The sequence below is a fragment of the Astatotilapia calliptera genome, chromosome 7 (assembly GCF_964374335.1).
Source record: "Astatotilapia calliptera chromosome 7, fAstCal68.1, whole genome shotgun sequence".
Classification (NCBI taxonomy): Eukaryota; Metazoa; Chordata; class Actinopteri; order Cichliformes; family Cichlidae; genus Astatotilapia; species Astatotilapia calliptera.
In genome coordinates, this window is record NC_137428.1 from 17098665 (window position 1) to 17168018 (window position 69354).

Genomic DNA, 69354 nt, shown 5'->3' on the forward strand with positions numbered 1-69354 from the left:
CTAATAGCTAAACAAACACAGACTGAATTGTTGGATCACACTATTCAAACAGGTGTCCAACAACGGCCGGAGCAGAATCTGTACACAACCGATCTCCTCACAATACAGAGTGTGTCATCTCCACTTGTTTACGTAAGAACTTGCAGTACTACTGAATAACATCAAAGTCCTACCGGATCAGAAATAGTAGTGAAATCTATCGCTGCCATGTGTGACTCCCAGCTGTAAAACAAGCTCGCAAACAACTTGTCACACACGGAGCAGGTGAGGGATGAAACGAGGAAAGTGAAAATAAATGAACTGAGGCAGCAACGGTGGGTGGTGGTGAGAAACAAACAAGCAAGAGGTTAGTTTTTACACCCACCTGTTCCATCAGCTGTTCTATACAAGCTACGACAGAAGGGAACTGGCGAGTACACCTAACCAAAGAAGCCTTTTCCATGTTCAAGTTTATCATCAGTGGGAAACATATTTGAAGCATCAGAAATATTTTTATGTTACTTATGCTGGTGGCATGTCTCTGGTGATGACACTGTTAGGCTGACAAGTCAGTGATTCTACAGCTTTGATGCAGGCTGAAATATACATACAGCTACTGGGTGGTATATCGTGAGATTTTGCCCAGATCATAAATCAAACTGATCTGAGCTCCTGACTCTTCCTTCAGTGCCACTGGAAGGTTTACAGTCTTGCTTTAAATTAAAAATCTACTTGACAGATTGCTACAAAACTGTGCTGCAACCTTTTTGTGTCTTCTTGAAAATAGAAAACACAAATCCTGTCTATGAAAACAAATTAACAAAATTTGATGTCTGTTTCACTAACACTTGTGCTTCATTAACATCCAGACTGTACTGGAATATATTTACTGAGCCTTTAAAAATTTTAAACTCTATCCTTAATGATAGAGATTAACTTCCAGACTTTGGTTTATGCCTAAATTTACATTCCTATTATAATCAGCAACACTTGGGCTTTATGCAGTTGTATTGACTTGCCACGTCAGTACAGGCTCAGGTGTAATGAATAACCTTAAGGATGACTGAGTTTCATATCAGTAGTTATCCAATACATGTTACGACTGTGCTATTTCTGTGATGAGGCAAAATGCCTGCTATATCTTTCAGCAGCTAAAGTAGCATCATAAATATCAGTCTGTTAGCGTGTTAGCTGAAGAGCCTGTTAGCTTGTTGGCGTTTACCTAAATGCTAAATATAGAGCATTTGCAGTGAGTGTTGATCAGTGATGGGAATAACGGCGTTACAAGTATGAAATATGATTCATTAAACATGTTTGTGGTTGCTACAGTAAAAAATATAACTTTTTTCTACTCTGATTTTAGATCAATTGTGTTAATACAGTATGTCAAAATGAAAACATAACTATAAATTCAGACACGTGAGGTTGTGCTGAAAAGGATGAAACCAAACAAGGCAAAGTAAATAGTTTTTAAAGGGAAAATGTGGAGGGAAAATCCAAAGTAGTTAAAAATGGCCAATTATACCCTGGACCCCAGAGGGTTAAACGTTTTTTTTTTAAGTAACACAATAGTTACTTATCAAGTAATTAATTACTTTTAAAATATTGTAACTCAGTTACTAACTCAGTTACTTTTTTGAAGAAGTAACTAGTAACTATAATTAATTACCTTTTCAAAGTAACTTGCCCAACACTGGTGTTGATAAACCTAAACCTGTAAAAAGTGTCCTTGCAGCGTTATCACCAGGCTGTGATTTCCTATAGGCTTCTTTCCTGTTTTTGTTCCTTTCACAACTCGTATCAATGCTCTTTTCATTTAGCAGGTAGCTCTTTGGCCTCACTACCGCTAGACAGATGTAGTGAGGAGCTGGTGAACATAAAAGCGCAATTAGCTGCTAAAGAGAAGCTATATCCCATGAGAGATAGCGGAGCCCCACAAAAGCATGAAGGATCATCCAGAAACAAAACCCCAAACAAATATTGCTCTTTGTTTACCAGAAGGGCTAAAAGGTAAGTGTTTGCATACTATATCAGTGCTGCCTTAGTCAGTTAATCTGTAACCGTCTGAGGCCTGATGTGCTAATCTTACACCACCAACCAAGATGTCTTCAGCTTAACTCTGGCTGAGCTAGCAAAAATAAAAAATACAAATAAAATAGCAAAATGCAAATGAAAAATTATAACATTATGTGACTGATTAAATATAAAATACTTTAGAATTTTGTCGATTTAAATTCTAATTACAAATTCATATATATATGTAGTTTTTTTTAAAGTAATGTGTAACATGTATTTGAAAGATATAACAAAAAACAATTTTAAAAAAGCATTAAATGAAGTAGGAAAACTAGAGAGGAAACAGATGCACCTCCACACACATAGTTCATTATTCTCCTGCTAAAAGCCTTGAAAGGACACTTGGAGCTTCAATAGGCAGTTCAGCTGTGAGATAACACTTCATTGCTTCAAGTGTCCCGACAAAGACGGAGAGCGAAAGGTTGCTGAAGCCATCTGCAACCTTTATACCTCGCTACTCATTTACTTACTCTCCCTCCTTTGCTCTTCGACTCCTCCTTTACTCTCCCACACACAGAGTATGCACACGCAAACTGATAAACACAGAGAGCTGATTGAACTGAGAAAGTGAGCCAGTGCAGACAGCCGACCAAGCCGGGCCAACACGCTGATAAGAGCTGCTAGTAGTCAGGCTGATGATCAATAGCCAGACACCATGTGTACAAGTGTGTGTTTGTTTGCCCCTGGTCACTGCAGTGATGTGCTGCCACCCACACCCCATCCATGGAAAAACAAAAATTCTGCATACACAGAAGAAAGGAATGTTTTTGTGCAAAGGATTCACTTCATATAGAGACAACGGCTCAACCTTATCCAAACACATCTGGCAAGTCACAAAATTTTGAGTGAACACATCTGTGAGATGTTAACTGATAATGTGTTTTAAATATGCAGCAAAGCAATTGTGGTTGTAGCTTCTGCTTTAACAGGTAAACAGCAACTTCAAGTTTCAGAACCACAAACCTTTGAAAAAGAGCAAAATATTGTGTGTATCCACGTAAAAAGGTTTGGGTTTAAGACCGAAAATAGCAGTTACAAAGCGGGGAAAAGGTCTACACACAATTTGTCTTTATTGCAGTCGTCAGATATGCCCGAAGAAGATCCCATTGCCTTTAAAGGATGTTTAGATAAACTGGAGCCACGCAGTGTGCAGACCTTTTCCCCTCTTCCCAGTCTTATCCAGGTTTTGTTAAACCTTACAAAAGCAATGTCTGTGAACAAAAGCAGACTGAATTTTAACCCAGATCTTCGTTGGCCATGTGTGGCAGAAAAGCGACGTGTTCACTGCCCCAGAAAAGATAAAAATCTCAGGGAAGCCAGCAGTTCCTTCTTTATTGTTATTGGTAATTCAAATATAGAATTTGTCAGACTGCACAACTTGTCTGGTCAATTAAAACCAGTTTGGATTGAAAATAGAGCTGGGCGATATGAGATTTTTTCATATCACAATATGTTTTTTTCATTTCAGGCGATAACGATATCTATCACGATATAAGCCAAATAACTATATTTGTAAGATTTAAATGTGCCGTTGCTCACAAGTAAAATGTGAAATAATCAGCAGCTTGTTTTTATTTAAATATTTATTTCCCATAATAAGTTCAACAGGGTAGATGTACTTAAGGAACATGAGACTTTTTCAGATAAATAAAGGCAAATATTGCAAACTACACAAAAGGCAGCCGCTAAAGCGTTTAAGTTTCAAAATAGAACAAACGAAACAGACTACTAAATTGTCAATTCCACTTAGAAACAAAATATTAATTCTAAAAATAAATCTTAGTTTGTTTTACAGAAGAACAGACAAAACTGACTAACTTTTGTCAATATCAAATAAACTGAGAACTAAAAGGAAATTCTCAATCTCTCCTTGTTGTATAGCTGAGCTTTTCAAACAGTTGTAACAGTTACTTTAGTCTGACAAAAGCCGAATGACGAATTAGCGCTTCCAGTCAGAGACTGAGGCTACGTCCACACGTACACGGGTATTTTTGAAAACGGAGATTTTCCGTTTTCGTTTTAAAAAATAATCCCGTCCACACATAAAGGCAGAAATAAAGGAAAACGCTGCTATGAACATGCCAAAGCAGCAGGTGGCGCTAGATTCCTAACCGTGCAGAAATGTTGGCCAATCAGAAGTCTAGAAGCCTCGGTGGGAAAAAGTAAACAAAGCTGGGGCATAGAAGCAGAACCGAGTCGTATGTGTGGACGGACAGTAACTGTGTGTATATGTAAGCATTTAAACACTGCAGAGAGTAGAATTAACAGTAACAGTATTGTAGAAATTCATTTCACCGAAACAATAACGTGGCGCACAGTGTGACGCATGCACCAGTTTATTGTATTTCCAGACTTGCTTTCGGCACAATTTACAGTGCACGCTACTCTGTTTTTGTCAGACTTGAAATAGCCGAAATACCTTCACACTACGGAACTTCTATGGCTCTTCCGTTCGACAATCTCTCCGGCATTGGTACCATCATCTGTTTTCTCTTCGGTCACGCTCGGTTGATTTTTCTAGTCGGCACACTCATTTCCTCCATTACCCGCTGGCTGCTTCCCAAACAAACACACGTGCGGCTTGGCACTTGTGCTGTACGTTACAAGTCACGCGACGTGACGCTGCGGCTGTGATTGGTTCGGCTCTGCGCTACTTAATTTGGATTGGCTGATCTTTTTTTTTTTTTTTTTTTGAGGACAAGAGCGGCGAGGTCTATCGCGATAGCTTAATTTCTCTATCGAGTAAAAGTTATATCGCGATACATATCGTTATCGTTCTATCGCCCAGCTCTAATTGAAAACCAAACAAATATTAATTTTTTAAGGCAGTAGTGTGAACAAATTTGGAGACAAGCAGCTGTTTGATGGTGACATCCAAAATCACGTTAAGCCACTTTATGACCGGTAGCCTCGGATGGCGCCTTTTCATGTGAGAGCTGGTCCATTTATCAACCTGATAAATCCCACAGCACTGACTGACAGGCTCTTAAGAAAGACAGATGGGCCTGCAGAGGATTGTTAAAGGTGGGAACCTCAGATTTTTCCTTTGGCTAGGAGCAAGATTTGGGGGAGGGGGGCATGGGTCGTCATTATATTTAGCAGTCTTTAAATCTTACTTCTACTCAGAAAGTCCAACACGTATTCATACAGACAGAGAGAAACGTGAACCCGTATTAGCATGTGTGCCTGTGTGCAAACATGACAGAACCGAGGGGATTTTCCCTGTATGGGATTTCAACACTTTATTAGATTTTTCATTACTACATGTGGGGGTTTTTGTTTTTTGTTTTGTTAAATAATATGTCTATATTACATGCTGGGAAATGCTGCAGATGGTGCCAGTGACTGAGAGTGGAGATGAGGTTGAGAGAAAGAATATCAGCATCAGCAGGTTGCAGGAAATCAAGTGATCGGGCTTGTTTTGTGTCCCTGAATGCAACTTAATACTGACCAAGTATAGTCGAGGCAAGACTAGATTTATTTTTCTTGAGTTACTTTAAAAAAAACTCAACTGGTAACAGGGTCACGGCATATCCACGGTGAATTGAAGACGGAGTGCTGTGTATGTAATTCATCTTTCACTCTCTGGCGGCCTTGACACTAAACCTCATCTTGACGCAAAACCCTAAGCGCAGAGCTTTCCTCTCGCACAAATCACAACAGAAGGTATTCATTTTACACCATTTTCACTGTTAGCTGAACAGCCAGCTTACCCATTTTAATGCTGCTGGCCAAACCGACCACCCTCTTTGTCTATCTGTCTTGCACACAATAGATTTCTACTTCTACTACTGCACGGTTTTGTTAGGCTTTTATCTCCGTTGCAGTCCACCCTTCCCTCCTGTTCATCTCCTCATCTATCAGCCTGCAATGTGACTCATATATTGTTGTAGTGTTAACACAGGGAAGCGCCCGCTGACCGGAAGATCTGTTTCTGCAGATTGAGCCAGTAACTAAATGACGCTTCCTGTCTCTCACCCCTAATTCCCTTCTCTAATGTTGCCTACAGAACCATTACATCAACATTAAAAGCCTCATGCTACCGTATAGCCCTGCTTAATGATTTTTTATGAAATTGAACTCTAGCTGTGTGCTTATTAAAGCCACGTTTAGACATTTATCTCGTGGCAAATATGCTCTCGAGTCAGTCATACGTACCTGTACAGTGCAGGAAAATTGTAAATTATGGGTTTTGCATATTTATGAAAAAAGAAGTGGATTACACGGTGACCATTTGTCACATCCAAATGAATCGTGACAGAATAAACATTCAAGGCAAAAGTGCAGACTTTTTGAGCAGGGAACCCGAACGAGACACCCACCTTCTGCACTCAAGGATATTTTCTTTCTGCCACAGGCCCCGAGGCAGAATGCCACATGAATCAGAGGTCAGAGTTCACAGCAGGTTTATATTGAATCAAGCGCAAAATACACCCTAACGCTTGTTACAGATGTATCCTGCTCATTTCGCCGCCAATACATCTACATTTATTTTAAGTTAAGGGAATTGACTAAAAAACATTAAGTCTGGGCCAGCTGGGGTGGATAATCCCAACCAGACTGACCTTGACTGAAAGAATGAGTGAAGGCTCGGGACCAGGGGGATCAAAGACCGGGAACAATTGGAAGATTTTGTTTTGCTGGATCTCAAATGGCGGGGTGAACCGTGCTGAGGTGCTCAGATATCTGTATGCTTTTTTTTTTTTTTTGTCTTAACCTTTTTTAGGGTGGGGCCAAGTGGGAGGCGAGTCTGCAGGACTGAGATAAATTCAGAAGGGAGTCGATAGGAAGTGCTCTCACATCACTTCCTCTCTTTGTTTCAGCCGCTATTTTCAAGGCTCGGAATGTAGTTCCTGTCAAGTAGGTGAAGGAATTCAAAACAAGTTCATTAACCTCTGCATAAGTAAGATGGGAAAGCACTGTGGGGACTATTTGTGGGTTGTGTTTGTGAATGAAGGAGTTTTTAGTCGAAGGCTCCCACAAGATTGCTTTTTATGTCTATTTTCTCTTGTCGGAGCGAATCAAGCCAATCACGCGTAGCTGGTTTTGTGTGCGTGTGTGTCGTACGCGTCCTGTATGTGTCCCAAGGTCTGTGGGAGACTGAGAAAAACTTGAGCACCACACCCGCTTCACATCCTGTAGCAGGTCTGTCCTTGTTTCCAGACATACCAAGCCCTGCAGTCCCAGCACACTGACATAAACACTGACCCCTAAAAGGAAGTCTGTGTGTATTTGTGTGTGTGTGTGTGTGTGTGTGTGTGTGTGTGTGTGTGTCTCTGCTCATCTGTGCTACACACTGTTCGCAACTTGATGCTTAAAATGTGCGACTCAAATACTTGTTAACATTCCCAAATAAGATGACTGGCTCAGTGGGTTTCCACATCTTCAGACACCTGGCACTTCCATTGTGTTGGTGAAGACAGGATGTAAGTCATGCTGTGCTCACCAACAGCGTGTCTACAGGCTTTTATTTGTAAGTGGGTATATCTCTCCTGGGACATCTCAAGTTATGCCTCATTCTCTGCTCACAGACATGCGGAAATCCACCATTTTTCTCGAGAAAGGCTTCAGTCCCACTAATGACTCTCTAGGAAACTGCAGTCAGCAGCAGAGGGATTTGGGCTGAAACACAGCAAACCTTTTCCACTGCCAGTCTGACGAGCCTTCACAGATGTGAGCCTGAATTCTCACCCTTTTGGGCTGTTGGCAACCGTTGCAGGCTTGCGTAATTCAGTGACTTTGGTTTAGTTCGACATCTAAAAGCTTGATGTGAAAACAATCTACAATCTTCTGAACTGCACACACGCAAAAGTGAAAAATAAAGAAACATTGTTAAGCAGACTGTCACTTATTTCATCCCATATATAGGAACAGTTTGACATTTTGCAAATTCACTCTCCTGCCAAGAGTCAGATGAGGAAACATGAAGCTTTAGCTCAAAGATGGTGAGCTGCTTTCATTAAACATAACAATTAGTGTGTTTAAACATTCTATATTGACCAGTTTTTTACCTCCAGACATAGTTATATTAACATAAGCTAACCCGCAGCTAGTTCTCGCTTCATAGTGAGTGCATATGTAATGAGCATTTCCCAAAATGTCAAACAATTTGAGCTATTGTGACACTGTGAAGAATAAACATGGGTGTGTTGTGCACCACACTGCTTTTGGCAAATGGATAAAGGGTTTGTGCTAAAATCGTTTCGTGGCAGACACACACTTTCCCTTCTTTTACTACCCTTCCTTGCCTCCATTTATTTCCTAATGCCATCATCAGCTCCTTGGTGCCATCAGTGCTATTGCATTTGAGACATTTTTGGGACGGTGCAATACCACACACACTTTTGTGGGCACATTAGTGCTCTGCTGCTAATGTCTTTGACAAAGTTATGAGAGTACTTTGTCTCATAAAGCCTGTGTACAGTAGCTGTAAGCCCCATCAAAGAGAGGCCAATTTGTCTCATTTGGAGAGGTCGCTCTATTTGATAATCTTTCTTTTTCAGTGAATTTTGATTGGCACTGTTAGAGGGAAACCAAAGACTATGTTTCCAGTTGGTGGCGATATAATTTAAACAGGTATGTTTAAAACAATGCTGAGCGAACTGTCAGTTTAAATTTGCCTTGGTTTGCCCTCCATAGATGCTGTGAATGGTCACATTTATCCTAAATCAATGTCAGGGACAGTGCAGCTTTAGATCTTGTGTAAAAACAGAGGCAGGCAAGAGCTCAAATAGATGTAATGTTGAGACTGTTGTGCAGAGTTTCCGAGGTTCAGCTGCGGTTTGACATAAATCTCCCCTGTTTGATATGCCATAACTGCTTGTCAGCCATCTGTGCTTAGTTAGAGAGCAAGATACCTTTTTAATGAACCTATCATTAAGACTTTAGGAGAAAGCAACAGCATTCAGCTGGTATTCCCTCTGTGGTTTGCTGATGGCTCTGTAAATACAATATTTCAGACAGCACTGTATGTCATTACAGAACTGCACTGCAAGACAGTTGAGTTTTAACTCACACTGATACTGTGTTTTGTCTGCACCAGCTAAAAAAAAGCAAACCAACCCCCCCTCCAACCCCCTCCCAAAAAAAAAAAAAAAAAAAAAACGTCTGTGGCCTGCTGAAAGGAAAGTGCCTAAAAGGAGTGCGTCGCTTTCTTTTTAAGTGCACCATGATTTTTTGGACTTTTGTTTGCAAAAGTTACAAAAGAAGTGCAGTTGGTAAAACATTTACCACTGAGATTTTGCTAATCTGTAGTAAACACTGGGAAGCGCTGATGGGAACGTATCGACAGAATCATCGGTTTACTTAACCTTAATTCAAATATGCATGACATATTATTATATACATGACATTAGCATGTTGCTAACTTGTTGAAAGTAAGCAAGAGATTGTGTAGCACATCTTAGGAAGAAACCGCCAACATGTTGGTGGTCTTGCCTTTAATGAACCGTGGACTTTGTCTCAGCGCAGGAACAGATGGCTGCCTGGCTGAGCAGAATCCCCCCCTCTGCTCCAGCCTGATGTCACTCAGCCTTTTTGGTGCAATATCCCTCCACTCAGCAGTGCAGACAAAATCCTTGTGGCTGTCATCAAAGCGGCTCCAGACTGGCATCAAAATCTATAGAATTGACTGACTTGGCTTCTTTGGTTACTGCAAGAAGGGAATCGATTATGTTGAACCTCTAACTTTCAGAGCAGACTTTCAGAACTTTTATATGTTGGTTTACGCAGAGCTCACCGTTGATGGCAAAAGTTCAATTAAATTTTGCCCCAATTTTTACAGCGGAACAATAAACAGGTAGCCAACTAGTAGAATTGTTCTTGACCCAAGTGGAGCTTTCATACCCTTTTATTTAGTGCATCTATAATCTGGCCTGAACACTTGCTCTAAGCTACAACCCTGACCATGTTAGTGTAAAATTTAAAAACTGAATACAATTATTATGAAGACAGTTTTAAGTCTATAATATTGAAAATTGTAAACTTGAAATGTATCAAATATCCAAACTCAAAACTGTAATTTTAAAAAAGGCTCATTTGTATATAACACCAAGTTATTTCAAAAACATTTAGATGTGGATCTAAATTGTTACCACTGTGTTCTATACTTAACAACTCTTTGTAAGTCTTTGGAGAATTGAAAATAATGTGGTGTAGAGTTTTACTTAAACAGCATGGTCATTCTTAAAAAAGGCAACTTGGATTTATGGATGTAGCAACAAACCCTGTTCACTGACAGCAGTTTTCAGACATGTCCCTGTCCTCCTTTAGTGCCTGTTCTAATGCACTTTGGTGCCTGACGATCACAGCCATTAATTATTGGGTTTCAGCCTTGATTTGAGGGTCTTTTCTGACACTTTGAATTTATTGGACCATTGATAATGTTGAAAAATGCTATTTACTGTTGAACCATGTCTCCACACATCTTTTTTTAGGCCTATTAGTTGCTATATATCTTTACACACCTTTTCTAGTCTTGTTGCCTCTGCCCCTTTTTGGTACTGGCCTAAAATTTCTCAATTACAACATTTCTGTTTGTCCTAACAAGAAGACAAAGATAGCTAAGGTAGTAAGCATTATCTGATGATGAAACTATAAGCACGTCAAAATCCTGCCAAAATATCTAGTTTGCTCTTTTCTCAGTAAAATATTTGTACACAAGCAGCATGAATTAGGTAGAATGCCATTCAAGACTTTAAAGTCATGTAGAGGAATCCTAAAGACTTAAGCAATCTCATCTTGTCCTCTAGCCAGGAAAATGTACTCTTTAGAAATCTTTATGAGCAGCACTCTTTGGAAAGAAATTACTATTTTAATGTAATATTCTGTAAAGATCATGCCTATTCATCCAAAGAGAAAATAAAAAGCGCTCCTAACGCTCCTATTTCTGCAAAAGTTTGAAAAAACAAAACAGAAGGTAAATCTAAGAATAGCGGAAAAAAACCATCAGTAAAACACCAAATACATCATTAGAGCTGGCAATGGTATCGTGGATCTCATATCCAGGACATATTAGCATTTCTCTTCATAAAACATCACTCCTCGCTGTGACACCTCACCTAGGCAATAAATATCTGTGTGTGAACTAACATTAAATCATGCTGGATGAATGGAGAAAATATTTTAGGATTTGTGTGGCTAAGCAATGACAGCACCCACACTTAACACACAACAAGAACAAATGTTGGATCGACTTTAAGCCACAACTAACATGGCCACTGTTCAGAATATCCTCAGAGCAGGAGAATGTGATTACTACGGTAAATAAACCAATCAGACTCACGTGTGTTTCTGGGGAATGTGCTTAAAGTCCACACTGTTGACAGACTGACACAGAGAGCTGGCAGGAGGAGCAAAAAATTACTCTATGAAAAAGAGGCCATAAAAGGGGGTATATCAATCAGGCCAGAAAAGAAACATGAAAGCAACCCTTACAGAATAACAGTATTATTTGACACCTTTTCTGCAAAACAGGGCAAGATGAAGAGATCTTCTTGTGGCTGATCTAACAAATAGTGGTCTTTTTGTTGAAAACACACCAATTCAATTCAGTTCAGCTTTATTTATATAGCACCACATCACAACAACAATTGCCATACATTGTAATGTCAAGACCGTATAATAATTGAGAGAATTATTAGATAACCCCCTGTGAGCAAGCACTTAGCAACAGTGGCAATTAAAAAGTCTCTTTTAACAGGGAGAGGCAAGTAACTGCAACAAGAAGTTGGGGGTGATGGAAAAAGAAGAGATCAGAGGATAAACAAATGAATAAAATAAATGAACAAATGTAGACAATACTCTACAGGCCTATGCCCTGTTACAGAAATTAAATAAAGCGGTTCCCAGATCTCATTTCTAAAGCACGACAGTGAAACCTTTTTCTTTAGAGTTTTTTTTAAAGTGACAACCTAATTAACTTATTTCAGTAGAATAGTGTACCAAATGTGTTTTTCAGTGGACAAATACCAGAATATGCCATATTTTAGGAAGTGATTTTTAAGGAACCATATGGAAGTTTGCAAATTTTTCATGAATTTTTTTTGGGAGATCTCACAGAGTAAATAGAGTCGTTAAGAAGGACTAACACTCGATCAATATTTTCCTGAAACTTGTTAGAACTAAATAAGACAAATTTTTCACGAGATATTTTATAGTTTTGTTGGGTCTGTAAGAGTTCACAATCAGTCTCAAACTATAGTGTGATATAGTCTGGCTCCGGAACAGAGGAAGCACTGAGACCACCAACATGAAGTCATTAACACGATGGTTTTGGAGGATTGCATGCTTTGGCTTTGGGGGTGACAGGGGAGTGATGGTACTAGTGGCAGGACTTGGATAACAGGATGTCCTGCTTGGCTGCTCAGCATGGAAATCAGAGCAGAGACACTGGCTGCACCTCTAGTCTTGTTCAGCAGAATGAATCAGCAGGGCTTTGGCAAAATCAAATACTTCGCAACTCCTCTGTAAATTCCAAGGTTATATTAACACAGAGATTGGAAATAGAGAAGCTATGTGAAACTACTGCATCTACATACTGTCATACTGACTATTTAACAGTAAAACCTAAAACACAATCAGTCACTACTTTGGCGTCCCTTTTCTAAAATGTTAGATCTCACCCTAAAAGTGGCTTTTATGTTGATTATGTTGCTCCACTGGCACACGACACTGATTAAGGATGACGCAAGCTTTAAAAAAAACTTGAAGTAAAACTTGAATTTAACACTTGGTAGGAAAAGGAATCGTCTCCACACTTACGTTTCTCTAAAAGGTCTGCATGCTTTTGCGAATGGCCTAACAGACTAGCAGGCTTGCTGGGAGCAACAACTCGCTGCTCTTTTAATAATTTAGATTTTCCTTGACTCCCTTTTTAAGAAGTATCTGATGTGCACGTATTAGCCGTGTATTCTTGTAAAAGTTTGCCCATTACTCCCCATTCTCTGCATTCATACTAACGCAGCTTTCTCCTCAGCACTGATTTGGAATCTGTGTTTTCAAAATGCAAGTAATAAGTTATTGAGTTAAATGAGTTATTGTCGGGGAACAGCTGCCCTCTTGTTCATGCCCCATCCAGGGTCACTGCTACTGCCCTTTAGTAAAATCTGTCAGGCCTTCTTTGACGCAGATCCGTTTCCTGTCAAAGTGAGATTTTTATTGTTCCAAGGGAGCAGGCTCCAGAATCTCACTCCCCCAGCCTTTTCCTGTTTCCTTTTGAAGAGGAAGTGCTGCTTTGCTTCTTTTTTTCATCCCCCCCCCCTCCCCCCACATCTTCTCTGGGACAAATCTGGAACAGTAGCTACATGATTTTGCTTTTGTCAGCCAAGTCTTGATTTCAAAGAATGAAAGTTCCTTAAAAAAAAGAAAGGAAAAAAGAGGCACCCTCCCACTTTGTTACACAAGCCTTAATATACAAACACACACAAGCTAATGCGCTGACAAACAAGCCCACGCTGATTTTTGCATCTTATTCTAATGCGCCCCCTCTGAGCAATCAGAGCTGAAGGTGCATGCTCACCTGCGACCCCAAAGTCAAAGGTTCCCATGGTGCCTCAGCACGTAGGCTCTTTGTTATCGGAGAAAATAGTTCTTTGTATGCTGGGAGGGTCTGATTTAGTCAATATAAGCTCTTGAACAAACACTTAAAAAAGGGCCAAACATCCCCCACAGCAGCATCATTGCATAACAAAGAGAAACAAGCCAGAACACAAATACATATTTTTTAAAAATCAAGGCATTTATCATTAGTGCAGAAGGAAAGTTCCGGTTTCTGCCACTTAAAGCTCACCCTAAATGCACACACTGAAGTTGTCTGAGTGTGCACGCACACATAAATGCATGTGCAGCAGAGCAGCTCTGCACACTAAATCCTTCTCATCGGATTTGTCAAAGTTAAACTCAGTTTAAATGAGAAGGTTGAGGAGCCTGTTGCTGATACAATGTCAGCTGCAGCCACCGAAATGCACTTTGGTTCAAATGAGATTCCTATGAACACAGGCAGGAACACATCCAACACGCTCCAGGAGCTTTACAAGACTGAGCGCGGCGATTTAACCCAACAAACGAATGAGTTCTCACACGTCAGGCAAACAAACAAGGATTCAAAAAGTGAATCACAAGGAAGGAATTCTAAAGATGGGAATTCTAAAGTGAATTCATGCATCTGGAAAATGTCAGGAGAAGTTTGGGGTTTGCAGTTTATCAAACTGTTGGTCATTACTGTGGAGGTGGGAGTGAGACATATAAGGGAGGTGATCAGGAAAGTCTCTTTTTTTTCTTAATATAATAATAGTGGTCTGACAATGAGTTACAGGCTACCATTTGTCCCACTGCACTGCACTGATCTACAATGGATGCATGCAAGCAGGGAAAAGAATCTACTTACTTATCATGTAACAAGCTGCAATTTCACAGATTTGATCTGGCAGTGACCTTAAACAGTTGTAAACTCGACTCTACCCTCTAATGGAATAGTAGTAAGTGCTGTTGCACTGGGCCTAGTGCGAGCTTCACTGTTCTCTATATTTGCATAGGCAGCAGGAGGCCGTGAGGTGAGAAGACTGGAGGCACTTGCCTTAAAAAAAAAACTAAAAATGTCACAATGGACGTGGTGGTGGGGGAGAAAAAAAATGCTTCAAAATCAGATTCGCCAAGCGGTTTGAGCAGGATGGAGAGTGTTTGTGCATGAGAGGGGGTTTTATCAGCGGCAAACACTCACAGGAATTCCGGTTTGGGATTGTCCATCCAATTCCTGCGTTCCACAGGAAGCTTTGCATAAAAAGCAAGTGAAATACGCCCAAAGACATTTCATTTGCCGCCAGTCGACTCAGAGGGAGCACCTCGAATGAAGAGCGAGGGTTTTTTAATTCGATGCACCAACGCTAGAAGCTCTTAAAAGAAACTGGCACCATGGAAATGTCTCGTTACCCGCCGGTCCAGCGGCGCGTGCTCATGGCCGCCGCTCAGCCTGCGCGCGCACACGCACCTGACGACCTCATACTGCAAGGGTAAGATTTGTGCCTATTTCAAAGGTCACATTCCTGCAGGTAGGACACTGCATTAACCCGTGTTTCAAAGTTAATGATAGTTTTCACATACTACAAACAGTGGGCTCGTTACTTTTCAGCTCACTCACAGGTGCGCTTCAAAGAAGGGAAATTCGTAAGGCTAGCTAGATAAAACAACCTAATTCAAATTCAGCATTGGCTAGCTGTACTGAGAAGAGTTGCTTAGCAAAATTATCCATGTTGTTGATAAAAATCTATACAGGGTTAAAAGTGCCGCAAATCACAAGAGAGTAGTGTATTTTGCGGATCTGTAGGATCACATAATTATATGTGTTATTGCACCGTGTGTGCTTAACTATCGTATAGAGTAAAACTTCAAATTGGTGGGGTTTTTTCGTTTAAAATCACCAGAGTGAATCACGGGCCTGTACAACTTACATACATTAAAAGAGTAATCTGGTAGATAGACCAGGTCCAACACTTTCTGACCTGGATGAAAAAATACGCTGTTTTTCATCAGTGTGGTGACTTTCTGAGCTCATTTCCATTGGTTGGGTAGGGGGGGTGGTAGCCATTTGTTTTCACATAACAGGGTTGTAATGTTTAAAGTCTCAATAATAGGTTACATGATTTATAAGTATTGTTGATATAGATTTCCTTGGACTATTTTATTTTTTCAGCTTTAGCAGTTAATTAAAGGATTGGATTATTTTGTCCCTGCAATGAGCTGTTTGCGGAATAGGAAACAGCGTGATTCTTGCTTTGTGCAAAACAAAGAAAAAATATTTATTCCAACAAATGTATCGTTTCACAAAAGCAGTGGACGTATGTGTGTGTGAGACAGAGCAGGAGGAGTGATCCCAGCACCCAAAATCTGCCTCCTTGTGATGGGTAAATTGCTTGAAGGGAGGGGCAGCGTGCCTCTCTCGGGTCTCTTTACCAACCAGTCGGCAGTCGATAGTTTATGAATGAAAAAGCTGAGTAGTCTACCTACTGATGTCACACACGAGTGAACCCCCCCACCCCCCACCCCCAGTGAAGGCAAGAGTGAGCTGCGGGACACCCAGCTGGAGGAGTGGGAGGAGGTCCTACCATCGCCCCCCATGCTCTCTGACAGTCCGAGCTCTAGGACAAACCTGAGTACTGGCGGAGTTTTATCACTGGACTCTCCCCTCACTTGGCGGAATATAAGGAAACTAACTTTTATCAGACCTCCGGCTGTTTCTCTACTACCAGCAGTGTACAAGTGTGTGTGCTTTTTAATTTTTTAAATTGTTTTGCGGGAGTCATCTTAGAGGAGCTGATAGTTTATTGCACGGTTTGTCATTATTCTTATGTATCCATGCGGGCGCCCCGGAGTTTGGCTCGTGTTTAATGGTGTGTCCGGCATGCCCGCTTGTTCTTTGATGTAGGACTCTTTGGTTTTTCTTTGTATTTATTTCCGATTCTCTCGTGAAACCATGCGTTTAACGTGACTCTGTGTGCGTGAGAATAGCGCGGAGGAGAGAGGGTCTCTTAGACTCTTACAGTGCCTGTAAAACAGCGCCCTCTCGCGGTGAATCTAAAAATGGTCCGATTGCTTTTTAATGTGTCAGTAGGCCAGGATTGATTATGCTTTGAAACATTTGCATGTGCATATACAAACACGGATTAAGTCTCTGGTGTTCCTGATGTACTTCCTGACACCCAAAAGACTTTAAAATAAAGCTGATAAAACTCCAATGTCCTAACCGACATTAACTTTTTGGACAAGTGTTTCCCCCTGTGGCGATCTTCCCCTGCCAGTGTAATGATGCTGAATCGTTAACACATATCATCTTGAAAGTGGCTACCTGCTGCACAGCGTCCTGCTCTCTGAAGTGATTTGTGAATGAATGCAGGGCTTTAGAAGTGCATGTCACGTCTTCAGGCACAAAGCCAGCCAGAGATCAGAGAGACATGCAAACTGTCATCCGTGGCTTAGTGTCACCTCCAGGATAACTGAGGACTCTCCAGCAGGCTTCGGTCCTGAAAACTGGTGATACCGCCTGGATGGATTTAATGTGCTCTGAGAGATTTCCCAGGGGTTTAGTATCGGCTGTGTTAAAACATGCCTGTAGGCTTACATTAGGGCAGGAGCGGGTCCAAGCTGACTGTCATGCACTCTGACAGTCCTACTTGGGAATGGGTGGCTCAGTCTTTCTTTTAATCCTCTACAGTATGTTATAATCTAATATGGTGTGAGGGTGGATGAACATATCTGTGAAATGAGAGTGCTCTGGCTTTTTTGTCTTTTACCCTGTGACCTCAGAGGCAGGGCAGGTGCGGGTCATCGATGCCCCTCTATGTTCTTATTGGATGCTATAAACTATAAACGATCCATTTTTTAATTGAGATGTTTCCAGATGTAAAGTCTCCCATTTTTATTTGACACAATCGCGTGTCTCTTTTGCCCAGACCCATACTGCTCAGCTCAAGCTGCTCCCTGCCGTACAAATGTGACCACTTTCCAGTTTCAGCTAGTTTTTTTTATTTGCTACTTAATGACTTCTGGGTTCAGTAATCTGCTGTTTCTCAGGCTTCCCCTTTACCTGTCCTCAGCGACCCCACTAATCATAAGTGACAGAGCTTCTCCAGACCCATTAACATTTTCTACACAGATTTAATGGGTGCTAATCCTTTTTTGAAAAGGAGTGCAGAGGCTCTGGTGTGGTCGCCTGTAGAAATCTGCTAATGCAGACATGACACAGCTGACACTGACACCAGAGTCCTTCCCTCTAGTGGTCCATGGCTTCAAAGGAAGTAGGATTTGCTCTGTGGCTGCAAAAGAATGAACTGTATTCCATTTAAGTTTCTTTATTTATCCCCTTGTTCGCATAATTTTTTGTTCCGTTTTATTGCTTTAACACATCCTCTCCCCATGCCCTCTCCTTATAGGTAGCTGGAGTGGTCCTCCTTGAAGGAAACACATAGATATTCAGCGTGAGGAGACTTTGGATTCAATCCACACCCTTCCCCCCGTCACCCCTTCTTCATCCTCCTCTCCTCTTCCCTCCGACTGGCACGGAGAAGAGTCCAAGAGACCCAGCGAGGGAACGTGGGAAAGAGGAAGACGATGTACCAAATACTGCTCCTTTCCTCCTCCCTCTTCATCCTTCATGTGATGGCCACTCCCCAGTTCTTCGCTCACCACGGGTAATAGCTCACTTAATACTCTTCATGTGTTTGTAATGGCCTGTCATTTAGTCAGTAGCTCTGTCCTGATTTCAGCTGCAGATCTCCCCTTTAGCTGTCATTCATACTGTGACATTCTCAGCCAATGTGAATGTATACAGGTTGGTCAAATGACCTCAGTCTCTGTTCCAACTCTTAGATGCACATCAGTATGGGCAGGCTCATTTTGTCCTTTTCAGTTGATTTGTACATAGGCCAAAATTAACTGAAAGGTGAATGAAAGGTCAAGTGGCAACTTGGAGGTCGAAGATCAGCTCTTAACTCGGATACATTCAGGAGTGATTACATAGGTCATTCAGGAGCAATTAGACTCCAATCTGGAGTTTTTCATGTGAATTGGGGACCACTTAGGGCTTAAATATCTCAAACTGTTTGAACTTGGGTCTGGAATGACTTAAAAGCTGTAAAAATGTCTCCATTTAAAAACCAGCTCAGCTTCCGGTGCAGCTGGAGCGCCTACAAATGTGCACTTCTGGTCAGTTTTTAACATCAAATCTCACGTCTGCCTTTCACAGGAGAAGGGTGTGCGGCAGAGACCTCCGTCACAGTGTTGTCACTACGACAGAGTCGTTCGTCCAGCCAGTGCACAAGCCCTACCTCACCCTGTGTCAGGGGCATCGCCTCTGCAGCACATACAAGTGAGACAAACTCTCTCAGCCCTCCATACACTGAATCAGCACAAAGACACAACAACTAAATCAGACATCTACAGCTTTTTGGGGGAGAAAAACCAGCCGAACTGCACGGTCAGTTTACATCGAGAGTCAGCCTTTATCTGAAGATGTTTAGTTTATTAAGGAGTAAACAGTGCTTGACATGTTTAGGAAGGGAAAGGGTTAGGAATACAATCATAAATAGATCTTGACTTCACACAAACACACATATACACATACATGTGCATTTTTCACAGAACTGGGTCATGGTGGCACATATTTGGGTAGAATCTAAATATCGAATACTTTGTGTAACGACGGGAAATGAACTGCTTGCCCACAGAGACTGGTCGTGTTTATTTTGGACTCTATCTCCCTCCATACTTCTCTCTCTCCCTTTTTCTAGCTCTGACCCCCCCCCCCCCCCCCAACCCACCCCTACATTCTCCCCATTTTTTTCTCTTTAACTCCTCTTGCCACCAAAATGGAGCTTCACTTTAAAGTATTTGTAACTTGTGTGCTCATTATGTAGACGATTACAGCCCTAGAAAATAGTTCCTTGTTTTGTTTTAAGAAAGCACATCCCAAACGGGTTCCTTTAGCTTTCGGTTCATCACCCCCTGCAAGCTAAACATACCAAGCTCTCAGCAGGCTGCAGCAAAAGCTCTGATTTTCGATACGATCTCCAGCCCCTCTCTCATCTCTGACACACTCTTGGAAGTCAGTGGTCCGTGGTTCAGTATTCCACCAAATTACCATCCTCTCATCAGCATTCCTGCTGTGTGACAGATCCTGGAAAAGGCCTCACAGGCTGAACCCCACACGCACAGACACACACACTTACAGATGAGAGTGATGACAGCATGAATAATTAGAAATGCCTAAACGCTGTGGGTGTCTGTACTTCGTCTCCGCAGGACTACGTACTTGGTGGCATACCGACAGGTGAACAGAGCAGCTTCTCCTTTGCATTTCTACCCAGATTGCTGCCCGGGCTGGAAGAGATTTTACTCTCACAACTGCAACCAAGGTATTTCAGTGGGATGTGATGAGTTTCAGGGTTGTTTACCTCATTTTCTTTCCCTGTGTAGCATCAACTCTTAATAGAGAGTTTAGAAAAATGCCAATTTGTTTTCTTGCTGAGAGTTAGATAAAGAGCTCGATCCCACCTTTATATGTTTAAATGTAATATGAAGCTGTAGGCTACAGCTAGCTTAATGTAGCATAATAATTAGAATAATGAGGAAAGAGCTATATTAGCCCAGTTTAAAAAAAAAAAACTGGATCAGCAGAAATTCCAGGAAGTCAAAGGCCCTGTCCAAGCTCCAGTCTTGGAGGCAGTTAATATAAAAAATACAAGTGACAAAACTGCAGTTCCTCAAATGTCCACTTTAGGCTTGCTTTTAAAACTCCACATAGATACCCAAATTTAAATGTTCACATTTAGAGCAGAAATAAGCGTATTTACATCCCGCTACACTATTTGTAACTGATTTCTTACTCTATTAGAAGTGTAAGGTTGGTAAGGCTTAAAGTTTGCATTATTTGGGGTGTGGCAACTTTTAGTGACAACTGTCATGGCTGCCTGCTAGGCTTCATCTCTGCATTTAAGCTCTGTGTTTATGCTGTTTTTGCCTTTTAGAGCATTTTATTGAATTTAAATAATAGCAAATCATATGGGAAGTCATTCTGTATGTTAAAAAGTTGCAGTTACCAACACAAATGCAGAGTTGAGCAGATAGCTTGCTAGCAAGCTCTCTGCAGATGGAATGCAGCTACATTTTTTTTGTACAATATTAACTCATTCACTGCCAGCCATTTTCAAATCAGGTAACTCCCCACTGCCAGGGTTTTTGAGAATTTTACTCATTTTTGAAGAGCCACAGAAAACTGTGTGTTATGATCATATAAACGCTGAACCTACCAAAATGAAGAACAGACTCTCTTCTTTCATCCAAAAAAAAAAACTTGTTTCTACCATTTTCCATTCTTTAGTAATCAGCTGTAGAAGAGAGGTGGGTTCCACCAAAAATGCCTGTTTTGACCAAAAAAAAGGGAGAAAACGAGCTTTTTGTGAAAAATACATTTCAAGCAGAAAAGTGCCTTTGACACTAATATTTCTTGCTTTGTGACACCTCTAACATATAAAATAGTTTTTCACTTCTATAAAACAGAAATAACACTGAGAAAGGTTATGTTTTATCAAAACAATTTATTTACAAATATATGAAAAAATAAAATTCACTGACAAGCTGCCCGAGGTTGTATTCTGGCCCCTCCCATTGAAAAACGTAATTGACGTCTATAGACGTCAATGGCAGTGAATGAGTTAACTGTTTTTTTTCTGAAGTTCTGAGGTGGTGTATTTTTTATTGTTTGTATTAATTTGCTTTGATTTATTATTTTGATGTCGATCTTTTTGTCTCTGTCTCAGCAAGAACATCTGTTTCATCTCAGTGAGAAAGTGAAACTGCATATTTCCTAGAACTTAGACAGGTCACTTGTACAGATTAAAACAAACTACATTAAATTTGACAACAATTAAAATGTTAGAAAGCCAGGCTAGCATAAACCAACCCTTGCTAACTGTGATACCATGGATCCATATACAAGAGTGATCTCTTAACCAAATGATCGCTTCATAAATGTCTTTCACAGCTGTGTGCGGACAACCCTGTTTGAATGGCGGTACCTGTTTAAGACCCAACCAGTGTGCTTGTCCATTAGGCTGGACGGGACACCAGTGCCAAACAGGTACATGTGCTCATACCATTTACCTGCAAAGCCACTCTCGGGTGTCTGCGTGTATATTCACAGTGGTCTTTCTTGCCTGTCAGATGTGGATGAGTGCAGTGAGCGGCAGCGGTGCGCCCAGCAGTGCGTGAACACAGCTGGCAGCTATCGATGTGCATGCAGAGAGGGCTTCGCCCTTGCTGGAGACGGCCGTTCCTGTCAAAGCCTTCCTCCTCCATCTCCTCCTCCTGCCACTCCTACCTCCTCATCACAGAGCAGCCAGGCAACAGTGGGTGTGAGTCATCACACTGATGCAGGTAAATGACCAGGATAGGAGTGTGTCTAATTTTGTGTTACGCAGCAGCAAAGTGTCTGGACAGAAGAGAGGAACATGGCCAGCTTCGCGGTCCATTATTACTTTTGGTACGCGCTATGCCACTCTCAACTCGTACCGTGAGTAATAATGCACTGCGACTGGTGCCGACTCCAGACAGATGTCTTGCGGTCTGGCCCCGTGCGGCGAGACTGGGACCGATTGGGCTTTGATAATGACTCCTATGAGTCCTGTGAGCAAAGCAAACATCTGCCTCTAATAGAGCTCCCGTGCTAATACAGACATATTTTTATCCCACACACTCCATTAGCTCTCTTAAAAAAAGTTTAAATGTTATCTCCTACCAAGAAAAAGTCATTTTTCCCTGTGTGTGCTTACTGTATCTTAGCAACAACAGAAAAATACAAACCCCCCCCTCCCTCTCCATGTCTAGAAATGTGGTCGTTGACCCGAGGATGTTCCTTTTAACTCCAATTCTGTGTCAACATTATCTGCTCTCTCAGAAATTTATGTAACATGAAAGTTTAAAGAAGACGTACCTCATCCTGAGCTTTCAAACTTGGGGGATTTTTTTTGTGAGTCACCACATTGTTAAAATCCAAAAGGAGAGAGTGTCTCCTGTACTTGCAGAAAAAGAAATATTTCTCTGTAAAGTGTGTGAGATTGCCAAATTTCTCAGGCTCTGCTCCAGACTCCCTTCTGTTTATCGAGTTTCACACTGAGCGAGTTTTCTCTGTTCAAAGGAAAGTGCTCGTCTCCGTGACTCGGCGTGATAGATCAGTGGAAGCATTGCTGAGTCTGCGAAAAGGACAGAAAAACACTCAGAGGAAAGGGAAATAAAAAGCCAATATGACAAATTTTTGTACTTTAAGAAAGCAATGTGTTCTGTGTCAGAGGCAAAAATAATTATTGCAATGTTTTTGTAAGATGTCTTTCCTGAGACAGTTTTCTGTTATTTGTGTTCATATGCACATATCAGAGTGATATTATGCCAGGGGTGTTGGACTACATTTCTATGCTGCAGTCTTTACACCCCCCTCTCGCCTGCATTCTTTTCACCCTGTTCTTGGCCAACACTTGTGTTCTCATTCCAGCCACATCAACCCCGTCTGCTGGGGGCCATCGCCAGCTCCCCCTCCCCTTTCTTCTCCTGAACCTCCACCTCTTCATCACCCTGTTTCTCAACTTATTCTTGTCTCAGTAATGGGCCACATCTGGCACAGATCGAAGGCCTGCAGCAGACACATTCCCCTTCGAGTGGAGACAACCAGGCTTTTCCTCACAGTCAAATCACAGGAGGAATGAATATTTCCCTGTATGTTTCTCATGATCTGTCTTTGAGCTTATCTACTGGCTTTTTGGGCCATTCCCCCCTCTGTGCCCTGCATTCCCCCTCTCTCTCAGCAGCCCTGCCGTCTTCTTCCTGGTTTATACTTTGGAGACATTGCAGTGGTCATGAATCATTCGAGGAGGGACTGAAGGGGGCTTCCTAGATGCTCCAAGGAATCCAATGCAATATATACTCTGCATCATTCTCACGCATCATCACATCCATGCCCTTACCCCTCTCTCTGTTCTGCTCCTCATCAGTTTGTTTCTACAGATTCAGACTGAAGTCACCACACTCTGATGTGTATGTCTGCATTTTTGTGGTTTTCTATAGATGGAAAGTTTGGCTTGGTGGAGAATGTGACAGAGGAGGTACAGAGCCTGAGGAACCGAGTTGAGCTCCTGGAAAAGGTACACAGGAAAACTCAAGAACACATGTTCAACCATATAAAAGCCACCTACTCTGATACCTCCCAGTCTGGCTCACCAGGAAAACCTCTGAGCCTTGTGTGTGATCTGACGTCTTAGCTGCTCTTTAATCCCCCAACCAAAGATTTTTAGATATGCCAGGCCTGCACAGTGGCTTTTTAAAACTTGCACGAGTTTACTAAAATCCTTCTCATGTTAAACAATTATAAAGAGCAAATGGATGAATATATAAAATAACGATGTGTAATGGTCCTCATGTGGAACATTTTTCTCTTTTTCCTAACTTCCTCTCATCTCTCTGTTAAGAAGCTGCAGTTGGTGCTGACGCCCTTCAGCAGCTTCTTCCCACTGTCATTGGATGAGGGCATGTCGGAGAAAACCACCTTGCTATCCCACTCTTTCCAGCAGCTAGATCGCATCGACTCCCTCAGCGAGCAGATCGGCTTTCTGGAGGAGCGCCTTGGCACATGTGAGTGACTACACAGACTGACCCTTTTTATTGTTCATAAGTTAAAAGCCAGTATTTTGTTGAACTCCACGGGAACTTGGTTTCCTGGGAAAGTAGGATCTGTAACAAAAAAAGTCAAATTAAAGACAAGAGGCCACACAAAATCTCAAATGTAATAAAATTCACAATCCAATCCATCAATATAATACAATCTTGTGCCTCTAATGTAATAAGCTTTGATTATGATGTAATACAGTAAACTGTACAAGCTAAAAATGACACATTTGCTCTTAAAGTTTAACCTAATTAGGCACAGCTGAAGCTCATGGACAGCTATGTTAGACAAACTACGTTGCAGAAATGTTATAATTAATCACAAGTTGTGTATTGGTTATACGGAACTGCAGTCTATCCAACTATCATAAAAAAATACAAACAGTGGCTCTAAAGGAGTAACCAGGGGTTAAATTCAGTTTTAGTATATATCACTGAATCACAACAACAGTCACTAAAAGGTAAAAACGTATCAATGATACAGAGAAAACCTCCCATGAGCAAGCACATGGAAAAAGTGGGAAGGAAAACCTCGCTTTTAACAGGAAGAAACCTCCAACAGAACCAGGAGCAGCAAGGAGCAGCTGTCTGCCACAGCTGGTTTGGGCTGTTGGGAGGGAGACGGGATGTAAAAGACAATAAGGGATTTTTGGAGAATGGTGTTCTGTTGAAGAGCTGCTGAAACAGCGTTAGCCGTGCGGCAGACATGCCGCTTTTTATTTAAACACTCCAGTCTCTGCTGTGCTCACTAAAAAACACTTTCTTGCTACTGTGCAGCCACACGAGCCCACATCCCATTCGGCTTAACAACCTGCACCGTCATGCTGGTATTTTAAAGTAGATGAAGAATAAATGGCATACAAGATGAAGACAACCAAGTCTTCTATCAAATTTAACTTGTTTTTAACCAGAATATATTCATCAACATTAGTGTAAATGTTTAATTATATAAACAAACTTAACCAAATTTAGATTGATTGCATTTTAATAATAGCTACTTCGGGAATCCAAACACTTAAATAAAAGCATTTGAAACCAACCTCTTTTCTATTCTTTGAAAAGGTCTCCCGAGCCAGGAATACAGTTCTATTTTTTTTTAAAGTATCGTTCTTTTAATGGAAATCCTGTCGGATAGCGCCCAGTGTTTTCAATCATATTTCAAAATCCACAGTTATAAACATACTTGTGGTAAGTCTTTTCATCTTCTTCCCTGCAGGTTCATGTCAGGAGAATTAGCCTCTGAACAGGGCCACCATTGTTCCAGTAAAGTTACCGTCCACGCAAACCTGCCAGACTGGACGTGCCAAGACTGCTGGCATTTGCAGCAAAGAGATGGCAGATGTGAGAAAGTGCCTCGGTCCTCGTTATGCCGTGATGTAATCGCCTCGGAAATCATTTGAGATTTTTACTATTCCTGACAGATTCATTTACTTTTCTCATTGAATCACTGTCACGTTGTTGATTTTCTAACAGTACCTGTGGTAGGGGGCAGTTTCACTATTACACCACCCCAGGAACGTCTCAATTAAACTCCCCTGTTAGAGTCAGAGGTCAAACTTGCTACTTAGTTTGTTTTTCACCAGTGCAGCTTTGTCCCAAAGTGACCTGGGGCATCTGTATTTATGTATTTAAATTATGATTACTTGTAGGTCTGTCTCAGTGCTCCAATAGACATTTATAACTAGTTTTGTAACATTTTGTAATAAAACTTCCTAATCAAAAACACGACTTACTGATTAATGTGTGCAGATATGTGAGCTTGTCTACAATGCTGATGGAAGAGTGCAATTACAAACCTGCTGACCTCATGTGTGTACAGGAAATACTGCAATCAGTGGTAAAAGTATTCAGATACTTCCAGTAAAAGCACACCAGGAAAAATGGGATTTGGAAAAAATATATATATCTACAGTCCACATTATGAGAAATGATGCTTTACATAGATACAGTTTTGTACAATGATTGTTTTCTGTAGATAAATGGGATCATTGCTTTAGAATCAGAAATCATTCTAGAAAATTCATAATTCCCTAAAAGTACATCAATGCAATGTCTTTTCCCCCCTTTTTGCTCCATGAAATTAAAAGGTTTTAGGTCTCAGAACACTTTTTGTGCTTCACAGTGCAACATGTCTGCAAACACGCAGTCAAATGTCACAGAGTTAATGTGGAATATTAATATGAAGTAGCAGAAAGTGAAAATAGAAACAAAGTACCTCCAGGTCGTTATGCCCCAACTTTAAGTCGGAGCGTAGTTTGCTGCAACTGTACGAAGCTTATGTGTGGATCTGGTCTGATGGTGTGCGGTGAACTTTGAGAACTTCTAGAAACAGCTGGAACAAACTAAGTTCTGTCGTGCCTCAGATTAAAGCCATTACTGCCGAGTCTCATACAGTAAGTACCTTTTCCACTGTTGATTTTAAAATGAGTCCCAGAGGAGGGCAAGACAGGCATTTCAGTACACGACCAATTAAGAAAAAACAAAAAGAATTTATTTACTTAATGTTATGCAAGGCATTCACATTTACCCAGAATATGTGAAATCAAGAACACTACATTAAATATTAACCAGATACTTATAATGGGCATCTATACCATGTGTGCATATGTACACACATACAATAAAGGGCCACACGCGCGCACGCACACACACACACACGGCTCTGCAGGATGTCAGCTCTGTTTCTCATATCCATCTAAATTACACATTAATAGCTTTGGTGAAAACAAACTTTTTTCGCCCACGAGAACTCGGCATGAAAAGTGCTTTAAGAATACTTTGAATATTTTCCAATATCTTACATATTAGTTTGTAAACAACGGCCCTATTGGGGCGGGGGGGAGACAAAAGATTTTATATATATAAATTTAAAAAAAAAAAAAAAAAAAAAAGGGGGGGGGGGGGGGGAATTAAACAGGCAGGACTGTTGCAGAGCCTGTTAGCCAAAGCTAACAAAATCACAATCTGTTGTACAAAACACCCCCAACACACACACACACACACACACACACACACACACACACACACAATGAACAGGGAATAAATGGATAGCACACTCCACTAAATAAATGTATATGGTATAGATTGTTTTTGGAAAGAAACCGATTTGGTAGAGTGCTTTTTGAACATTCGAAACACCTGCTGCAAAGGTATAAACTGGTCTTAGACAGCCCCCCCCCATCCAAAAAAAAAAAAAAAATAGAAAAAAGAATAGAAAAAAGAAAAATAACAAAAAATGATAATAATCATAAAATAATAGGAATAATAATAATAATAGAGAACAGGTTGGTGAGTTATTAGTATTGATTAATAGTAAGGGCTTATGATCCAAACTGGATTAGGAACTTGTCTGAAATCAGACTCTCACATGTCATCAAAGCAGGGCTCACTAAGTGCACTCAACTACGAACAGCAACGCACGTAGCAGGGCATACTACCAAAGTATCCATAAATCCATTCACATGAGCTCCTCAGGAGGTCAGTGCGCACAACAAGGTTAGACTAAGCCTAATGCCTTGTGCTCAACCCAATAAGTCACCTACATTTGATGCCAAGTACATGCAAAGCAACGTCACAGTTTTAATAAAGAAAGCAAAAGTCATTTTTTTCAAAAATTGCAATTAGTAACAAACAACTGTCCTGAATGCTGTGGTACATTCTCAGATTGTGTTTGATGGGCAGAATTAATAATTTTTGTGGCTGCACTCTGAGCGAAGTGAAACTAAGACCTGGGTGTAAACGAAAGCGGTTCAGTCAGTGGTCCGAAGACATTTTCAGTACAAATCATACAACAAATCCATTTTAACCAAAACTCACCCAATGATGCCAACAATCAAAATTCAGGCCAAATTTTTGCACTTTTTCCTGTTTAAATAATCTAATAGTTTCCAGTGAGGTTAAATAATCAGAACATCATAACTAAATATAATAACTTATTCTCATAGGATTAAAAAAAAAAAAAAAAAAAAAAAAACAGGCTTCCCATCACACCCAATCAACATAACACATCTTCAGTCATTAGATCCTTGAGTTTGTTAGTACTTTGGGATTCCTTGATTTAATCCTAATAAATGAACAAATACTAGAGATCTAAATCATCCCATAGGTTTCCTCCCCCTGTTTATGGCAAGAACTGCCTTAAATAATTTCAGGGGTCACCAGTTAAGTAGACCGTAAGGAGATAGTAATTAAAAAACAAAAAAAACAAACAACAAACAACAACAACCCAAACAAACAAACAAAAATAAACCACCCCACGCACATTGGAAACCTCCCAAAACATCTTTGTCATGGCACAGCAGGTAGCTCGCACTTTGGAACAGTAGTAACGTTGAAACAGTTGGACATTGCACTTAAAGAATTCACTTCTTTTGACACTTTGTATATGAGTAGGAGCATAAAGGTGATCCTGAAAAAACAAAACAACAACAACAAAGCAAGAGTGTGAAATTAGAGTTTGAGTTTAGAGCACTGCTGGAGGACACTTGCTGCAGACCGGTTGCTTCAATTCATTTTTGGAGAGAGAGACAAACTGGAAGAATGTACAGGGATACACCAACATACGACACTGAGAACTGATCAGTTCACTGAAGTCCATAAATCCAGTACAGATGGGTGCTGTTGTTATACACGGTATCTTGCATTCCTTGCCTTCTGACATCATGAAGCGTGTCATGGAGCTATTGGTCATTGGGTTGATGAGCCAATGTGGATACAGAGTTCAATCTAGAGCGACAGAGCTATAGAAAGTCGTGGGTGTCCTTTCCTTCCACACGCTCCGCACTTTGTGGAGACCCGCACTCATTTTTGTCTTTGGGCAAAAGACTGGAATGCATAAAGGGGAGAAACAGAAAAGAACTAAAAGCGAAGAAATGAGATGGGGTACTTTGATTTTGTGTATGTCTGTTTAAGCATCCGAAGAGAACTAAAACCAAGGCAGCATGAGAGGAAAACATAAATATCCACTGACATTTATGATCAGGAAAAAAAAAAAACCACCCCGCAAAGTTTATCTGCTGAACAGAAGGCAAAACGAACAAAAGCAGGTGAAGATAAAAAACCAAAGAAAAGTAGAAAACAGCAATAAAGTAAGACAATAAGAAAGCTGAGATTTCCAAAGCAAGGATGAAAGGTGGACAGAGCCATCCAAAAGGCATGCATGAACAACACACACCCAGACTGTTCGGCTCGCCGTCCGTCACTCCGCTCACAAAGTGCAGAGCAGCTGCTGCTGCGACAGTGAGGGTCAGGACTGACTGTGCTGTGTGCTCAGGCCAGAGGTGGACCGGACCAGGCGTCAACTAGACATGAAGAGCTTTCGTCACAAAAAGACTTGTGTCACATTGTTTCCTGAAGGCGGTGGGACAACCTGGGGCGGAGAGTGGGGGGGCCTTGGGGAGGGGTGGATCTCAGACATGGGGCTGAAAAAACAGAGGGCGGGTGGAAGATCAATGTTCAGTGCCTTACGGGCCCGTTGCTCCGGGTTATGGAGTCAGAGATGTCCAGGAAGGCAGCGCGCATCAGGTCAAAGGATTTGTCAGACAGGGATGCCACATCGTCTGAAGTCATCCCCTTTGTCTCAATCTTTGGAAGGATCTTCAATCTGATGATTCCTGCAGGGGCAAAAAACCCCAAAAAACTTTAGAGTCAGGAGTCTCGGGGAACATCAAGCTGTTGTTTTAATGTTATTGTCATTTGACCCAACACAAATTAAAAAGTTGAGGACAGTTACCTGATTTGAACTGCTTTTCTTTCCGTAGGTAGAAGTTGCTGTAGGAGGAGAAAACGACAGGTATGATGGGTACCTGGAAGAAAAAAAAAAAAAAAAAAACGAAGGCAAAAATAAGAAAAGAGACAGAAAAGAAGCCCTAAAAGGAAATGCTTTCTAAACCAATCAAAAAAAGGCCGAAATGCCTGATTAAACCAGCAGCACATTTCTTCAAACACACACAAACTCAGCATGACACAAGCATTCTCCATCTCCTCCACTCCCGCTAATAGAGGCCGAGTTGCTCTGTCTCAAGGCCCCGAGTGGCCCTTCAGCGGGGCTGACTGAGCCAAACGCGGCTCCCCCTGGGGGCTGTCCTGTTTCCACTCAATCCGGCCGGCCGGGTACGAATGAAAAGGCTGGCCTAACTCAGCAGAAGCAAATGCAGAGAGAGAAACAGTCTCAAGTGTGTAAAAAAGAAGAAGAAAAAAGCCATCAGGGAAAGATGAAACAGACTGTATTCAACACATTTCAAATGGAGTTACTCGGGCACTTCAAATGCAAACAAAGTGCTTTTGTTAACATCCACTAAACACTGTTTGGAGAATGCGTTAGCAAGCGCTCTAAAGCGTAAGAACCTCTTACCAAAATATTAATGTGTTTTCTAACGAGGAGCAGCAGGGCTTTATTTTTGCAGACTCTGGTGCATATCTGAACCCGACTGATATCGATCTTCAGCTGCAAGTTACAAAATCTGGGTTCACACATGCACACACCGTTGTAGCTTCATGGCTAGGTCTCATTCGAGAGTGTTTTTCTTTTTGCGTATGTGTAATTTATCCCACCTTTCTGACCCCGAGTGTTGCTATGAAAATATGAATTAACTGGAGAACAGAGACCTCCCACCTGCATGCACGCAGAGATAAAGCTCATAAATTTGCACAGCTGAGCTGCAGCCATTCTGAACTGGAGGTCATGTCTGCTGCTGTCCCACCAATCACTTTGTGAGAGCGCACTAGCATTGTGTCAAACACAATGCTGAAAAAATATCATAGAAAATGACCTGGCTGCAAGCTGTGCTCTCTACTAAATTATGATTTCATAATTTAGTCTTGCCCCACATAAGTCTGCTAGCTCCCCCACATGTCTGGAATCGGCCCCCTCACTATTGGGAACCCTAAGCTGGCAGAAGCTTCCTGAAATACCAACAGAATCATCACAGCCTGACAGAGTAAAGAGAATAAACAGGATGTTTACATGTATGGATGAAGCAAAAAGCTAGAAGAGCTCTAACGCTCCTTCACTCTACGTACAAGGTAAGATTTAAGATCTTTAAAGCAAATAAATAAACCTACTTGTGCCTGCACTGCCAGATGGAAAGCACCCTTTTTGAAGGGCAGCAGGTCGCCATTTTGGTTACGGGTTCCCTCTGGAAATACCCACAGACGAATCTGTGAAAGTCATAAGACAAGGTTGATTTAACCAGCTCACATTCTCTAACAAAGACTACAACAGAACCTTGAGATGAAGATGTTTCTTGTGTTAACTGGAGGCAGGTTACCTGGTCGTCCAACATGGTTTTGGCGGCATCAGCCATCACGCTTTTGGCATCGCTCGTCTTCTTGCGGTTGATGAAGACGATCCCGCCCAGCCAGCAAATGAGGCCCACTGTACCGGCATAGATCAGCTCCTTCTTAGCAATTGTGGTGCAGCGGTCTGGTAGGATCTCCATCAAGCCTGAGAGACAAAACGAGACTTAACCGTCAGGATCATGAAACTTTTAGAACCATCACAGCTACTGTATGTACATAGTGGGGTTTTTTGGTTTTGGCAAAGAAACAACAGCTCATCATTTCCATTTCCAAGATGTCTTTGTGCAGTGTATGAGAGACAACTGTAGTACAAACAGGGCTTGGCTGTACTTCCATGTAATACCACTTTGAACCGCAAGATGGTGCAGTAAGTCCAATCTGCTATGTCCAAAATGAGATATACCAGATGTTAGCTCAATACTTGTAAAGAGTTCATGATTCTATCACACTCACCCGACTTATTTTGGCAGCTAGAAGAGCACAGAGACTGCAGTTTCTCAAAATTAAACATATTTCAAATGTCCATAAAAAAATAAAAATGTAATGCTATACTACAACCTAGTGAAACGGTGACACCTTGTGGTGACAGTTTTCACAAAAACTACTTTTAAAACTAAAATATAAAAATAATAAATTAAAATAAAAGTTAAAGACATTGCAGTTAAGCGCACAGCTTTCTACGAGCAACTGCTTTGTAGCTTCAAAGTTTGCTAATATGACAAGTTACAGAGAGTCAATAAGAACTTGTACTATAATAAATTGTCTTCCTTTCAGTCATTAAATAATACCCCAAATGCAATGCACTTATACCATAGAGACTTTAAAAATACGCCCTCTCAAAGCAGAGAGTCCACCTCCACGAAGAGCTGGATATGAACCCTGATAAGTGGTCAGAATGGGATATTTGTAGCACCGCTACATGTCTGAAGTGGCGCTTTCTTAGAAGGGGATAACACCCAAACTGAAATCACATGTTTCTGCCTTTTGACTGGAGCTCATTCAGAGAAGGATCAGTGACCAGATGAAAACATCCATGCTTTGGCCTCTTTGTCTTATCTCTTTATAAGATGTTACTCTGAAAACAGCAGGTGAGCAGATGCATTTAAACCAAGCTGAAAAAGCAGCTCAGAAAGGTGAAGAAACTAATATAACATCTGCTCTAGGATCAGCATCTCCTAATGGCTGGGGTGAAGCAGTCGGCATGGCAACTTGGACGCCAAACAAACCGCATGCTGAGTTTTGTCAGTGCTAATTAGACGCCTAGCTCTCCTCCTGCTATCACTACCCTGGCCTTGAGCCTGCCCTCATCACTCACCGGTGCTGAAAAACCCTCTCCCCCACACACTGATGGAGAGAAACCGTCCCTCAACACTCAGGTTTAGAACAGGGAAGAATGAGATACTGTTAAAAGACATCTCAACTATCAACAATACAAGCTGAAGAAAATAAATAAAAGAGGAATCGAAGCCTTTCTACAACATGCTTTTGTTTCCGACCAGTGTGTAGCTCAGACAGGGTTCTGCGAGGCCTACATTTCATTCATACAGTAAGTGATCAGTATGTAAAGAATGTTTAAAAACCCATACCAATGTAACAGGTTCTTTCTGTGCCCGTGCTTTGTTTCTTCACCAGGTTTTGTATTATTCAGCTTGCTGAGAAGCAAACAGCATGTGATCCTGTATCAACAGAGGTTGTGAAAACTGTTCTGTTCTGACAAGCACTGTGTACCAACACAAAGCTGGAATGCAGTAATCTAACAATTGGCCTAGTTTTAACATGCCTACTGCCTGTCTGACAAACCAGAAAAGGTGACCGTTGCTTAAGTAGGTGGGAGTGTAAAGTGAGATACACCTGGAAGGCCTTAACATTCGGTTCCAATAAGTTGTGAGTAGCCTGTGCAGACTTTCCCTTAATGAACTGAGCTATAAAGCTGTAGATGGTGGCACAGCTAAAGTCTTGCTCCACTGTTTGCTGGCTGAGAAGAACTAAACTGTGACAGGATGAGACCAGATCACAGTCTGGCTCCATCACGGCTGCCGCAGACAATCTTGCAGTCTGATCACAAAGTGTTTTCGCATGGCATAACCCACAATGTAGCTGTCATTATTTACATATTCCCCAGTTCCTGTTTGCATACAAAGGAACGAGCGTTAAAATTGGAGTACGGCTCAGAAATAGTAGCTACTTAGATCCAGAAAAAAAGGAATTGTTATGTATAACCATTGTGACATAGAATAATGATAGTAGTAGGGCTGGGCCATATTATACCGTTCCCGGTAATACCGGTATAATGTTAGGCAACGATAGGAAAATGAAATATCGCGATAGAATGGGAGTAAAACGCGCATGCGCAGTGCCTTTGTTTTCATACGCACATGGCCGATTGTTGAGTGAAACAGATGAACCAGAATTGGTTTGTAAAAATGGTGCAACTTCCGTGATGTGGAACTGGTTTGGTGTTTGTCCATCAGATACACGACAAAGCACATTTTTTTTGCAGAACATGCAAGCGGCCGTTGTTATTGTCGTATTTGTCGGACTAAGATGCTCTTAAATCTGGGAGTAATCTGGGTCCTAAACTCAGTAAGATTCAGGTGAAACAAACACTACAGCATCACTGAGAGTTAAAAACTATCTAAATTATTTCATCTTTAATAAAACGATCAGCATTGCTGCTTTACCAGGTGTAACTATGAAGTTTAACTTCCAGGCATCCATGAAAACAAAATTGATTACATTTAACGGAGTTAGAAGTTAGCAGGAAGCTAGCGGAAGTTAGCTCGCTAGTTTCGCTAGTTACCTAAGCATGATATAGCATGTTCTGACTGAGAGATTTCTGAAAAAATTCAAACGTACAGCTCTGCTATCACTTCCAACATAAATGAAGACAGGAAACTAAACAGCAGTGACGTTTGTAGGGTTACTGAAGTTGGGCTAGCTGGTATATAATGATGTGCTACGTGATCGCTAGCGACACAGCTATGTTAGCATAACATAAACAGTGAAGCTGGAGGACGAACACTAACACTTTTCCACTTATAAAAGTTAATGTTAAGGTTCCTCATGGTTAGAGACAAATGCAATCGCATGGCAGGATGCTGTAAACGGACCAAACTTCAGTCAGGAGAACAACTGAGATAATCCATCCACAATACGAGGTTAATCATTAATATACTGCAACAACATGGGAATAGAGCAGCTGTTGCCAGAGAATTCAACATTAATGAATCAATGGTACAGAAATGGAGGAAGCAAGAAGAATGAGTTTAATAAAGTTTGATTTATCTGACTGCTTTGTTTCGCTTAATGTGCCTTATAATCCTTATGGTCCGAAAAATACGTACTGCACACTGCAGTTTAATGTTGCAAAGCACCTCTTTTTAACTTCAGTGGATATTATACATGGTTATGCTCAGGATATGTCAGCCCATTTCTACTGGAAATGCCTTTTGGTTAAACTGTCAGCAAGGAATTTGCATTTGCACTGTTACATTTTTATAAAGCTTTAATGTACATAAAAACCAGCTTCTTGTTTAAGTGAAAATAAATGGAAGGTTGTCTTTTTGCACTAGTAATGTTGTGGAGTTGTATTTTGTCTCGCATCAATTATATCGTCGGTTATATCGTTATCGCAAATTTTCAAATATATATCGTGATAAATATTTTTTGCCATATCGCCCTGCTCTAGATAGTAGTATATGACTTTCAAAAGGAGAGACCAAGGATAAAGTTTGACACAAAAACAAGTTGCATCTGGTACTACATGTGCAGGAACTGAGCCAACTGCAAACATCTGTACCAGTTAGCTGGTTGCTTTTGTGCTTTCACACAGGCTTGAGTTTAGCTATCACTACATGCTGACCAGAATACAGGTGACATGAACTCTTCTGATATTCAAGATTCGTTCTTGTATTATTTAATATGCATATTTTGTGGTTTTGCCAGCGGTTTGCATGAAGAAGCCAACTTGTCTGTAGATACCGGGGAACTAACCACAGACTGGTAGTAAAACTTGAAGAAGAGCGATAAACTGGAGCTGCAAAATGCCTCCAAAGTAAAGTTGGGCCACTGAACACATTTCCAAAAGCACAACATTTTCCTATTTTCAGTTTGTGTTTACAATTCAAATTTTCTTAACTGCTTGGTGAATAGTTGGCAACTGTTTGCAGACAAGTTGGCATCATCCATCTTACAAAATGTACAGGTGACGAGAGTAATCTGCTAGTGACCAGCGCAATCACAGTAATCCTAAACCTCTTTGTGTTCAATTTCACCAAGACACAAAAGCGCCTTCCTAAAGCCAGTAGGTAAATACATTTTTAGCCCTATTGGGTCCCTGATTGGTCTCTCGGCCTGTGTGATTGGAGCAGACATTAAATTAGCCATCAGTCGACGAGGCTCAATATCAGCTTTTCCTTTCCTACTTTAGGTCATGAGGTAGAGATTTGTCACATGTACCGTATATTAAGGTGGGATTCAAAAATTCCCATGGTTGGAGCTTAACGGTAGGGCTGGGCGATATGACCCAAAATTCATATCTCGATATTTTTTAGCTGGATGGCGATATAAGATATATATCTCGATTTTTCTTTTTAAAGCCATAAGTTAAGAACAAAAAGAGAGTTCTTAGTCACACTGTGTCCCAGATGTCACACGGGCACTTTTATTTACATACAGCGTAGATATTACTCAAAAATAAATTATCAGCATATATTAAATAATCATGGTCCATAAATAAAAGAAAACAATGTTGTTTTTGTGCATAACAAAAAGCTCACAATTGTGCAGTCAAAATGTAAACTAATAGACGCTGAGCATAATAACAAAGAGACAGATTTCACAGCTGCACCACCTCTCTGAACAGGTGCCATTTGTGGTCCTTATACACACACAGTACGTATCACTCCGCGAGGCTCCTCCCCGGTAGCCGTAATCCTCTGACAATCCATCAAGCGGTGCAGCTCCATAGCTTAGCAAAGTCATATTAAAACATTTGACAGATTGCTGAGCGCTGTGTACCACATAAAATCGGTTCGCGGTCAGTAAGCACAACCAGAATTCATACATAAGGCGCACTGTCGATTTTTGAGAAAAGGAAAGGATTTTAGGCCGTGCAGCCCCTCTGGGCTGCATGTCGTTAGCGCGGTTAGCTCGTTAGCGCGGTTAGCTCGCTAACACGTTGACGCCATCCAGCCCCACGCACGGTAACTCGCTAACGGAGATTTTCCGCTTTCATCTTGTCATTGCCTGCAGGTGAAGCTATGGGGGAGGGGGAGTTGTGTTCAGTGCAGGAGAGGCGAGGCCGAGTAACGTTGCGTAGAGACAAAAGTGGACGAAAGAGAGGCAAACCTGCGGCTCCACAAGTATAATTATAACGTAACATAGACTATATCGATATAAACAATATTGTCACATCTTATATCTCGTATGAAAATATATCGATATTTTTAAAAAACTCGATATATCGCCCAGCCCTACTTAACGGTACAATTCTTCCATCTGGGACTCATGCATCTACTGCAGAGGAATGCTGCTCCTCCAACTAAAATGTTCAGGACCGCATGCATCATATCTGGTATCAAGTTGCTCAGGATGAACTGGACTCACTGTAAAACAACTCTTCCCTGGTGAGGATTCTCTCTTTTTCCTACTCTTGGTTTGTTTTCTTGAGTCTGTAGGGCTTAAAAGCACAAAAACTACAGCTGAGACAAATCTGCCGTCCGCATGACTGCCTTGCTTCATTCTTCCTCTCAGATTAAAAGTCGGTGTATAGTGAGAAACAGATGAGACACGCTGTCACTGCTAAACTTTCAACACGTTTCAATCTGATGTTTATGACCATTTATAAGTAGAGAGTTGAATGTGTTTCAAATAACCTTTAAGTGTGTCATCAAACAGGCCTACCTGGTGACAGAGCAGTAAAGACATCCTGCATGGGTGCAAATGCCCCAAGCAGGATCCCAGCAATTCCCAGCCAGCTGGACCTTTACTGCACACCCTTCTCTTTATCCACATGCCCTTTCTATCTGCTTCACCAATTATATTTTTTGCTAAAATGCCAAAAGAAATTGATTGTATGACTGTATTTGAAAGCATTTAAATCAATATCAAAAACGTCCGTCTTCAGAGAAGCACTAAAAGACTCACCCAAAACATCCAGGGAGCTCTGGTGGTTCGAGATGACGACATAGGGACCCTCGGTCTGCAGATGCTCCCAACCGCTCACTTCAAATCGAAGACCCAGCAAATACTTGACGTGTCGAACCATGAAACGGATGATCCTAAAAGAGAGAAAAAGGTTAAATACAGTGAGTATGTACTGGTTACTTATGATGCCAGTGTATTGCATATTACTAACCAAAGCCCTGTGAAAGGTAGAAACAAAAGCGGAATGTGTCAGGCAATATAATCACAACTATCTTTAAACACATAGGCTAAATTAATCATGTTCAACACCCCTTTAAGCATTGTTTTTTTTCCTGGTTGGGGAAATAATTACTTTCACCAAGTATAACGCTCCAGTAACCATTGACAAAGCAATGTTCATCCACCTGCCTCAAGACAAACATTACATAAAAGAACACACAGGCTGTGATTAGTCAAAGTAGATGCACATTTTTATTTATCTGAACATTTAATTTTTTTATCTCGTTGCAAGATAGTCACTATCTGTCTTACTCTGATAGGCAGGTAGTGAAGAGTTCGTTTATCAGAGCTAGTCTGCTGACAACAACAAAAGCAGCCGTCTTTTGACCTTACAATAACTCACAAAACTATAGGCTTCCATGGGAGCGCTCTCCAAGTATCACAAAAAAGTAATCTGTTTGCAGTTAGGGTTAAAAGAAAAAAAACATGTTACAAGGAAATTTTACTAGAAACTGTCAGGTAGGGCTGCACGATTAATCGTTAGAAAATCGCGATCTCGATTCATACTTCTGTGCGATCTCATTTCCAAATGACAACGATTTAAAAAAAAAAAAAAAAAAAAAACGACGACTGTACCGCATTTTTATCCGGGACGTAATCTGCATGAAAACAAGCGCTCACTCTTCCTGTTCAACAAATGACAAGGGCGGAGCCTTATACCACGTGATACAGAAGCTGTGCTAAAATTAGCAGGGAAAAAACAACGGAGAGCACGTCAGAGATGACGAAAAAGTGACAGGAGAAAATCCGTCCCGGTCAACCACCCAAACATCAATAACGGGAACCTTATACAGCGCTTCCCTATACCCGTCGAACTCCCGCAGGCACAAAGAAATTTTGGAGGCTGTTACTTATCACCTGACCAAAGATATGGCTCCCATCAACACTGTGCAAAACCAGGGATTTAGGAAAATGATCAACACCCTAGATCAACGCTACACAGTGCCGTCCCGCAACTATTTTTCTATTGTTGCACTACCTGCTCTATACTCGCAGCGTCGAGCAACGGTGGAGACGGAATTTCAAGCAGTACAACATTTTGCGGCAACAACAAAACGTGAGACATTTGTTGTTTTTATGATTATTTATTGTTTTTATGTTCAGTTTCAACTGTTGCGAAGTTAATGTGCAGTTAATAAGTGCAATAAATATTTATATTGGAAAAGAAGCGAAGCTCTCAATTTACCGGTCGATCTACGTCCCTACCCTCACCTGTGGCCACGAGCGGTGGGTAGTGACCGAAAGAACGAGATCGCGGATACAAGCGGCAGAAATGAGCTTCCTCCGAAGGGTGGCTGGCCTCTCCCTTAGAGATAGGGTGAGAAGTTCGGCCATCCGGGAGGGGCTCAGAGTAGAGCAGCTGCTGCTCCACATCGAAAGGAGCCAGCTGAGGTGGTTCGGGCATCTGACAAGGATGCCCCCTGGGCGCCTCCTGGGTGAGGTGTTCCAGGCATGTCCCACCGGGAGGAGGCCCCGGGGCAGACCCAGGACACGCTGGAGAGATTATATCTCTCGGCTGGCCTGGGAACGCCTTGGTATTCCCGCGGATAAGCTGGAGGAGGTGGCTGGGGAGAGGGAGGTCTGGGCCTCTTTGCTTAGGCTGCTGCCCCCGCGACCCGGCCCCGGATAAAGCGGATGAAGATGGATGGATTGGAAAAGAAAATCGTGAGAGAATCGTGACCTCAATTCTAAGCCAAAAAAAAAAAATCGTGATTCTCATTTTATGCAAAATCGTGCAGCCCTACTGTCAGGGCATTCGTGACCTGAGGTTCGCTGATGCAATGAGGCAATGGACAAGGAAAAAAAGGGAAGAAGAAGAAAAAAAATTCAACAGAAACAAGGTTTTTTTTGGGCTGCACTGTGCATGATTACTCAAGTTCAATAATGACGTGATTACTGTAGCTGTTTGTTAGTCAGCATGTGCTTGTTTATAAATGTGATTTGATGATCTAACAAAACCATTTTTTTAAAGCTTTTCTTTCCCCCTTGCAACTATTAAAAGCCTGAAACTGTCTGATCCACCAGATGAGATCTATTGGGACTTGTAAAGCTTAACCTTTATAGACACAAACATGATAACAGCTCTGACCTCTGTTAAGACAAATCCAAGGTGCCCCTTGGCTTGGAAAACTTTCAGTGTGATTCTTAACAACCATGATGTGCTCAGGCAGAGTTCACACATCATGCAAATGCTACTTTACATTTGCAGCTGAACAATCATACTCCCATAACATTCTCCATGCTAAACTGTACCACTAATTTTGGATAGCAAACTAGCTGTGTGACACACTAAAACTGGCTTCTGTCAATAATCTGAATGAAATTTCTCCGAAAAAGAGCAGAGGCACTACCAATCCGGCCTCAGGAAGAGGCTATACATAATACTATACATAATACTATACATAATACTATACATAATACTTACAAAAGAGACCTTGCTCATCCCTGAATCATATTCCCTCTGTTTGCTGTCACAAAAACAACAAACTATCCTTCTTGTAACATGGGGTAGTTTTCTTGCTAAACCAGCTATTACAGGAACCAAACTCACCTTCAACTCTGCTTTCATTTAAGCTCAGTTTCATGACTGTACACAAAATGTGTCGATGGACTAAAACATCTACCTAACTACTTAAAACCATCTTTGAGCAAGTTTCAGCCATAACGTGCATCTGATGCCACACATACTCATTAAAACTACACCACTAATGCTAATAATGTGCCATGAAGGAGCAGCTTTAAGGATTTAGGCACATCCCAACTCAATACTGCCAACTCGAAAGCAGGAGTGTCAAACATAAGGCTCAGGACCTAGAATTGGTCCAGCAAAGACTCCAGTTCGGTTTGCTAGAGGGCTTTGGAAAATATGAAGGGCAAAATTTTTTATACTTTTAACTGTATTTTTTTTTTTTTTATAAATTTCACACCCTTTTCTGCTGACAAAGGCCTCACATGCAGTCTTTTAAGAATTTTATAGTGATTCTACTCTACACTTTAAAAATTAAATTAAAAAAATAAAAAAAGAACTACCAGATTATTCTTTTTTCAAATATACACTGGACCTAGTTTCTTACTAAAATACAGCAAAAAAAAAAAAAAAAAAAAAAAAGTCTTGAACCACAATTCATGTCTTTAGATTTTGGTAGGAAATATAGGACATAAGTACTGTATTTACTGAAATGTGCAAGCATACATGCAACTACAACATAAAGAGTAAAAAAAAAAACTGAGTTTGCGCAATTCTAACAAGCTGCAAAGTTAATATTTGGTATGACCAGCTTTATTCTTCAACACAGCCTAAACTCTCTTAGACAATCGTTCTTCACCATTTGAACAATTTAAAATTGGTTCTTTGATAAGTTATAATGTGTGGACATAACAGGTGCCCTTTTTTATGTTTTAAGCAACCTTCAGGCAGAACCATTACTCAACCACTTCTAAATAAAAATGCAACACAGTCCGGCTCCTTATAAGCAAAATATAAAGTAGTAAGTGGTGGTACGCTATTTCTCAGCACTATCTTCTGATGACTGTAGTAGACTTTGTTTCCACTTGCGCTTGACTGGTAATCTACAGGAAAAATGTTGTTAACCTTTAAACTAGAGTAGTCTTTTGGTTATCTTACAACATAGTGGTGCAGTGATAACACATTCGGTCTGAAGTAAAAGCCACAGGTTATGCAACGATATAGTGTTGCAGCAACTCTATGTTCAAGGGTAATGAGTGACCGCTGTTGAATTATATTTTATGATCAGTCCACTAAGCATTTACTTTGGTTCACTTCATTATCTGCAACCCTGAGAGTGCAATCAAATTTGAACAAGAGGACAAATCATATGCAATGTGGCCACTCCAAAGGTCAGCCTGACCTGTTTTGCCAAAATGTAAAACTGCCAATCTTATTGAGTTTACTCACAAGTTTAAGGTGAGTAGGTTGTCCAAAGGACCGGCATCTAATCACAGTCTCAGGGTGACAGAGCTAACAATTACTTCCATCAGAAATACTATGGCAAAAAAAAAAAAAAAACTGGTTGTTTTCAATACAGTAAGTTGAGTGGAAATATTACTCCTTTACGAAAAAGACAGGGCCACTAATCTCCCACTGATGTTCGACACCATTACACAGCACAGAACATGAGCTCATGCAATTGTGAGTGAGAAAACTAAACCCGTCCTTTATCTGTTGTCATGAGATCCTACCTAATAACTAACCCATACCCAGAAGTAGCCATTCACATAAGTGACGGATAAAACAGTTTCAATTAAACGTAAATTAATGGATGTGTTTCAAGAAATGAAAGCACAACCCAAGCTGTAACTTGATGCTTTACAGATGTTATTGAGTGAGCGAACTCAGGGATACCTGCTGTGGCCTACAGGTTTAATTCAGAGGTAAAGTGACTGGAAAGCAAGTCTTCAGGCTTTGGTGTAACAGTAAATTTAGGTGACAGAACCCTCTGAATTACAATGCTCTCTCTTCCAGTCCTGTCTGCCGTGTAAAATATCCATCCAAAAAGTCTATTCATTCATCTAAGGTCTGACCTCAGTTCGGTCACTTTGTCACAGACAACCGGTCCAGATAACCTCTGCACTGATAGAACGGTACACTGGTGCAACATGACACCACTGGCACAGCTAACATGACTGTGACATTGTTATTCCTGGAGCACTGAGGCAGTAAGGTCTACTGTTGTAACCGACATTGCTGCTGTCAGCAGTTCAGGGCCAAGTGAGGTTGCATTGAGGATGGGTCTCATAACTATTCAGTAACCCAGCTCCAATCAGGGGAAAGTGCCATCTGGCATCTGTCTCTTCAGGGTAATTACTGAAATGCAGTCATTTGTGTGCAGCAAGCCATCACCACTGACTAGATTTAACCAACCACACAACAACACCCCCTACAACGTGAACACCAACACTGAAGATGCGTTACATTCCTACAGTAAGGATCAGTTTTGGTGACTGATTTTGGTGTCAGGTGTAAAATGTTTAACATTCTGCCCCCAACACAGATGTAAACTGAGGCAGATAATCAGAATCGTGTTTATTGGCCAAATATATGTGCACACACATACAAGGAATTTGGTTCCGGTAGATGGTGGCTCTCAAGCACAGCAATGTAAATCACTCACACACACACACACACACACACACACACACACACACACACACACACACGTGTCTATATATACACATTACACATACATACACAACGCTGTGTAAACCAACTATAAATAACTAATCTAAACTTATATACATAAAATACAGAAATGAAATGAGGTGGAATAAGACAGAAATATAAAGTTAAATCAGCACTACTAGTAACTATGGATTCAATAAATGAGTCACTCCTTTATACACACACACACACACACACACACACACACACACACAGATTTAAAGAGACAGGACAAATTGAGCGGATACAGTGCTGAATTACACGTTCAGAGGGCACAAGTTAGTGGATACTTGTATGGGTTGGGATTCTAAGAAAGTGCCTGCAGAAAATACATTGAAAATATCTGTCATCTAAAGATATTATTGCTTTTCTGGCGTTAAGATTTACCAAACATTAACCCAGCATGAACGCAACGTCACATTAGCGCCCTGATTTTTAGCTAATGTCCACACGCCGCTACTGCCAATGTGCCAAGCGAGCTAATAGTAGCATACGAATGATAAAGAAAACTGCATTAAGGATTTCTTCATTTTCTGCTTATTTATTTATTTCAAATTTCACACAGTTTGGCAGGAAACACCTCCTGCGCCACATTGCTGTAACGCCAACTTAACTCCTCGCAACAATGAGGCCATTATTGTTTTTGCTGAGAGTAAAAACCCAAATGCTTCAATATAAACAACCACGGTTGCTAGCCAGCTAACGAGCTAGCGAGGGCTAGCTGTCAGACGGCGCCGCGAGCGACATTTCTGCAAAACTCACCTCATGTTTTCAATGTCTCTGCCTCCGCTCTTTAGTATGCACAGAGGTATACCGATGAGGGCCAAGACCATCATCCAGGCCACGTAAAAGAACTTTTTGAAATAAAAAACAAACGTGCTGCTGGTGCACATCAGGAGCGGAATAATCATGAGCAGCAGCAGCGGTATCATCCACAGCACATCCATAGCGAAACCGCCGCAGAAACTAGCAGCAGCACTGACTTACGCGGGGTGTTTCTGGATGAGGAAGCCGCTAACGGTTTCAGCCAGCTACGGTGCAAGGGACGGAGGGACGGACCGCAACCCCGACAAACATTTACACAGTGAAGTATTCCCTCAGGAAACCACGGCAGCAGCTGTGCTTCACTCTGGCCCGACAAAATGAACATGAAGCGCTGCTCATCTGTTGCTAAATGGTATCATGAGGTGGAGTCAAATCGTCATCGGTTGTGAGTTTTTCTATTTCCGGTTGCTTGACCACTAAATGGTCCGATGTCACTAGAGATAGTCAAGTATCGACAGAGATTTGGGCGTTACAAACCACACATCAATTATTATGCCAGTAGGCGTTTAAACTTGGAAATAATTTCTAGGTACAGCCACAGCTTTCCTATTTATTTATTTGGTACGAGTGCATGTTCACAATTTTTTATTCAGTCTCCAAATGGTCATCCTTACTTACAGTAGTTTCACAGCCGATTACAGCACACCATGTGTAATTGGATTAGCAGTGATAATCCAGTCCTCAGCTATAATCTGACACTGTCCGTAGCGATGATCGTGAAGTTTCAGCGACGTCCAAGAGCTCTGCTTGACATGATTTGGAAGATTAGGATCAATCGGTCATTAATCCTAATTTAATATCCTAAGCAAGGACTTTAAACTTGGCACTAGAGGCAGTAGCAAGGCTGTCTAATTTGCACTTTGTGTAAGCAGTGAATAAAATGTAATGTGTAGTCTTATGAAAACAAAACTGTGATAAAAAGGTTAATGGAATATTTTGATCAGCATGTTTTTTTGTTTTTTAATTGTTTTTTTTTTTAATGTCGACTTTATATTACCCACAAATTAAATGACTTAACTGTGTTTACAAGTTGGTAATGTTTGCTTTTTCACTGGTAGGGTATGATGGTGTTTAAACTGGAGTTTAAGCAAACACACTGGTCATGGGTGAAATATTCAAACAGAAACCACAGGCTCACTCTTTCACTGTAAAAGATGCATGTATAGACATCTGCACACTTATACAGTGGGGCAAAAAAGTATTTAGTCAGCCACCGATTGTGCAAGTTCCCCCACCTAAAATGATGACAGAGGTCAGTAATTTGCACCAGAGGTACACTTCAACTGTGAGAGACAGAATGTGAAAAAAAAAAAAATCCATGAATCCACATGGTAGGATTTGTAAAGAATTTATTCGTAAATTAGGGTGGAAAATAAGTATTTGGTCAATAACAAAAATACAACTCAATACTTTGTAACATAACCTTTGTTGGCAATAACAGAGGTCAAACATTTACTATAGGTCTTTACCAGGTTTGCACACACAGTAGCTGGTATTTTGGCCCGTTCCTCCATGCAGATCTTCTCGAGAGCAGTGATGTTTTGGGGCTGTCGCCGAGCAACACGGACTTTCAACTCCCGCCACAGATTTTCTATGGGGTTGAGGTCTGGAGACTGGCTAGGCCACTCCAGGACTTTCAAATGCTTCTTACGGAGCCACTCCTTTGTTGCCCGGGCGGTGTGTTTTGGATCATTGTCATGTTGGAAGACCCAGCCTCGTTTCATCTTCAAAGTTCTCACTGATGGAAGGAGGTTTTGGCTCAAAATCTCACGATACGTGGCCCCATTCATTCTGTCCTTAACACGGATCAGTCGTCCTGTCCCCTTGGCAGAAAAACAGCCCCATAGCATGATGTTTCCACCCCCATGCTTCACAGTAGGTATGGTGTTCTTGGGATGCAACTCAGTATTCTTCTTCCTCCAAACACGACGAGTTGAGTTTATACCAAAAAGTTCTACTTTGGTTTCATCTGACCACATGATATTCTCCCAATCCTCTGCTGTATCATCCATGTGCTCTCTGGCAAACTTCAGACGGGCCTGGACATGCACTGGCTTCAGCAGCGGAACACGTCTGGCACTGCGGGATTTGATTCCCTGCCGTTGTAGTGTGTTACTGATGGTGACCTTTGTTACTTTGGTCCCAGCTCTCTGCAGGTCATTCACCAGGTCCCCCCGTGTGGTTCTGGGATCTTTGCTCACCGTTCTCATGATCATTTTGACCCCACAGGATGAGATCTTGCGTGGAGCCCCAGATCGAGGGAGATTATCAGTGGTCTTGTATGTCTTCCATTTTCTGATGATTGCTCCCACAGTTGATTTTTTCACACCAAGCTGCTTGCCTATTGTAGATTCACTCTTCCCAGTCTGGTGCAGGTCTACAATACTTTTCCTGGTGTCCTTCGAAAGCTCTTTGGTCTTGGCCATGGCGGAGTTTGGAGTCTGACTGTTTGAGGCTGTGGACAGGTGTCTTTTATACAGATGATGAGTTCAAACAGGTGCCATTCATACAGGTAACGAGTGGGGGACAGAAAAGCTTCTTACAGAAGACGTTACAGGTCTGTGAGAGCCAGAGATTTTCCTTGTTTGAGGTGACCAAATACTTATTTTCCACCCTAATTTACGAATAAATTCTTTACAAATCCTACCATGTGAATTCATGGATTTTTTTTTTCACATTCTGTCTCTCACAGTTGAAGTGTACCTCTGGTGCAAATTACTGACCTCTGTCATCATTTTAAGTGGGGGAACTTGCACAATCGGTGGCTGACTAAATACTTTTTTGCCCCACTGTATCTATATAATGGCTCACATGTTCACAGTTGAATTTTTTAACAGTACAATTTATTGTCAGAAATACAATATATGACTTTCCAAGTTAAAGAGGGTAAACAGTGAAGAGATTAAAGGTCTTTTAGTGATATCTTTAGTACGGTACCGTACTAAATGTGTACGGTATAACTCCACTTGATAATGTAGCAGTGGTTATGAGTTCATCCATTTGGACGGGTAAAGCAAGGTGGACACGGTGGAAACTGGCAGTCTGAATGTGCAGTGGAACCACTGCTTAGGAAAGGTGGCATGATTTTGCAATTTGCAATAGAGCTGGAGGTTATCCAAGCTCTCTGTTGCACTAAATACACACTGAGGTTCAAAGCACAGGGGAGATCTGGTGATTCTAAATTGGTATAGATGTGAGGTAGATAAAATGCCCCAGATAGTAAGATGACATTAAACTGATGCAGAGTTTTCATCCACATTATCATTATAGTCAAGATTGAAATCTCAGTGCTATATAAATGTTGGATCAATGTTAAAATACTGATGAAATCTGACAGTGTATGTGTATAACAGTGTGATTTAGTTGAAAAGTTGTGGCGTTCTAGTTAACCGGGAAATAAAAGCTATTATCAGTTAGACTGTTCCATTGCACCCCTCGCACAGTGGTACACCCCATCTGTACATATTGCTGAACATGCAATACATTGACATATATTGTAGATGTATGACTGTCACCATGGTCATTATTAGACACATCAAAAATGTCATTAACTGAAGTTAGATTGCTAACGTAACTGATACTTCAGGCGGATTATATTAGCTAGGATGAGTTAGTGAAACAGAGAGACATGTCTTAGGTGGAAAATTTAAAATCTGACCAAATTATGCCCTTTCCTTAACTTTTTCATGTCCTTCAGTCACTTTTTGGTTTTGGTTTCTTTTGTAGATGAGGCAACTCGGCAAATTGAAGCAGTAACAGTCTGTGAGTTCTCCTTTAACTATAAGTAGCTCACAGTTAGGATGATCCAGACCAGAGAAGTACATCATTCAGTGCAGGAGTGAATTTACCAAAATGATTGTAAACTAATCTTGATTTCATAAATTAAATAGCCTGATGTTGTCTTTTGCTGCTTATATGTTAGAGCCTAGTCTTTAATAGAACTGTTAAAATGTTTTAATCAACACCATTACATCATTAATTGTAATATTAGATAAGTAAAATACATTAATCTGAAGTATTTTAAGTAATTTGTTTTGTTTAACATCGGTTGAATTTCCACTTATGTCCTCTTGGTCTTTAGTAGTTACTTTCACATTGTTTTAATATTAACTGAGGGTGCAAAAGTGGTCAGAATTCAATGAAAATTAAGTTGACAGCGTGGCAGACCATCAGGGGACTCCACATACACCCAGCAAGAAGAAAAGTGGGAGGAGTAATGTTTCTGGGTTCTAGGAGATGTTTTGGCACCTTGTGAAACCAGTTGAGTGAAGCTCAGATTAAAGTTGGAGGAAAATGTGATAAGTTCTCGTGTCATCCTTACATAACTCCATAACAGTATAACTCTGATTTAACGTATATTAAATTTTTGTTTGCTTTCTGGGGTGACTAGTAACAACAGTGACGATTAGTTGCCCACGTTAAATTATTTGGCTGCCATGAGCAAATTTGACAATGGAAAAAAAGAACCACAGTAATGAAATTACAACTACTCACACTCATGTGAATACAATTCCCAATTGCATAAAATACAATTCACACCAAATCATATTGTCCTGGGTTACAATATCCTATTAAACATTATATAAAAAACAAATGCATATTAGTACTGTCAATAGATAATTAATTGCACAATTTTCTGTAATTAATTGTGATTAATCGCAATTACTTGATCAGTAGCCCGGTTGTAATTACATTTTTTCAACTTTATATTTAAGCATGTAACTGAAATTTATGCAATATAATGAAGTAAATGCAGAATAAACACAAAGAATGTATGCTTAAATTCAAAGAGAATTTGAATAGTTTTCTTCAGTCTTTTAGCATAGGTTATCTCCTGTGAAGTACAACTGTTTAAAAAACCTATATTAACAGGTAAGTATATACTAATATATTATATATACTAGTGCTGTCAAACAATTAAAAAAATATAATCAGATTCATCACAGGGTTACTGTGGATTAATTTTGATTAATCACGATTAGATATCATCCATTTTTATTCTATATTAATCGCATTTCATTTTGCATGAGCAAACGATCGAGAAAAAATGGAAAATTTAGGCACTTAATATGTTTATTGAACATCTTGAACATTCATGTTAACAAAACACTCTGTAAACATTTATCCACTCTCTCTCTCTGTCACTCTTTGGGGAGGCACTTCAAGTCCTTGAAAGGAGGAACCAAAGCTATGTAAAGAGCGTGTTCTCAACCAGTGTTGGGAAGGTTACTTTTAAAATGTATTCCACAGAATACATGCCCCAAAATGTATTTTGTAACGTATTCCGTTACGTTACTCAATGAGAGTAACGTATTCTGAATACTTTGGATTATTTAATATATTATCATGATGTTTACAACTACATGAATATGATTTATTACTATTACTGAAGGTCCGTGGCTCCGAACCGTAGTAAAGGGACCTCTGGCTAATACGTCGGGTTCGTGTCGGGCTCGTAGCTGAAAACTAGCTTTACTTTGTTGTCTGGGTCAACTTTGCTAGCGAGAGACAGAGAAAGCCTGAGCGTTGAAAGCCTGCTCCAACGGAACTTACTGTTTCGGAGGAAAACATGAACACGGTGTACAGTCGAGTCTTAATTAGTGATGGGATTTCCGGCTCTTTTTAGAGAACCGCCTCTTTCGGCTCGGCTCACTAAAAAGAGCCGGCTCTTTCGGCTCCCAAATGGCTCTTCAGGTTGTTTTGTTGCTTTAATTAATTTACTATTAACAACAATATAAAATTATGCACAAAAGGAATTACTAATGTAAAAAAAAAAAAACCGTTGGTTTTATTTATAAATGTTTATATATAAATATATACGGTGGCCCCTAGAGACAAAGCACTTACAAACTCCAAAACACATTTCTAGCATGAACTGAACTTCCAAAACAGAGCTACCTAGATCACTTAAATTACACAGTTGAAAGCATATTTGTATTGTTTGTGTATTTATACACAAGCACTCATATTCTCAGAGCATGTGCTGACGAACTGACCGGAGTCTTCACTAAAATCTTCAACCTTTCCTTGTCATCAAACACCCAAACGTCCCGCCCTGCCTCAAAACCTCCACCATCATCCCCATCGCCAAGAAGACAGCTGTGGTCAGCCCAAATGACTACAGGCCTGTTGCACTTACGCCTGTAGTGATGAAGTGCTTTGAGAGACTGGTCTGTCAGCACATCAGGGCCGGTCTGCCTCCCACTCTGGACCCCCACCAATTTGCCTACAGGACAAATCGATCCACCGAGGACACCATCACCATAGCGCTCCACATTGCGCTGAGTCACCTGGAGCACCGAGGAAGCTATGTGAGAATGCTCTTTCTGGACTTCAGCTCAGCATTCAATCATATCATCCCGGAGATCCTGGTCCAGAAACTGTCTCACCTGGGACTCTCCACCCCCATCTGCCTCTGGATCAAGGACTTCCTGACAAATAGACCACAGTCTGTCAGACTCGGCCCCCACCGGTCCAGCACCATCACACTCAGCACCGGGTCTCCACAAGGATGTGTTTTGAGTCCCCTCCTGTTTACGCTCTACACATCCGACTGCTCCCCTACCCATCTCTCAAACACCATCATAAAGTTCGCGGATGACACCACAGTGGTTGGACTCATCTCAAGGGGGGATGAGTCGGACTACAGAGATGAGGTCAACAGACTGACTGAGTGGTGTTCAGTTAACAACCTCCAACTGAACACCACGAAAACTAAAGAACTTATCTTGGACTTCAGGAAGGGCAGAGCAGACCCGGCCCCACTTTACATTCACGGGAACTGTGTGGAGAGGGTACGCTCCATGAGGTTTCTGGGCGTGCAGATATCTGATGACCTCTCCTGGACTGCAAATACCACGGCGGTGGTAAAAAAGGCCCAGCAGCATCTCCACTTTCTGAGAGTGCTCAGGAGGAACAACCTGGAGGAGAGGCTGCTGGTGACATTTTACAGAGCCACCATAGAGAGCATCCTAACGTACGGCATAACAACATGGTATGCAGGGTGCTCAGCTGCAGACAGGAAAGTACTGCAGAGGGTCATCAACACAGCCCAGAAGATCACTGGCTGCTCTCTGCCCAGCCTGGAGGTCACTGCAAACTCTCGGTACCTCAGCAGAGCTGGCAATATCATCAAGGACCACTCTCACCCCAGCAACCAACTGTTTGAACTATTACCGTCAGGCCGACGGTACAGGTCACATAAAACCAGGACAAACAGATTCAGGGATAGCTTCTTTCCCAGAGCTATCACCGTAGTAAATAAGCACAAAAACAATTGAACCTGCTTAACTATACCATACCGTCACTGCCATTATATTATGCTGCTATTCATACTGTCATTATATTAATGCTGCTATCCTGTATATATCTTACTTACTATTGTTTGAGTACTTGCGATTATTTTATTGTACTTTTTATATTTTACATTTATATTTATTGTTTATCTTGCACCAAGGGAGTGGCACTCCAATTTCGTTGTACTCTGTACAATGACAATAAAGGCTATTCTATTCTATTCTATTCTATATATATTCAAATAAATAAAAGTGTATATATGTCTGCCTCTAAAAAGGCCCAAAACATCATAAAAGACACCTCACATCCTGGCCACTCCCTGTTCGAACTGTTGCCCTCAGGCAGACGGTACAGGGCAATCAGAGCAAGGACTAATAGACTCAAACACAGTTGTTATCCAACTGCAATAACACATCTGAATACTACAAAAATGGATGTTTGTGTCTGTGTGTGCCTGTATGTCTGTGTCTATATGTCAGGTTGGGTATCAGACGCCACCTCTCTGGGGACACCTCAGGCCCTCCAAGGTTTGGAGGCCTATCTCCACCCACCACCACTTCCCCTGCCGGTGGCGGACTCCCTCAGGTGTCGGTGTGTTGGTGGTTCTTTGTGTCTGGGGGTGGGCGTCCGGGTACACACCGGCTCACTCCTTGGCGGCCGCTTGTCGGGGCCTGGGGCCTGGGGCCTGGGGCTCGCTCGGGCCCCCTTTGGAGGTGGGGTGCCCCCGGCCTCTCGGCCTGGGGCTCGGTCACTCAGGCACAGCTGGGGGCCGGCGGAGCTCACGGGCGCGTCACTGCAACTCCCCCTGACTTCTGCTCCGCGGCTGCTGGGCGAGCCCTCATCTGGGACTCTCCTCAGCTCTTACTGGAACAGTGGCGCGGCTGCCCCTCTGTTGGTCTTCCATGGTCTCTTGTGTTCTGGGGGCCTCTGGATGTCTGGAGTTTTGATCTCCTCCATACCCGCTTCACACCCTGGAGGACGGGGCTGAGGCCCCCCCACACTCCCTAGCAGATCATTACATGGAGAAACCTTTGGAATGCAAGCATGCTGATCCACACAGGTATGCACACATGGGTATTCACAGACGCAGACTAAAGCTTTCTTGGCTGCTGCCTCAAAGCACACTGTGCGCTGTCTATCTTGCGTGCTGCACAATATCGTTTATTATTTAGTAAATATTGATATCTATGACTAGCTAGTTTATTGTGATGGTGCTTTGTTTTCTCTATTATTATGTTGCTCTTTGTTGTTTGCTGTCTCCTCTGTTTGTTTTTTTTGTTGTTTGTTTTTTTTTTTTCTCCATACAGGTGACCCAGGAGTTCTTTTTTTTTTTCTCTCTCTTCCCCCCCCTTCTCACCGTCTCTTCTCCCCTTTGGTTTTCTTTCTTTCTCTCCCCCTCTTTCTCTCATTCATTCCCCCTGTCCTATTTATTAAAAAAAAAAAAAAAAAAAAAAAAAAAAAAATGACAAAGGATGAACTGAAGCTCTGCCATCACGTAATGTCGCATACTGCTGTTTCTGATGTCATTTAGAGAAAAAAAAAAAAAAAAAGAAAGAAAATATTTCCAAAAGAAAATCCAGAGTAAAAACTTGAATTTATCTTCCTCGACGTTACAGCAAAGCACTTATGCGTAGCTATATTTCTGTACACAAAGCGAGAAGAATCATTTTAATAATTCGTAAATGAAATAATGTGTGGGGGTTGTCAGTTGGGTCAAGTTAACAGTAGCAGTTCTGTGTTTTAATGAGGCTGTGAGCAAGTGGTGTAAAGATTGCGTACAGTAGCACCACAATGTAAACAAACTAATTCCATTACAAAGATGTGTGAGCGTGCTGGCCAACTCCCAAATGTAAAGGAATAAGTTTAAACTGTTATTCTTTGGCTTAATTCTATAAAATCATATTCAAAATATTTGTCCTGACGATGTCAGAACACATTTTAACGCCCACACTGGAGTCGTTCAGCACTTCTAGACCCACTTGGTGCTCTGGGAGGTAGAAAAGAAGAAGAGGAAGTAAAGAGAAAAAAGAAAAGAAAAAAAAAGAAAAAAAGAAAGAAAAAAAAAATGAATACTACAAAAAAATGTCCATCACGCCACTCTTGTGTTAATCTATGCACGGTCTGAAGCATGTGTGTGGGAATGTATGTGAATGTTTTACTGTTACATCTTATTAGTATTTTAAGTATTCTATCTATTTTATTTATTGAATTTTGTTGTTTTGTTTGTATTTTGATGTTGCTAGGGATGATGCAATGATCGGGGACCATTCTTAATTTCGTTGTTCTCGTGACAATGACAATAAAGTTTCTGATTCTGATGCTGAAATAATTTTTAAAAAAATGTTCATTTACCTGTTACTACCACACATCAAATCTGGTCGTTGGTACTGCCTGGCTTGTGTAGCCACTGGGTAACAAAAGCTCAACACTGCGCCGAGCATCCTGGAACACTTCTGTTGTGTTTTGTACGTGTTTTGGAGTTTTTACATGTTTTGGAGTTTGTACGTGCTTTGTCTGTCTCTAGGGGCCACCGTAAATATATTTTTATTTATTCACTCCACATAAAAAGTCATAAATAAATCATATAATACAAAAACCAACTATTTACATTTCAACTTTTAACTATTTACATTTTCAGCATTTTCCTTTTAAACAAATTTAAAGTGAAACAACACAAAACACTGCAAACCACAACACAATTAAATATAAATAAAAATATGAAAACAAAAAGAAGATGCACATTCTCTGTCATATGGGCCTGCATGAATAAACTTTCTGAATCCTTTATCATCCGCAACTAAAAATAGTTGTGGATGATTACTATACCTTTCTAATGTGACGTTGTTGTCCCTGGCTCTCTTCCTCTCTCTCTCTTCCTCCCGCTACTGCGAGTGTAACTACTAACTACCGCCCCCCCCCCCCTCCTCCCAGCGCAAAGCACAAGGCTCGCATGCGGAGTGAAGCGCAAAAAAGTGCGAGAGAGAGAGAGAGAGAGGGTGAGAGAAAGCTATTAATCAGGAGCTCTATGGGAATCTCAGAGACACTGAGAACAAGAATCTGCAGCTTCAAGTAAAACTTGATGAAGCCCTGGAGAAAAACAAAGAGTTTCTTCAAGAGAAACAGCAACAGGAAAAAATGCACAAAAAGACACAACTTATTCTCCAAGACTTAGAAAGGAAAAATCTACAACTACACGCATGTTATAATGAAATGAAGGAGAAAATCATGGAACTAGAAGGAGAAAGGGAAAAACTGATAAAACAATGCTCAGGCATGCAGTACATTTTCAATGAAATGCTAAGCAAGAACTCAGAGCTTGAGGAACTTAATAACATCTTAAAATACAAAAATGATGAAATCCTGAGAAAGAACACAGAGCTCAAGGGACAGAATAAGAACTTAAACTACAAATACAGTGAAATCCTAAAAAAGAGCACAGTGCTTGAGGAACTTAATAACATCTTATAATACAAAAACAAGAAAATGCTCAGGAAAAACACAGAACTCGAGGAAATTAATAAGAACTTAAAATACAAAAACAATGAAATTCTGAGAAAGAGCACAGAGCTTGAGGAACTTCATAACAACTTAAAATATATTAACAAGAAAATGCTCAAGGAAAACACAGAACTCGAGGAAATAAGATAAGATAAGATAAGATAAGATAACCTTTATTAGTCCCACACGTGGGAAATTTGTAATAATAACAACGTAAAATACAAAAACAAGAAAATGCTCAGGGAAAACACAGAACTCGAGGAAATTAATAAGAATTTAAAGTGCAAAAACAATAAAATGCTTAGGAAAAACACTGAGCTTAAGAAACTTAATCAGAACCTAAAATACAAAAACAATGAAATGCTGAAAAAGAACACAGAGCTCGAGACACTTAATAACAACTTGATGCGCAAAAAAAATGAAATTCTCAGGAAAAACAGAACTTAATAACAACTTGATGCGCAAAGACAATGAAATGCAGGTGCAAGAGCAAGAACTGGAGAAAACACGCAATGACCTGCACTTTACGCATGAGGAAATCCAGAGCAGAAATCGACAAAGTATAACACCGGAATACAGATATTCATGCTAATACAGGAGGCAAAATCTAAAGATCTGAAAGAAAAGAGTGAAGAAGAACAAGCAAAATTACAAGAACTAGAGGAAAAATGCAAGAAACTTGAGGAGGAAAATGCAATGACAATAGAAGAACTGAGCTCCAGGAACAGTGCCTGAAAAAGAAGGAAAAATGCTTCTGCTTTTTCAGGAGGAGGAGGGGCCCTTCTGCTTCCTCACTTGATTACACGAAGGCATAGCCTCCTCTTCATCCACCTCTTTTCTACCTCCCTTCTCTCCCTTTCTCCCCTAACTCTCCATCACTCCCCGTTTTTTCTTTCTCCCCTCCCCTCTTCATCCTTTTTTTTTTCTTTTCTTTTTTCCCCCCTACCCCCCAACTAGTCATGGCAGATGACCCTCACTGAGCCTGGTTCTGCAATAGGTTTCTTCCTTTTAAAAGGAAGTTTTTCCTAACCACAGTCGCCTAGTGCATGCTCAGAGGGGATTGTTGGGGTTTTCTCTCCTCTGTCTCTTTCCTCCTTTATATCCCTTTATTTTCATCTCTTCTCCCTTTCTCTCCTACCACCTCTCCATTTTTTCTTTCTCTCCTGCTTTCTTCATCCTTTTTCTTTTCTTTTTTCACCCTCACTTAACTTTTCTTAACTAACAATAAAGGAAAAATTGGAGCTCGCCACGGTGGGAGGGTCCATACCAAGTGCTTCTGACCACTCCAACTGCCTGCAAAATAGCGGAGAGACCCTCCTGGATACATCAGAGCCACTGCAAAAAAGTTGAGGTCCCCGAGGATTCCACTTTCTTCACAGAAATCAGCTAGTAAAGGAAAGTCTCACCCTCACTTGGTTGCTTCAGTGGTGAGGGGGAAGTGCTGATTGGGCGCCCGTAGGGAATTGCTCGCACTTCAACCTCCAGCCGCCAGAGGTGTGGACTCGAGTCACATGACTTGGACTCGAGTCAGACTCGAGTCATTAATTTTATGACTTTAGACTTGACTTGAAAAAATGTTCTAAGACTTGTGACTTGACTTGGACTTTTACACCAATGACCTGGGACTTGAATTGGACTTGAACCGGTTTACTTGAAAAGACTTGATATTTTACCCCAAATATAAAATTTAACATGTATATTATATAGAGATTGAAAATGTGACGTCATTCACGGGTAGAACCGCAAAGGATTCTGGGAACTCGTGGCAAGAGGTACTAGCGCACGCAGGCTTTCAATTGAAATCAGTCACACAGCGATAAAAAGAAACACAAAAATGTCAAGAAGCTGTTGTATTATTAACTGCAATAGCCGGTCGCATGACAGCCACGGGAAGCCGACGGGTAAAGAGATCGGTTGTTATCGGATTACGTCGTTGAAGAGAAATTGTTCGAGCCATGTTTCCGAAGTAACAAAGACGCGACGGATGGCCTGGATTGCAGCCATTCAAAGACCAAATATAACGTCCCAGAACACCAGCTCACAGGTTAGTCTGCTCCAAGCATTTACACGAAGATCAGTCTGCTGTTGTAGTTAATACGTCATTTTCACAACATAATTGGTGATATAGGTTACAAGCAAGTCTGGCGCTGAACAGAAATGGTCGCGCTATGCTCCTTTGTTTATTGTGCATAAATAGTGAATTGTCCTGACACAATATTGTGTTTCGCTTCTGTTATTATGGTACATTGACAAAAACATATACTTTTATTCACAGGATAAAACAGGTTTTTTGTATCACTAATTGTCCAGTACGATTACAGCATACAGTATTTTTGTCACTGCTACATTTCTGTGATGCTACCAGAAATTATTTCCACTACTAATTAATTACCGTTGAGCTCAAAGGTCCTATTAATAAACGGTTAACAAATGTGTATTTATGACGACGATTTGTGAGACTGGTAAACTTATGATAGGTACGATGGTCTTTCGTTCTACACGGTGCATTTCAAGGTCCTGTACCCATCCGTCGGTAAACTGTACCTGGGCTTGTTGCAGTGACCTGAAGTTACTAAACTTCATGAGTGTATGCACTCACTCCAAGAAGCGTATTATAAATATGCATATAAATATGCTACGATGAGATACCTGACTTCATCTAACTAGCAAATGTTGTCCAGGCTAAGTTGGTGATGCAGTTTTTTTTAATATGTATGATATTTTTGTCATGCGATTTTAAAGCCGGTCCTACAAGCGCATCCAAGAATAACATGCAGCTTATCTCAGAACTGTCCGTGAAAATTATTCTTGGAGCTAGGTTTAATTGAGCTGCATTTTAAAGAGGTGCAATTTCACAATTTGTGTATATTTTCTAAGTTCACTATTTTGTCATGTGTTGAGAAAAACACAGATTTAAAAATTACATGGTCTAATATTTACATTTGGCATAACTGCAACATGCTTTTTTCGGGGTTTTTTTTTAAGACTCGAAAGGACTTGAAATTCAAAGTTTCAGACTTGTGACTTTACTTGGACTTTTACACCAGTGACTTGAGACTCGACTCTGACTTGCCTGACATTACTTGAGACTTGACTTGAGACTTGAGGATAAAGACTTGAGACTTACTTGAGACTTGCAAAACAATGACTTGGTCCCACCTCTGCCAGTCGCTGATCAACTCTAGGGCGGCCAAGTGACATGGTGTGACAGACCTGTGTGCAACCATGGGAAGGTGGACCCTCTTGGTTACCTTGACTACGACGCTCACCCTTACAGGACCCCAGCTGACACCAACAACAGCCGAATCACGAGGCAGACAGAAAAGATGGACGCACGACAACTCCCACCTGAGAGACATGACGCAAGACCACATACACCCTTGGATGAACAATGGCTGGTACCGTTATATCCACGATAGGACCAAGGCAGAATCAGCAAATACAGACTGTTATGTCTGTTCTCATATGCCCAGCACATCAACACACCCCACACTATATGGTGAATATACAGCGGGGAAAATAAGTATTTGACACATCAGCATTTTTATCAGTAAGGGGATTTCCAAGTGGACCATTGACACAACATTTCCACCAGATGTTGCCATCAAGCCAAATATTGACGTCATACAAACAAATCAGAACATATAAGTATACAAGTTAAACCACAATAAATAAAGTGAAATGACACAGGGAATAAGTATTGAATACATGGAGATAACAAGGGGCAAAATGACATAGAAAGCCAGGAGATCACCTGAAATCTGTCAGTATTGATAGAGAAATCCTGTCCCCTATCAGTACTAATTGATATCAGCTGCTTTAGTCCTAATTGATGGCCTATAAAGGCTCCTCATTACCCAGAAGGCACACAGGAAAGACTTCATGATGGGTAAAAGCAAAGAACTCTCTCAAGATCTTCGTAATCTTATCGTTGAAAAGCATTTTGATGGGAATGGTTATAGGTGCATTTCCAGAATGCTGAATGTTCCTGTGAGCACTGTGGGGGCCATTATCCGGAAATGGAAAGTGCATCAGTTCACCATAAACCTGCCACGATCAGGTGCTCCACGCAAGATCCCTGTCCGAGGAGTCCAAAGAATAATCAGGAGGGTTCTCCAAGAGCCAAGAACCACTCGGACAGAACTTCAGGAAGACCTTGCATCAGCAGGTACTGTTGTTTCAAAGAAAACTATAAGCAATGCACTGAACCGCCATGGCATCCATGCACGCTCACCACGCAAGACTCCATTGCTGAACAAAAAGCATGTCAAGGCTCGGTTAAAATTTGCGCAACAGCATTTGGAGAAGCCTGTGGATTATTGGACGACTATAGTATGGTCAGATGAAAGCAAAATTGAACTTTTTGGCAGTCATTCTACACACCATGTTTGGAGAAGAAATGGCACTGCTCACCACCCCAAGAACACCATACCAACAGTCAAGTTTGGGGGTGGAAGCATCATGGTTTGGGGCTGCTTTTCAGCAAGGGGTACTGGCAGACTTCATATTATTGAAGGCAGGATGAATGGAGAGATGTACCGGGACATTCTGGATAAAAATCTGCTGCCATCTACCAGGAAGCTAAAAATGAAAAGAGGGTGGACATTTCAGCAAGACAATGATCCCAAACACAAGGCCAAGGAAACAATGAAGTGGTTTCAAAGAAAGAAAATCAAGTTGCTTGAATGGCCCAGTCAATCACCTGACCTAAATCCCATAGAAAATCTATGGAGAGAACTGAAGATTAAAGTTCATAAAAGAGGCCCAAGGAACCTTCAAGATTTAAAGACCGTTTGTGTGGAAGAATGGGCCAGAATCACTCCTGAGCAATGCAGACGACTGGTCTATCCATACAAGAGGCGTCTAGAAGCTGTAATCACCAACAAAGGCTTTTCTACAAAGTATTGAATAAAGTGTGTTCAATACTTATTCCCTGTGTCATTTCACTTTATTTATTATGGTTTAACTTGTATACTTATATGTTCTGATTTGATTGTATGACTTCAATATTTGGCTTGATGGCAACATCTGGTGGAAATGTTGTGTCAATAGTCCACTTGGAAATCCCCTTACTGATAAAAATGCTGATGTGTCAAATACTTATTTTCCCCGCTGTATGAACAACACTCAAGCAAAGTGTGCAGCCAGCTTCGCTGGCATTGGATTCCAACACAGCCGAATCATCACCAACGACACAATCCCACACGCTGTTGGACTTAGTAATGGAACATGTGATCGACTCTTCTGGATCGATTTCAACGTGACAAACTGGAATACATCCATCCACTTCCCAGTGTTTCTGGACCAACTCCCAGGGAAGAACCACTCCATGTGTTATCAACAAGAGAAAGGTAACACACCCGTTGGAAACACGACAAACTGTGTCTAAACTGCAGGCCACGGAGAGGGCGCCCCTGTGAATATGAGTGGACCTTCTAACGGCACGTACTGGGTGCAAGGAATGGCCTGGCTATGTGGACAACGGGCATATTTCATACTGCCCCCAGGCTGGACAGGAACATGTGCTCCTATATTCCTGTCAGACCACACTTTCAGGATGACCGCAGTAAATACCACTTCTACAGCACACCGAAAAAGAAGGTCAACGTTCCCTAAACTTCAACCACATGACCCGATATGGGGAAGCAACGTACCCAAGGAATTCAAACTGTGGACTACCGGACAGAAAGTACTCCACACATTGTTCCCCTGGGTGGGAACCAGAAAAAACATGCCGAGGATCGAAACTCCGGACTACCGCTTTGGACTCTTCTTGAACGCTTCGTGCAAGATCAATGATCAGCAGAATCAGGAAATCAATGCATTACAGATCGCAGTGATGCAACATCGAGTAGCTTTGGACATGATACTAGCAGAGAAAAGGGGACTTTGCGTCCTCTTCAACAATGCCTGCTGCACTTACATACCAGACAATGTACACTCATCAAACATGACTGGCGCCCTGAACGCCTTGAGACGGATCCAGCAGGCCCAAAATCAGGACTATGTAAGTGATACAAGTGACTGGTTTTCTTGGCTTTACACTGGCTCCTGGCTACAGGTGCTAAAAAGACTACTACTGCCTTTTCACTGTACAATACTTTTTGTTAATAACCAACGGTGCAATAGACTTCAAAGCTTGAAATTAGAGCTGGGCGATAGAATGATAACGATATGTATTGCAAAATAACTTTTTCTCGATAGAAAAATTAAACTATTGCGATAGACCTCATCTCTCTCTCTCTTCCTCTCTTATAAAAAATATGAAAAGCCAATACAAATTAAGTAGCACAGAGCCGAACCAATCACAGCCGCAGCGTCACGTCACCTAACTTGTTACGTACAGCTCAAGTGCCAAGCCGCACATGTGTATTTGTTTGGGAAGCAGCCAGCCGCCGTGCGGCCGGGTAATGGAGGAAATGAGTGTGCCGACTAGAGAAAAATCAACCGAGAGCTTGGGTGACCAGGTTACCGAAGAGAACACAGATGACGGTTCCAATGCCGGAGAGATTATCAAAAGGAAAGGCCAGAGAAGTTCCGTAGTGTGAAGGTATTTTGGCTATTTGAAGTTTGACAAAAAACAGTAATGCGCACTGTAAATTGTGCCGAAAGCATGTTCCCACAAAGTCTGGAAATACAACAAACCTTTTTTATCACCTGAAGCAGTGCCACCCACTAGAGCACGCTCAATCTCTGACTGAAAGCGCTAATTCGTCATCGAAAACAACCAGGGGAATCCCTGCGAAGCAGCAACAGTCAATTGAGTCGGCTTTCTCCAGCGTCTTACCATATGACAAAAAAGCTAAGAGACATTGCAACATAACGAATGCCATAGCTTACTGTCTTGCTAAAGACATGCTACCAATAAACACGGTCGAAAATGAAGGATTCAAGCAGCTAATTAAGGTAATGGATCCTCGTTACCAACTCCCTGGACATAAACATTTCTCTCAGATGGCGCTTCCAAAGCAATATTATATAAGTTAGTCAATTTTGTCTCTTCTTCTGTAAAATAAACTTTAGATTTATTATAAAGATTTATTTTTAGAATTAATATTTTGTTTCTAAGTGGAACTGACAATTTAGTATTCTGCTTTGTTTGTTCTATTTTGAAACTTAAATGCTTTAGCGGCTACCTTTTGTGTAGTTTGTAATATTTGGCTTTATTTTTGCCTAAACTGAAGCCTCATTTTAAGTACATCTGCCCTGTTGAAATTATTATGGGAAATAAATATTTAAATCAAAACAAGCTGCTGATTATTTCACATTTTACTTGTGAGCAACAGCACATTTAAATCTTACATATATAGTTATTTGGCTTATATCGTGATAGATATCGTTATCGCCTGAAATGAAAAAAGCATATCGTGATATGAAAAAATCTTATATCGCCCAGCTCTACTTGAAATACTTGAAATACTTGCAATTCCCTTGTATTCTTATTTATTCTATTTATCCCTTTTGTATACTCTTATTTATATATGTCTCTGTATTTATATATGTGTATATATAGTATTATGCTCACATTCTGTAACTTCTGTCGGTGCTGTGCTATTTGGAAACTGAATTTTACAGTTAATAGGATTAATACAGTTCTATCTTATCTTATCTTACTCATCGGAGTTGGAGTACTTTTATTTTGTGTTTTTGGAACATGTATCCTGCCATGTCTAAAACTCATGATTAAGCGCATAATCGTTTTCACTGTAGCTGCATGCATACCCGTGACAAATGATGATGATGATGACCCCGACCTGTTGGAATGTGAAGACTTTGTGTGGTTAATGATGATGTGACAGAAAATGTACAACAAGATGTTACATACTGATATCTCACTTAAAAGTTATACTGACAACAGGAGGGAATGTTAAGGGAAAGTTGTACTGAGTAGCCAGTATAAGCTTTTAATGAAATAAGTTTATTTGTGATAGAATGCTGCATGATGATCTTTTCCTTGCTTAGAACTGATTGTCCTTTTCATTGCTCAGAACTGATTGTTCTTTATGAAACGTGTTCTGATATTTGTATCTGAATTTTCCCACAGCGATAGTAGGAAGTTGAACAAGCAGTTCTGACTTCGCACACACACACACGCACACACGCACAATCACATACGCACATGCTCACGTATCAACATTCCACTGAACAAATGTTTTCATTTTCCTTCTGTATAAATAAAAGACAAGTGCAAGAACAGGGCGCTGATCACAGGGCCCCACTCTCTGATGTGAGTGCTCTGTGAAACCCCCTTGCAAGTTAAAACTGCAGCGCCTGTGTGTGTCTTCACTCTTAGACTCTCAGCTGAAGAAGTGTCATTTAGAATAAATCTCTTGACACACCATCAACCATATTTTTACTTGTGTCAAATCAATGTCTTCATTCAAGAATAATTCATCTTAAGAATAAAAGCAACAAACAGGTGATAGCTGCATGTGTAGTGGGGCATCACATTTATGTTTTACATTATTACCAGTATCTGTCATGATCTCGTGGTTTGTTTCACTCAATAAAGAAAGGGATAGACAAGTAACACAGTTATGTTTCCCTTATGTAACAGGCCAGAATTTCAGCAGATGTTTAATACAAGAGAAACACATGCATAATATGCATTATTTAGACTGATGAAAAGCAGAGATTTTATACAAAAAAATATATATATAAAAATGTGTAAACGAAGTCAACAAACACCAAAACAAAACAAAAATAAATGTCTCTCTCCTCCCACTTCCAGTTTGGTTTTAAATCCTGACTTATATCAAATACCAGTTAACCCTCATCAGTTTCTTTCAGCTCGAAGCCGACTGGGAGGTCGAGGCACGATGTGCCGGGAAAGCGGTGTTCCTCCCGGCTGTAGTAGGTCTCGACTTCCCGTTAGCTTCGAGATAGTGGGTGTCAGATCTCCGAAAACGTCGGAGCACTTTTGCAAATATGTGATGTCTTGTGTGTTGTTGTTGTTGCCGCGCTGAGCAGCTAGCTAGCGGCAGTGTGTTCTTCTCCAACTGTTAATAAATGGCTGTGCTCCCTGGCTAGCTCATGGGGAGCAATACCAAACGATACCTCCGTCTCCTCCATCTCTGAGCTCGCCACATTGGTGTCAGAAGTGGGATAGCTCACCCTCGCTGTAATGGAGAGAGACATTCAGAGGCTGGAGCAAGCTATCGAGGAGAACATTTCCCGCTTGGGAAACTGACGATTGAAGAGAGAGGATGTGAGCGGCCATGTAAGTCCCCCGACGGGTCCCAATGGCGCGAGCGCGGCGTGAGCGCGGCGCGAACGCGGCGCAAACGCACCGCGGCGGCGGCCCGTCGCGACAGATGCTAGGGCAATGCTTCATGGGCTACCTCTGTCGACCCGCACGCCGAGCCCCCAGCCGCGAGCAGTTATGCCTACCACGCCAGTTAAGGTGCCGAAATACAACGGGCTAACCCCGCTAGAGCCCTACCTCTCACAAGTGCGGCTGGCCGCCAGACATAGTGGCTGGAGCGAAGAGGAGACTGCTACACACCTAGCGCTAGCATTAGAGGGAGATGCACTGGAGATACTCCTCGACCTAGCCCCGGCAGAGCAGCATGAGCTCCAGGCCCTCACCGCGGCACTCGAGAGGCGATTCGGGCAGCGGCACTCCACTGATCAGAGCAGAGAGCAGCTGACCAACCGGAGCCGTCGACCGGGGGAGAGCCTGGGCACCTTTGCAGCAGACGTGTTGCTGTATGCTCGTCGTGGCTACCCGGAGTTTCCAGCAGCAGCCCGTGAGGAGCTTAGCCTGCATGCTTTTCTGCGAGAACTTTTCCCAGAGCGACTACGCCAACACGTCCGCCTGGCCATGCCTCCATGAGGCGCTCCTTGAGGCTGAAAGGGCCGAGCCGGTGCTCACCTCGCGACCTAACCAGCAGGTGCCCCCCCCCCAAACTACCCCCAAATCAGAGCCGCAGACTGCGACGGGGAGGGGGAGGTCGCCGAGATTTCCCAGCTGCAACCCTCGGTGCCCCGGAGGCGTCCTCGTCGACCGACCGCTGCTACCGGTGCGATGAGCCTGGCCACGTGGCGCGTGACTGCCCAGCACCAGCCCCGAAGACCAGAACTACGCAGCCTCAGGGAAACGAGGAGGGAGCGGTGTAGCGAGGGGACCACCGCTCCAGCTTCCTGCCCCCCCTCCAAGGACGATGCACGGTGGTGGGCCGAGTTGGGCACCTCAAAGGACTCTACCTGAGCTGCTGCGTCGACACTGCGAAGCTAGCTGTCACTCTTGGCGCAGAGACTTTTGCCCTCCAGCGCGGCCAAAAGCAGGGAGCGGGGACCAGACGAGACAGGCATCAGGCAGCTGCTGGTCAGCAGATTTCGGATGCCGGTGGCTCTGGGTCATCTCCACCCCCAGTCACCAGATCTCCACTCACCTCAGCCTCAGCCTCTCAGCCCGACAAACCTCCTTCGACCGAGACCATCGAGGCTGTCGATGACCTTTGGCAGCGCAGTTGCGTAGGCCTCAACGTCGACCAGCGCCAGCGGTTGAGGTGCCTCCTGGACGAGAATGTGGACATCTTTGCCGCCAGTGACAAGGACTGTAGGCAGACGAGTCTGGTCCAGCACACCATCAACACTGGCTCTGCTCAGCCCATCAGTCTGCGTCCACACCGGCTGCCCCTCTCAAAACGGCAGGTAGCGGAGGAGAAGATCCGTGAGATGGCTGCGGCTGGGGTGATCGAGCCGTCCAATAGCCCATGGGCGGCACCCGTGGTTCTGGTGGGGAAGAAGGATGGCAGCCCGAGGTTCTGCGTGGACTTTCGCTGTCTCAATGCAGTCACCAAGAAGGACTCGTACCCGCTGCCGCGGATCGACGAGGCCCTAGATTACGTTACCGGCTCCAGTTGGTTCAGCTCCCTCGACCTACGCAGCGGTTACTGGCAGGTGGAGCTAGCCCCCGACGCAAGGCCTAAGACTGCATTCACCATTGGACAGGGGCTGTGGCAGTTCAGGGTCATGCCATTTGGGCTCTGCAATGCGCCAGCGACGTTTGAGAGGCTGATGGAGAGGGTGCTCGTGGATATCCCTCGTAGCCGCTGCGTTGTGTACCTGGATGACCTGTTGGTGCACAGTGGCGACTTCGACAGTGCACTGTCTCACCTGAGCGAGGTCTTGAGTGCCATCCGACGAGCTGGGCTGTGGCTCAACCCCGCGAAATGGCTGGAGGTCCTTCAGGGCTATGACTTCGAGATCCAGCATCGGCCAGGTCGACAGCATGGCAACGCTGATGCCCTCTCCAGACGGCCCTGCGAAGCCGTCGAGTGCCGCTACTGCCTGCAACAGGAGGAGCGGGCCCAGGAGGTGCTGGGGGTGGCTACTGCTCAGGCCACAGCCGGCAGAGGGGGGTGGCTCCCGTTGACAACGCAGCAGCTGAAGCGGGAGCAGGAGGCCGACGCGACGCTGGTTCAGGTGGGGGCCTGGCTGGAGGCGGCGCAACGCCCCGCCTGGACGGGGGTGTCGGGACAGGAGCCCGAGGTGAAGGCCTACTACTCCCAGCACAACAATCTGGAGACCCACGACGGCCTCCTGTACCGGAGATGGCGGGCCCCCGGTCAGGGCAGAGATCTCCTGCAGCTGTTGGTGCCTCGGTCGCTGCGGTCGCAGGTGCTTGAGCTGGTCCACGGCTCGGTGGGGGCAGGACACTATGGGAACGCCAAAACTCTCCGCCGCCTCAGGGGACGGTTCTACTGGTCTGGCTGTCGACGGGATGTGGAACTTCATGTGCACTGCTGTGACACCTGCACGGCACAGAAGGGCCCAACTCAACGCTCCACTGCTCCCCTTCAGCAGTACCTGGTGGGGGCCCCAATGGAAAGAGTGGGAGTGGACGTCCTAGGGCCTTTCCCCGTCACAGAGTCAGGGAACCAGTATGTGTTGATAGCTATGGACTATTCCACAAAGTGGCCAGAGGCCTACGCGGTGCCGGACCAGAGCGCAACGACGACGGCCGAGAAGCTGGTGGAGGAGATGTTCACCCGTTTTGGGGTCCCAGCCGAGCTCCACTGTGACCAGGGGCGTGACTTCGAATCGAAGGTCTTCGGGGAGAACTGCCGGCGACTGGGGGTGGAGAAGACGAGAACCACACCGCTCCACCCACAAAGCGATGGCTTGGTTGAGCGCTTCAACCGCATGCTGGCCACCCAGCTCGCCATTCTCACCAGCCACCACCAGCAGGATTGGGACCGACATCTGCCCCTGGTCCTTTGGTTGTATCGGACTGCGGTGCAGGAGTCCAGCCAGTGCACACCTGCCGCTCTGATGTTTGGACGGGAGCTCCGGACGCCTGTGGATCTGGTGTTCGGGTCCCCCCCCCCCCGAGCCGGAGATTGATGGTGGACTACTACAGGAGGCTGAGGGAGCGGCTGCAGGTGGTTCATGACTACACCTGCCAGGCCCAGGCCAACGCCGGAGTACGACAGAAAAGAGCCTACGACACCAAGTGCCGAGGGGGGGTTTTCATGCCTGCCGACAAGGTTTGGGTGTACTGCCCGGTTCGCAAGAGGGGAATGTCCCCCAAACTCTGCAGTCACTGGCAAGGGCCGGCGGAGGTCGTGGAGTGGCTAACAGACGTGGTGTACCGTATCCGCATGCAGGGCCCGGGGCGCATGGTGGTGTTGCACCGGGACAGGCTCTCACCGTACCGACCGCTCGCTCCGGCAGACGGCGGGGCAGAGGATGATGGTGGCACCCCATGTTCTGACCCGAGTGACTTTTCCGCCGCCGGTTGTGACCAGCCGGTGCGCCAAAAGAAGGCACCTGGACATTTGCAGGACTTTGTGTGGGGTCATGGAGTCGTCGGGGACGACTGACCCCTTAGGTGGGGGCTATGTAGCGGGTCAGGGCTGTTTGTACAGTTATGTTTTGTGTATGGTGACGGGTGACGCCCTCTCGCTGCGACGGTGTGTCCTTCCGGGGTCAGAGGGCGCCCTGTGTGTTGTTGTTGTTGCCGCGCTGAGCAGCTAGCTAGCGGCAGTGTGTTCTTCTCCAACTGTTAATAAACGGCTGTGCTCCCTGGCTAGCTCACGGGGAGCAAGACTAAACGATACCTCCGTCTCCTCCATCTCTGAGCTCGCCACAATATAAATCAACACAAAATCACAGAAATCTGCACTGTCATGAACAAATGTTTCACAAAAAATTTAAGCCTAATTTTCACACTTTATCGGGTTAACCCTCAGGATTCCACGGCTCAATGCACTATTTTTGACTACTTTTAATTTTACCTTTATATTTCACCTTTAAAACAATTTGCCTTGTTCAGTATCATTCTTTCCTCATGTCTAATTTTACAATTATTTTTTTCATTGGCATACTGTATTAATACAACTGAACTACAATCACACAAAATCCAAGTAGCAAAAAGTTATATTTTGTTACTTTGAAAACCACAAACATGTTTAGCAAATTATTTTGATAATTTGAAATGACACTTAAGCACAGAATTTGCAAACAAAGTTATTATTAGTTACAATTATTTACATCAAAGTGTTTGGTGATATAAATGTACAGTACATTAGGGTATTTCAGTTCCACTTAAAGTTTTTTCTCTATTGCTATGGAGCAATTATTTAATTTGATGGTTTTTCATGTGTCTGTTACTAAATGTTTTACCAAAAGGAGACTTTTGGTCAGGAAACAGTTAAAGTCAGAACTGTCCCATCATGACACAAATCAATAGATTCATGACTTAATATCTCACTGATATTTATTTTTCATCCTTAGAAACGACCTACAGAAAACCTCTCCTCTTTCTGTATACCACACAACATATTACTGCATCATTATCAACAGGTAGGTCTGAAGTTTTCGCTCCTACAGTGTCAGTGAATTGAGCCAACACAGCCAGCAGATGGCAGTGCAGACACTCATATCATCATAAGCTGCACTTAAAAAAATATTTAATAAACTTAATAAAAGTCTTAATAATTGCAATTTTCAAAACAATTCAAGTTGTTCAAGTCCAATGAATAGTGTGAATAGGTTGGAAAAATTAAGTGGTGAACTGCCAGAGGTTAAAAGAGTAAGGTTACCCAAAACTGAAAAATAATCTACATTTCAGAATTATACAAAAAGGCCTTTTTCAGCTAACATAAAATGGGTTCATAATTTAAAGTTGTTAAATCAATAGAGGTTGAGCAAGCCTTGAAAGCTGGTGCTATTTCCAACTTTTCTGGATTACTTACAACCCCCTCTGTCTGCATTGTTGGAACACACTGTGGTACCATACCCTCGTGAGCATCAGTTGAAAAGTGTTTCACTGCAGAAAGTAGTGTGTTGCTACAAAAATGGTGGGGAAAAAAAGACAATTAAGAGAATTGAAGAGAGACATACCATCATAACACTTAAAAATGTAGGTCTTTCCTACAGAGAAATGGCAAAGAAGGTGTCAGTGAGTAGTTTCCTTCACCATCAAAAGGCACTCAGAAACTGGGGCAAACTGTGACAGGAAGAGGTTTGGCAGACCCAAAGCCATAACTGAATCAGAGGACAAGTTTCTGAGAGTTAACAGCTTGCTTGAAAGGCGTCTCACAGAATCTGCTTTTTATCTCCTATAG

At 42.1% G+C, this 69354-nt stretch overlaps 2 protein-coding genes across 5 annotated transcripts; one reads left to right on the top strand and one right to left on the bottom strand.

Moving 5' to 3' along the window:
- Positions 1-14858: 14858 nt before the first annotated feature.
- On the top strand, positions 14859-25978 carry egfl7 (EGF-like-domain, multiple 7). 4 transcript variants are annotated; one of them, XM_026173302.2, is made up of 9 exons: positions 14860-15062; positions 17979-18236; positions 18791-18913; positions 19846-19958; positions 21587-21682; positions 21766-21978; positions 23659-23735; positions 24060-24222; positions 25472-25978. In XM_026173302.2, exons 2-9 carry the CDS (start codon positions 18157-18159, stop codon positions 25489-25491), a joined length of 885 nt encoding a protein of 294 aa, XP_026029087.2. In that variant the 5' UTR covers positions 14860-15062; positions 17979-18156; the 3' UTR covers positions 25492-25978. The 4 variants fall into 4 exon arrangements, with proteins under 4 accessions (XP_026029091.2, XP_026029087.2, XP_026029089.2 ...); XM_026173304.2 differs by lacking the exon at positions 14860-15062 and adding an exon at positions 15984-16308; XM_026173306.2 differs by lacking the exon at positions 18791-18913 and having other exon boundaries at positions 14859-15062.
- A 3501-nt stretch (positions 25979-29479) lies between these two features.
- On the bottom strand, positions 29480-44363 carry agpat2 (1-acylglycerol-3-phosphate O-acyltransferase 2 (lysophosphatidic acid acyltransferase, beta)). The gene is made up of 6 exons (XM_026173307.2): positions 43922-44363; positions 37702-37835; positions 31524-31699; positions 31318-31413; positions 29987-30059; positions 29480-29867 (listed from the first exon to the last, which is right to left on the bottom strand). The coding sequence occupies exons 1-6, from the start codon at positions 44104-44106 to the stop codon at positions 29710-29712; spliced, it is 822 nt and encodes a 273-aa protein (XP_026029092.1). The 5' UTR covers positions 44107-44363; the 3' UTR covers positions 29480-29709.
- Between the last annotated feature and the right edge of the window lie 24991 nt (positions 44364-69354).

Bases quoted from the DNA above. Each gene is read 5' to 3' on its own strand.
- egfl7 (XM_026173302.2), top strand. From the start codon at position 18,157: ATGTACCAAATACTGCTCCTTTCCTCCTCCCTCTTCATCCTTCATGTG. The intron at 18,914-19,845 runs GTGAGACAAACT...TCGTCTCCGCAG, and splicing joins CGCCTCTGCAGCACATACAA to GACTACGTACTTGGTGGCAT. The intron at 23,736-24,059 runs GTACACAGGAAA...CTCTCTGTTAAG, and splicing joins GAGTTGAGCTCCTGGAAAAG to AAGCTGCAGTTGGTGCTGAC.
- agpat2 (XM_026173307.2), bottom strand. From the start codon at position 44,106: ATGGATGTGCTGTGGATGATACCGCTGCTGCTGCTCATGATTATTCCG. The intron at 37,836-43,921 runs GTGAGTTTTGCA...TCTCTCTTTTAG, and splicing joins AGAGACATTGAAAACATGAG to GATCATCCGTTTCATGGTTC. The intron at 29,868-29,986 runs GTAACTGTCCTC...TTGCCCCTGCAG, and splicing joins AGAAAAGCAGTTCAAATCAG to GAATCATCAGATTGAAGATC.